Here is a 62,006-nt window from a genome sequence, read left to right on the forward strand (position 1 = left end):
CCTCCTGTCTCTGACTAGAAGCTAGAACAGTCTAACCCAAGTTGGCAATGGGAGGCCCTAGGAGTATCAGATAAGTCCTGTGTTGGACCATGGAACCAGTCAGGTGAGAAGGAAGGAAAGGAGAAAGCCCCTTGGACTGACTTCTGGCAGATAGACCAGTGCCCAGCAAGGGCACGCCAAACCCTACTGGACTTTCACACAACCAGACATTTGATCAGCTTGGTCTCCAACCATTTCTAAGCTTTCCTGAGCCATGACAAGGAGGGGAAATTCTCACCTAAAACTGAAGCTATGAGAAAAGCCAACATGATTGTGTGCGTTTTTTCATAAATGTAACAGAGCCTGTCTTAGTACGGACAGAGTTTGGCTTTAGACACTGTGACTTGGACAGGCATAGGGGACCCTGCCCTTTGGAGGGGCTGAGAATGGTTTAATCCTCCACTGTGGCTGTCTTGAAAGTCTACAAGGAGCCCCACTTTAAAAAGTTTGCTCCAAGTTCTGTAAATTACATAGTGCATGTGGCCCAGAAACTTATATTGGTCAATAGGAAAGACTATGAACATATCTGCTATGGTTTTACTTTTTCCTTATTTCCAGTGCCTGAGGAAAGCAGAGAGCGAGCTTATTAGCAAAGTGCTTGGTGAGGATGGCCTCGTTCAGGTGACCTGACAAATCCCACATCCACACCAGTCACCATCCTGGGAAACCAAGCACCATCAAAGCTCTGTGGGTGCATTCAGACATATCCCTCAGGGGCAGACTCTGTCATCTATCTGATATCCATATTTCCACAGTGCTAGGGCTAGCAGCTGTGGCATGACCAGTTTACTTCTGGAAACGGAAACATTTCCCAGACTCCCTTGCAGCTAGATGTGCCCATGCAATAAAGTACTGGCTAACAGAATGTATGTGGTAATAACTACCACTGTCTGTCTAGGCTTTAAGCAGCTGATGTGTTCCTTTTCTTTGGGGTAGTAGTTTATTCTTGTCATTTATTTTACTTTTTAAATTTTATGTGTATGGGCTATAGCCTGCACGTACATCTGTGTACCGGTGTGTGGAGTGCCCATGAAAGCCAGAGATAGGCACTGGATCTCCTGGAACTGGAGCTACAGAAAGTTGTGAGCTGCCATGTTTGTTCACTGTAGTGACATTCTTTTGTTTGTTTGGTTGGTTGGGGTTTTTTTTGTTTTTGTTTTTCGAGACAGGGTTTCTCTGTGTAGCCCTGGCTGTCTTGGAACTCACTTTGTAGACCAGGCTGGCCTCGAACTCAGAAATCCGCCTGCCTCTGCCTCACAAGTGCTGGGATTAAAGGCATGCGCAACCACACCCGACCTGTAGTGACATCCTTAAGACTTCTGGCATTTGGGCTGGAGAGATGGCTCAGTGGTTAAGAGCACTGACTGTTCTACCAGAGATCAATTCCCAGCAACCACATGGTGCCTCACAACCATCTGTATTCGGATCTGATGCCCTCTTCTGGTGTGTCTGAGGACAGCAACAAAATCTTTTTTTTTTTTTTTTTTGAAAAAAGAAAAGAATTCTGGAATTTTGGATTCTTAAAAAAAAAAAAAACCCACAGAAATATAAGAAACTGTTCTCATAGCCAGGCATGGTGGCACACACCTTTAATCCCAGCACTTGAGAGGCAGAGGCAGGCAGATTTCTGAGTTCAAGGCCAGCCTGATCTACAAAGTGAGTTCCAGAACAGCCAGGGCTACACAGGGAAACCCTGTCTCGAAAAACAAAACAAAACAAAAAAAAAGTGTTTTCATTTTAATCCCAGATGTGGGATATACAGCCAGGGCTACACAGAGAAACCCTATTTCGAAAAACCAAAAAAAAAAAAAAGTTTTCATTTTAATCCCAGGTGTGGGATATGGGGCTGTTTCAGATTGTCCACAGCAGCTGACTGTAATTTGTGGGATATGGGGCTGCTTCAGACTGTCCACAGCAGCTGACTGTAATTTGCCTTGTGCTCTAGCAGAGGCATGTTTTTGCCAGCTGCAGATAGTTTCTGCGATTGTGTGACATTTGGAATTCTGGGGACGTTTTAGAGGGTATATAAGTGTGAGGGCCCCAAGAGGCAGGGTTGGTGGTCAGGGGTTGGCTGCAGTTTGTTAGTAGTTGTGATCTAAGAAGAAACAAAAGGAAAGACATTAGATTCAGGGACCTCTCTCTCTCTCTTCCTCTCTCTCTCTCTCTCTCTCTCTCTCTCTCTCTCTCTCTCCCTTCACAGGTGTGTGTGTGTGTGGGTGTTAAAGGGTGGGGAAAGAAGAACCCACAAAGTATCAAAGACCGGCTACAGTTCACCTCACTGTATGTTCCACAGCATACATTTACAAAAGGGATTCCTGGAACATAGCTGCTGGTTAAGGTCCTGTTCCCCCATCAGACAGGCAAGGCCAGTGTACTATATATACCGGGGAAGAACAAGAGGAAACAGATGAGTTCACTCACCTGTTTACAGTAAACACCTGAGCAGAGGATAACACTGGCTGGCTGCTATTGCTGGGTACCAAGAAATGGCATTAGGTACATTTTGTTGCTGTGACTCTAAAGACTGGACAAGAGAAGAGAGGTTGGGCTGGAGAGATGGCTCGGCAGTTAAGAGCACTGACTGCTCTTCCAGAGGTCCTGAGTTCAAATCCCAGCAACCACATGGTGACTCATGAGATCTGACACCCTCTTCTCGGGTGTCTGAAGACATCTACAGTGTTCTTACATATAATAAATCAATCAATCAATCAATCAATCAATCAATCAATCTTTTAACAAAAGAGAGAAGACAGGTTTATTCTGGCTCACAGTGTGATATGATATGATATGATATGATATGATCTATTACTGGAAAGATATAGCTTACACCTCAGCAGACCAGGAAGCATGATAAAGCTGTAAACCTCAGGGCCTATGCGGGGTCCTATCGCCTCAAGTTTTCTGTAGGCTTCCAAAATGGTGCCATCATCTGGAGACCAACTGGTTAGACACATGGAGTGCTGCAGTTTACATCCAAATCCTAACAGGTATGAAGAAGTGACATTTGGACAGGTATTTATTATTATTATTATTAAATATTTTCTTTATTTACATTTCAAATGTTATTCCCTTTCCTGGTTTCCCCTCAGAAAACCCCCTATTGTCTCCCCTTGCTCACCAACCCATCCACTCCCACTTTCTGGCCCTGGCATTCCCCTAAATTGAGGCATAGAACCTTCACAGGACCAAGGGCCTCTCCTCCCATTGATGACCGACTAGGCAATCCTCTGCTACATATGCATCTAGAGCCATGAGTCCCACCATGTGTTTTCTTTGGTTGGTGGTTTAGTCCCAGGGAGGTCTGGGGGTACTGGTTAGTTCATATTTTTGTTCCTCCTATGGGGCTGCAAACCCCTTCAGCTCCTTGGGTCCTTTCTCTAGCTCCTTCATTGGGAACCTTGTGCTCCGTCCACTGGATGGCTGTGAGCATCCACTCCTGTATTTGTCAGGCACTGGCAGAGCCTCTCAGGAGACAGCTGTATCAGGCTCCTGTCAGCAAGCTCTTGTTGGCATCCACAGTAGTGTCTGGGTTTGGTGGTTGCTGTATATGGGATGGATCCCCAGGTGGGGCAGTCCCTGGATGGTCATTCCTTCAGTCTCTGCTCCACACTTTGTCTCCGTAACTCCTTCCATGAGTAATTTGTTCCCACTTCTAAGAAGGGTCAAAGTATCTACAGTTTGGTCTTCCTTCTTGAGTTTCATGTGTTTTGCAAATTGTATCTTGGGTATTCCGAGCTTCTGGGCTAATATCCGCTTATCAGTGAGTGCATATCATGTGTGTTCTTTTGTGACTGGGTTACCTCACTCAGGATGATATCCTCTAGATCCGTCCATTTGCCTAAAAAATTCATAAATTCATTGTTTTGTTTTTTTTTTTAAAGATTTATTTATTTATTGTAAGTACATTGTAGCTGTCTTCAGACACTCCAGAAGAGGGAGTCAGATCTCGTTAAGGATGGTTGTGAGCCACCATGTGGTTGCTGGGATTTGAACTCTGGACCTTCGGAAGAGCAGTCGGGTGCTCTTACCCACTGAGCCATCTCACCAGCCCAAATTCATTGTTTTTAATAGCTGTTTTTACTCCATTGTGTAAATGTACCACATTTTCTGTGTTCATTCCTCTGTTGAGGTGCATCTGGGTTCTTTCCAGCTTCTGGCTATTATAAATAAGGCTGCTATGAACATAGTGGAGCATGTCATTTGGACAGATCTTACTGAAGACAGGAAAGTGTACAACTGCCTGTCACTCCAGGTTCAGTGAATCTGATGCCCCCTTTTGGCTTCCATGGGCACCTGCACTCACATGGGTACATACTCACACACAGACATGTACATGTGTATATTGTTTAATTTTTGTCTCTATATTCCATAAAATATTACAGAAAATTTTGTTTCAATAAAAAGGCGATCATTTTAGCAATTCTGCCACTAATGAGTTTTTGTGAATAAAATGTAAGAATGACTAGTACCTGTCTTTAGATCCTCTTTTCTTTTTATAAAAACACAACCATGAAAAATGATAGACAAATTTTAGTTAAAAACTATTACAACATTCTTTACTTCTAATTTTAACTTTATAATAGACTACAAGAAGATGCTTATGAAACAAATATAACATTTGTTTTAGTACATGTTTTTAAACAATATACTTAAAAGTATGTAAACAACTATATAATAAAGAGTTCCCAAATATATTCTGTAAGAAATTCAAAAGCCAGGTGGTGGTGGCAGACGTCTTTGATCCCAGCACTCAAGCAGAGGCAGGTGGATCTCTGTAAGTTTGAGGCCAGCCTGGTTTACAGAAGAGAGTTCCAGGATAGTCAAGGATATACAAAGAAAGCCTGTCACAGAAGAACAAAAACACAAAAGCCATTTTAAATAAAATAAATTCTTTAAAAAAGTCGCATACTAGGCCGGGCGTGATGGCACACGCCTTTAATCCCAGCACTTGGAAGGCAGAGGCAGGTGGATTTTTGAGTTCGAGGCCAGCCTGGTCTACAGAGTGAGTTCCAGGACAGCCAGGGCTACACAGAGAAACCCTGTCTCGAAAAACCAAAAAAAAAAAAAGTCGCATACTGGGCTGGAGAGATGGCTCAGAGGTTAAGAGCACTGACTGCTCTTCCAGAGGTCCTGAGTTCAATTCCCAGCAATGAATGAAATGGTGGCTTATAACCATCTATTATAAGATCTGATGCCCTCTTCTGGCATGCAGGCATCATAAATAAATAAATAAATAAATAAATAAATAAATAAATAAATAAATAAATGTATGTAATATACCGGGTCTGAAGAGATGGCTCCGTGGTTAAGAGCACTAACTGCTCTTCCACAAGTCCTGAGTTCAATTCCCAGCAACCACATGGTAGCTCCCAACCATCTGTAATGGGAACTGATACCCTTCTTCTGGTGTGTCTGAAGACAGAGACAGAATACTCATACAAATAAATATATTTTTTAAAAAAGTAATATACCTTTGAAAAGCATTTAAAAATCAAACACCAAAAATCCTCCATATTCCAACTTGGACAAGTGAGTTTAAACTTGTGCATTTTCTTCTATCACATGCATAGTTTTACATAGTTACAGTTAGTTCTATCCCACACTTCATCAGCCTACAGACTTTTCAAGGTCATAGGTGGACTAACAAGATACCATTCAATCTGTATTAGCATCTCAACAAGGCATCTCTGGGGGAATCTGAGCTGACTGTAACTTATGGACCCAACATTGGACACAAGGATAGGGTTTTGTTAAGTTACACTATATGAGGGAAAGAAAGTATCCTCGGTCTTCTTTACACTCTTAGTGCCGACCATAAATGACTTCAACACTGGGAGATGTATAACGAATAAATGTATACCACGGTTGTTACTGGAGGCACAGGTTTACAACCCCAGCTACTTGAGCGGGTGAGGTAGGAAAATTGAGTTCAGGGCCAGGTTTTGTTACAAGCTTAAATTTTAAAAGGGTGTGAGGGTGCACAGGTGCTGTAGCTTAGTGGTTGGCTCTTGTCTAGCATGTGCAAGCCCAAGGTGGATTCCCGGACCTGCAAAAATCATTCAAAAGTAAATAACAAAATAAACCCACACAATGAATATTTTCAGATGTAACTATTTTTTCTGTTGATTATATTCTTAGAATAAATTTCCTTGCTATCAATGAATCACTTTTGGCATTGCGTATTATAGCAGATTGTGTTTTCCAAAGATGGTCATGCAGACGTTCATGTGCCTGTGTTTGGTGAGTGAAATCAATCCTCTGGGTTATGCACGTGTAATGTGCGACATTCCTCAACCGAGTGGTGGAGGGCCGAGCTCCTCCCTTAAAGCTCTTTGTTGCCCCCTTGGCAGAAAGGGCAGAAGAAATGCTGGCGCTTCCAAGCCCTTTAAAGCTCCTGTCTCCCTCGACTTCTCCTTTTCTCAGGACAGCAGTCTTTGGATTTGAGCCACCATGCTATGAGGAAGACCAGATTGCTTATGGAGGTTGTGTGTGGGCACCACACTAATGTCCTTCCTGTTACTGCCCTCCTTAACATCTGGCACCACCTGCCAGACCCTGAGTGCACAGCATTAATGATGCTGATCCTCAAAGCCCAGGTACTGGAGAGCAGAAAGGAGCTGGCCCCACTTAGCCTGCATCCCTGATGCTGGGAGAAGTGCCAAATGGTGTTTGTGGTGATTTCTTACAAACCTAGGACGACTGGAATCCATGTACAGTCTACTTGTATATTGGCTGCACTGCCACCAGCTGTAGAGGAAGGAGTGTGGCAGATTCCCTCAGTCTCTTACCTCTCAGGGACACGTATCGCTCCAGGTCTCACTTTACATCTTAGGTTTGCTCCTTCAGGGGGAATTGTTTTATTGCTGCTCACAGTTCTTAGCAGAGTCTATAACCAAGTTGGTGCTTGGTGTGTGTGTGTGTGTGTGTGTGTGTGTGTGTGTGTGCGCGCGCGCGCGCGTGCACACGCGCACATGTATGAATCTGTGTTTGTACATTCATTGAAATAATGTCACCAGAGTGTGCATTTGTAAGATTATGAGCAGGTCGAGCAGAGGCAGGTGAATCTCGATGAGTTTGAGACTTAGCCTAGCATGGTCTACAGAACAAGTTCCAGGACAGCCAGGGGTCTGCTGCTGTCTCTTTCTAGGCCTTCCTAGGTCAGATTCTCTAGTCTAGTCAGGCAGACTTAGGGAAAACGAATTCAGAGCACATGACCACAGTACCCTGGGAGCAGAGGAGAGCATTCCTCACGCTCACTGAATCTACCCCAATCTGGTGCTGACTGAGATGGCGAGATGGACAGAGAGAGCTCCAGATGGCTTGCTCTTCACAGCCATCTGCAGACCTTTTACTACTGAATCCATTTTCAGAGCATCCACTGGAGGGGGTGGGGAGTGGGGACAGGAATGCAGAGTGGAGCCCTCCAGACTTTCCTTCTACATATCTGGACTCAGCCAACTGCCAGCTCCTTGCTTTTCTCTGCTACCCCACCGTCTGTGGAGCCCTCTGTGGTCTCCAGCACAGAAGATGTATTCACTCTGCTGCAAATTCCAGCACAAGAAATTCAGTGAACTGTTTATATAGTCCGGTTATTAGCTCAGCAAATATTTACCAAGCGCCTTACACACATTCGCTCTCAGACTTCTAGGGACACAGAGTCCACGGGAGACTTGTTCTCCATTTGTTCGGGCAGTACCCACCAGGAGGGTCATGAAATAGACACCTGCAGACCCCTACACTGATAGTTTTTAAAAATTACACCGGCTCATGTGTATGTGTGTGGGTACACATACCGCAGTGCACATGTGGAAGCCAGAAGACAACTTGCATGAGTCAGGTCTTCCCTTTCACCATGGTGAACTCCGTTTTTCAGACTTGATGGCAAGCACCTTTGCCCACTGTGCCATCTCACCACCCCCTCACCAACTTTACAAAGTGCTGGCAGTGAGCGGGAAGGGGAAGCAGATGCGCTGAGGTCAAAGTCGAGTATCCAGCAAGCATTTCCAGTGAGGGAGAGTTGTCCTGGCTACACAGAAACACGTGGTGTCAGTGTCCATTAAAGGCCATGTTAGGATGTGGCTTTTCCTTCAAACTTGATCCAAGCCACTTAGTGTAGAAGGATCTAACCACTACTTTAAGGATCTCCACTCCAGGGATTTCTAACATGACATCCATTATAGACCTCCTGCAGAACACACTGACCTGAACACAGACCATTGTGTTGATCTGATTTAAAAGATGGTCAGAGCTCACGAGAGAAGCCATGCAAACTCTCAAGCCACCAGGTGTGGTGCCCTGGCTTCAGTGCAGGACCTCCGGAGGCCTCTCTCCCTAGTGAGTAAGGCATGTCTTGCCACAGGGTGGTCTGGATGATACTCCTAAGGCACACAAGGGGCCTTTCTTTGCAGCTGGAGTGGGGTAAATTGGTGCCTATCCTTTGGGCCAAAACCATCAGAGCTGTTCTTGAGCCATTTGTTTGAGCAATGGTGCCTGGTTGCTATCCCCACTAGAGTCGACTGCCCATTTCTAACTGTACTCTGTGAGATGCAGCTTATGAAAGCAGTCTGGCTGTCATTTAGAAGTAGAACGGGGGGAAGGGAAGGGGGCAGCCAAGGCTATGTGTGGAAGGAGCACAGTGGGCAGATATGGCTGGGCTGTGCCATTGAGGTGGGATGTGAACTGTCAAGGCCATTGAAGATGTGCATCCCAGGGATTCCAAAACAAGAAAGCTATCTCCCAATGCCTCTACAGCCCCTTTCTTCACTACAAAAAGCATTGTCGGCATCTTCCTGTCACCGTACAACCAAAATTCTCTGTGAAGCCAGGTAAATGATGTATTACCTGTTTGTGGTCCTAGCACTACAGAGGCCAAGGTAGGAAGATTTTAGGAGTTCACAGTTAGCATGGACTATATAGTAAGACCCTGGTTCAGGGAACACCCCCCCCCCCCAGAATAAACCACACACACACAAACCCCGCTGCTTTGCCCTCCAGATTAGTCCATTCTGTCAAGTGGCTCTTTGAAGTCAGACTGATTTTAGAATACTCACTTTGTTTTGGAGGCAGGACTTATTTATTGAGACTGTGTCTTTCAGTGTGGCCCTGGTTGTCTTGGAATTCACTGTGTAGGACAGGTTGGCCTCAAACCACAGCCCTAGCAATAGCACTGGGATTAAAGGCATGTGGCACGAGAGAGGCTTAACTTTCATCTTTAAACTTCCTCCACATAATGCATGGAATTATTCCATGTGGGCCGCTAGGAAATCTCTTTGGGGCCAATGCTGTCCTTGGTGGTGTACTTGGGCAACACCCACCCATCTTGCTTGGTCCTCTCTCTTCTTCCTCACTCCAAGGAATCCATCACGAGCCCTCATTCAGGGTGGAAAGAAATAGAATCACTGTTATCTCCTGAGATGCAGCTCCGGCCTGATATGTAACCATCCTAGACTTGGTAGGAAGCTACTCAGTGACCCATGGCAGTGTTACTGGGCCCTGGTTGTGCCTTCCTGTCCTAGGTGGTCAGACAAGATGTCCTTCCCTGAAGCCTTCCTTCGAAAGAGCCTGCTAATGCTCAGACTTTGACATATTCCAGAGAAGGGCAGCCAGCCTCTGTTGGGTTGTCGCTGCTCTGGCTACACTCCAGGTTGCTGAGGAAGGCCTGCAGAGTACATGGGATTGGTCCTGGGGTATTGGTAAACAACTTAACTTTCTCAGCAGTACTGTGGCAGGTGGAGTTCTGAAACACTCCAGCACTAAGAAGGCCAGTGTGCCTCACTGGCTCACCTTCCCCAGAGGGTGTCCTATCCATAAATGGGTATCCCTGAATAGCAGTATCCTCAGCTCAGGCTGCTCACCTGCAGGCCTGTGTTAAGATGAGCTACTCATCCATTTCCAAATCTGTTGGTAGGGAGGCTGATTGCCAAAGGACACAGGTTTCATTTTCTGGAGAAAACGCTGGCTATCTGGCATGGTTAGGACCCAGGCAGCAAGTTTAATCAGAGTGAGTCTCACGGAGGGAGGACCATGTAACTGGAGCATTCCCAGAGACTGCAGAGGATGAGCAGAGAAAGTCACAGCAGGAAGCGGCTACAACCAAAGATTTGGGTGCAGAAGGCCCAGCTGGGGCCAGATTGTGGAGGGCTTTAAATGTCAGGCTTAGGAATTTATCAAGGGAATGAAACAATCAAACAGGTGTTTCAGGAAGATAAATTTGAAGAGAATGTACAGGATGAATTGGGAAATCTGGAAGCATGGCAACAATTAGAAGGCTATGAGATTAATTAGGCCGTTACAGCAGTCCTGTGTGAGTTGATAAGCGTACAAATGGGACTAGTGGTGGCAGAAATGGAAAGGGACAGCTGTGAGGGACATTGTTAACAAAGAATGGATGAGGTCTGCTGCCTGATTGGACTGGGGACACAGGGAACTCAAGGAATCAAGGTTGACACCACAGTTGCGAGCATGAGCAACTGGCAGTATAACGGGCACAGAAGGGGATGTTAAACGACCTCGAAGGTTTCAGGAGATGTGAATGGGGTCCCAGATGCAGAGTCTACAGATAGATACCCAACTGCACTTGTCTGACAGGTTCCTGGGTGAGTTCAGGAGAGATGCAGTGCATATTGATTAGTTTGGGGACCAGGCTGAAATGTGGTGAGTGAATCTGTGGGACGAATGTCTCACCAAGGAGACTGCAGGGGAGGAAAGCAGCAAGGCAGCCTTCTGGAGAAGTCCATGGGTGAGGTTTTCTACTGCAAAGCCAAGCTGAGGAAGAACGAGTCTGCACACATTTCTTTGCCATTCAAATATCAGCTTGAAGAATATATTAGTTTGAGAAAACCAAGTAACATAGCATTTCTGTCTCAGTGGAAACTAGATTATAAACACTTTCAGTATGCTTTAAAACAAATTTGGTTTAAGTAAAGGCTGGTATTGATAAAGAAAAAGATAAATGTCACAGTGAACGTAATCTAGATTCATGGATCTGAGCCAAGCAAAGAAAAGGAACACGTGACACACATCCTAGGAGGATTTGTGGTGTTAGTAGATATTGACTCACTTTAATACAAGAAACTGCTATATTGGAGGCTGGGGAGGCAGCTCAGTGGTACTCGGTAAGCTGTACCCTGGATTCAATTCCTAGTAATGAAAACAAACAAACAGAACAAAACATGATGCTATATTTGCACCACACTTTCTGTAGAATAAATTCAAATGATTTCACCAAGGCAGAATTACTATAATTATTTTATTAATGTCTTATATTTATGAAAGGTTATCACAAGGTACCCTAGTTTGGCCTTGAACTAATGATCCTCCCACTTCAACCTCATGAGCAGCTGAGGTTCCTGGCAATTTCCCACCATGTCTGTGCCAATTCTGTTTAAATACAAGATAATAGTAAGTACAGCTAGCTCAAACACTTGTAGACATTGTTATAGGAACTCTACAGCAACCTATACTAAGTATGCAGGCAAAACAACTTTTCTTTTTACATAGTCAAGTGTTTTTACATCTATTTACTACTATACTATATTCTTTCAGAGTTATAATAAAAGACAGGGTTGGTGGTGTCTTATGTGCTGTTAAAGATTCTCCGGTGTTTTTAGTGCAGTCTGTGCAGCTGGATACTTAAATAGCACAGCAACTGATTCCATGGCACCCCGAATCTCTCTCAAAAATTACAGGTTTAAATTATAACGTGTCCTTAAGTTTAGCATGGTTAAATGATATTTTCTTTTAGGGTAACCAAGAGCAGTTAGTTAAGTGACAGTTCCTTCCTTGTGGACATTAGCTTTTAAACTTAAGGTTAACCTTCTGACCTTTTGAAGAAAAAAACCCTCAAACCATACAAAAATGGACGGCACATCCCATCTGTTCACATTCAGGTGATGGAAGCAATCTTTATAAAGACATGTTCATTACAAATGTGACTACTAGCCGGGCGTTGGTGGTGCACACCTTTGGTGCCAGCACTCAGGAAGCCGAGGCAGGCAGATCTCTGTGAGTTTGAGGCCAGTCTGGTCTACAGAGTGAGTTCTAGGACAGCCAGGACTACACAGAGAAACTCTGTCTCGAAAATAACCCCCACCAAAAAAATGTGACTACTAATTACTTCATATACATATAGATATGTATAGGTCCCTATCTATGTACACATATAGAAGAATAGATGGAGAGCTGATACTCTGTTCTACCTGTAAACTAGAAGCAGGAAGGCTATCATTGGGATCTTAAAGGAGTGATAAAGTGCCTGCTGATGATACACAGGCGCCAGCACACAGGCCCTCGCGCACACGCAGTGCTAATAAAAGCAGTGAACCGTTTTTTTCGTGTCCTTAGACATTTAACTAAAACCCAAAAGTTTAATTTTATCAGCTAATTTTAATGCAAGCATTGACCTTTCAAGATGCCAATATTATCAAATCTCTTTTAATATTAAAAAAAACAATAGGGGGTTGGGGAGATGGCTCAGCAGGATTAATTACTACATCACTTAGAAATTAATTTCATTTCAGCTTTAGGCTGACTTGTAGAACACTGGGGAAATATAAAGATACAACAAAGAGAACTAGCAAGGTTCATCTGAGAACTTACACTACTATCCAACAATGAAAGCAGTCTCTGATGGTACAGGATGAGGTGCAGGTTCTCACTGGGGTTAAAATGGAGAGGCGTCCTTGCCCTCACCAAATGAAGGGAGCGGCACTAGCTCGCTCAGAGCCATCCAGTGTAATGCTTTTCTGTGGACTAGAAGGTGCAGGCTTTGCTATGCTCACAAGAAGCTCCCACAGCTTGTCTCCTGTTAAATTTAACAAGTCTGCAAAACATGCATCTTATGTCAGAAGAGGTGCGCACTCGGAGGGGCTCAGCTCCAACTTCTTCCAGACCAGTTAAAAGCAAAGTCCAAATGTTTGGAATTAAATGAGGAACTACTCTCCAAAGATCCACAAAATGTTCACGCCAGAGAGCCCAAGGTTAACTCTCCTGCAAAGGAAGGAAAACAGTTTTAGTAGAATTGCTTGCCGAAGTATCTAAGGGCTGATTCTAATAAAATTAACAATAGGAGGGACATCTGTTTAACTGGTGGCAGCTGAGGTGACTCAGCAATGCAGCCTGTCACACAGCTCAGCAGGTGAGTTCAAGTAATGATGACTACTTCAGTAACTGTGCTTAAAATCTATGTTTAGAATAAATTGGTTTATGGGGTGAAAAATTAATTTTTCAGTAGATTTAGAGAGCTACATCAAAGAGAGCTAAAAATTTTTTTAGTAGTATTACACAGTGCCAATTAATTTTGTCTTTTGAGACAAGTTTTCTTTGTGTGGCTTGGGCTATCCTAGAACTTTCTCTGTAGACCAGGCTGGCCTCCAACTCACAAAGATCCACCTACCTCTGCCTCCTAAGTTCTGGAATTAAAAAGCATGTGTCAAAAACAAAACAAAACAAGACCAAAAACAAACCATGTGTCACCACTGCCCAGCATCAATTAATTTTTTTAAATAGAGGGTAGAGATGTTAGGCTTTGGCTTGAATAGAAATCTACTGATTATTAGGGGTTTCTTGGTAAGTGTCTTAATTACTTTTCTATCGATGTTGTAAGATACCATTACTAATTTTAGGCATGGTGGCACATGCCTTTAATCCCAGCACTTAGGAAGCATTAGGCAGGTGAATCTCTATTTGAGGACTACAGAGTGAGTTCCAGGACAGTCAGAGCTACACTGAGAAATCCTGTCTTAAAATAATGATGATGATAAAAGATACCATGACTAGGGTAGCTTATAAAAGAAAGCATTCCAAAGGGTTAAGAGTCCATGAATGTGACAGCAGCAGTCAGTCTCAACACCAGCTCTCAGCAACACAGTGCCTCCAACAAGGTCATATCTCCTTATCCTTCCCAAACACTTCCACCAATTATTCAAACACATGAGTCTATGGGGGCCATTCTGTAAGTTTGTTCATCAGTCATTCTATTTTTTTTTTCCCCGAGACAGTGTTTCTCTATGTAGCTCTGGCCGTCCTGGAACTCACTCTGTAGACCAGGCTGGCCTCAAACTCAGAAATCCGCCTGCCTCTGCCTCCCAAGTGTGCTGGGATTAAAAGTGTGCGCTACCACGCCCCGGCTATTAGTCATACATCTTAAATTATGCCATACTATATGTGACAGAAAGACAAATCTATTCCAGAATAATATAACTGTACTGAATATAAGGGAAGGAAAAGGGGCAACAGAACCTACACCACCCAAGTCAGACACTGCAAGCCTAAGCTGAAGTGTCTGAGGGCCGTTAGCTGCAACTCTGAGGTGTAGTTGTCTTTGGGAAATATTAACTATTTATGAACTTTGAGCTCCAGGCTTTATCTAAGGCACTCATACTCTATGCTATAAGATGGTAGGTTTTGTTTGTTTGTTTAAGACAGGGTCTTAACCGTGGCCTGTGTTGGACTGGAACTCACTATATATATGGATAGCTTCTTAAACTCATATTCTGAATATTGGGATTACAGGTATATACCACTACACCTGGCCTTAATTATCTGCTTAAAAAGCATTTTTAAAGATTTATTTTAATGTGTGTGTATGCATGCCACATTTGCTGGTCCTTGTGGAGGCCAGGAGAGGGTGATGGATCCCCTGAAGTAGGAGTTACAGGTGGTTGTGAAGTTGCTTGGTGTAGATGCTGAGAAATGAATTTGGTGGGTCTTCTGGAAAAACAGCAAGTGCTTTTCAAGCCAGCTGAAAAATTAATATGTTAAAGTATTTTTTTCCTTCCTTGGTTAAAAGAAATACAAGGGGGGATGAGGAGGTGGCACACAGACACACATACTTCAACATAAATTACATGTAAATCATATACTTCAACATAAATTACATGTAATTTATTTATTTACAATGTAAATCACAGATTTGGAAGTTGGACAAGGTATCGATCACCTAGCAATTCCTGAGGGAGAAGCAGGAAGACTGGGAATTCAAGGCCAGTGTGTGATATATGATACATGGACTAAAACACCAAACAAAAAAATTCTCCTAAAACATGGAAAAGCCCACCCTGGGGATATAGCTCAGTAGACCACTCAGCATGAGAGAAGCTGAGCTCACGGCTCAACACTGTCAAAGACTGACCAAGCACAGTTCTCACGAGCTAAAGTCTCACCATGTATTCCAAGAAGTTTCAAACCCTGTGGTGGTGGCACACACCTTTAATCCCAGCAGGGAGAGGCAGGCTGGTTTCTTGAGTTCAAGGACAGCCAGGGTTACAAGAGGAAAAACCCTGTTTTGGAAAACCAAATTAAACCAAAACATCAACAACAAAAAACCCCACAAACAAATAAAACCTCAGCCTTTCAGAAGCACCCAATTTAAATTTCTCTGTATATAAGCATTGTGCCTGATGTCCATGTGTGTACTGTGTACATGCCTAGTGCCTGTGGAAGCCAGAGCAGGTGTCAGTCCCCTGGAACTGGAGTTAGATAATTGTGAACCACCATGGGGGTGCTGGGAACTGAACAAGAGACCTCTGCAAAGGCATCCTGGGCTCTCACAGCTGAGCCATCTCCAGTTCCAAGAGTGATTTTGTATATTGACAATACATTTGTTGTAAATTTCATATTCCATTCTATGTATGTATACATGCAATTATAAACAAACCTTACTAGAAATTTTAGAAAAAAAAAAATTCTTTCTAATACTGACAAATGCCTAAGACACACCATAAAATTAAAAAGTCAGCTCAAAGAGCAGTAAGTTTGGGTGTAATTCATTTTTAAAGCAACGTGTAAGATACAAACTCATTCTTCAAAGCAGTCTGGATGTTGAAAACCTGACATTGGCTGACACTTGCTGGAGGTGAATGGAGAGGCTGAGTAGAAAGATGCCTTCATTTTCTAGTGTGCACTGTTTTGCCATTTAAATATTTTTATATTGAGCATGTGTTATTTTTGCAATTGAAAAATAATGAAAAACCTTAGCTTAGATACTTTACAAAATGATTTTTCCCATTTAATCTTTCTTATATTACAAAATATGAGGCTGGGTATGGCGGCAAACATTTTTCATCTCAGCACCTGGGAGGCAAGGGCAGGTGGTCTCATAACCATGAGTTCAAGGCCAGCCTGGTCTACATAGTGAGTTCAGGATAGCAAGGGTTACACAGAGAAACCCTGTCTCGGAAAACAAACAAACAAACAAACAAACAAATGACTAGGATTGGAGAGATGGCTCAGTGGTTAAGAGCACTGACTGCTCTTCTAGAGGTCTTGAGTTCAATTCCCAGAAACCACATGGTAAATCTGATGGTCTCTTCTTACAGAGTCTTTACATACATATGTATTCATATATATATATTCATATACATAAAATAAATAATTTAAACAACAACAACAACAACAAAGCAACCAAGAGCAGACAACATAAAAAAAGGGCAGAGGGGATACATGTTTCTGTGTGTTTACAACTGTCTGCTTTCATCTTTTCTATGTAATAAAGACATTTAGGTATAGAGTTTGCTTTGACTCAGACAGCACCGTGCACACACACCACCTTCATATTTCCAGCAGACACCCACAACAGTATTCAGTATGTAAGCAGTGTATGTCACCTGGAAGCAGGTAACTTTACTTCATTTTGCCCTTTAGAGTCTCAGTTCAGGCAAGTCCCGTGGCACACGGACCTGGGCTGTAGTGGCAGCTCATTCTGGGACACAGCTAATCTCCAAGCTATGACCAGCACGTGTAAACACAATCTTTTTCCCAGAGGCCCGCCTGCCCAACAGAGTGGAGCAGCCACACGTGTCCTCTGCACCAGGCACTTCCCTTGACCTTTCACTTGCTTTAGGTCCTTGTTAGGACTGCTGGACCACAGAAGCTAAGTCTTCAGACTCCCATTTATATATTAGCAGATTTTCTCAGCTTCAGGAGTGGTCCAATTATTTCAAACAGTATTTGAAATATTAAAACACTGAATCATCAATATGACAATAGTCAATCTGAATTTGTAAATAATGTGTTTCATTACTCAACTCATATACAACTTCAACAGACTATTTTTCTTTCCAATTAGTATTATTTTGGCAAGGGTACAGATTAGATCCTTTGGAAATATAATGACTTTGTAGAATGCTTTGCGTCTAAAACAGAACTCCAGGGGACACAGTGTAAAGCCACCCTGCTGTCATCTCACTGACTTTACCAACAGGACAGTGGTGGCTCTGAGGCACTGATGAACTAGAACCCATCTAGACTGCTTACAAACCGTGTGCTGTATGTGCTGCCTGCGCAGAATCCTAACCCAGGAGGACTAACTAAACTAAGCTAAAGTTAATAGCAAGTAAGTACATTGAGTAGTTCACTTTAAAATCGTTAAGTACCTACCCAAGCATTCCTGACTCTTTGGTCTTTATGATATAAAGGAACATCAGCAACGTATGAAACATATTATTCCTGCCCTAGAATCAAGAAAAAAACAAAACTTAGTAAGTTTTGAATTAAAAAGATTCAGTCATACACAAATGTAGATCTTATCAGTCTGCATCCCACCAGTTCAAAATTTGACATAATTCAAAGTTGTGTTCATTTGATACACATCATCTATCCTTTTCTAACAAGTGGGGATCCTATGGCCAGAGAGGATCCACGGAGCATGGAGCACGCACGGAGCTGATCTCGGAGCAGGAAAGGGCTGACACTAAAGAATGACTACTAATTGTGGCGTGTGATGGGAGTGGATGCCAGACAAACACAGGAAGTCCCTAACTTAGACTGCAGAGGCAGGACCTGGCTTCCTCAACGCAAGAATGGAACAGACCTGAAATATGAACAGAGGTTGAGAGACTGGGTGGGGTAGGGTGTGGGTCTTACACACTCGGAACCAAAACATGATGAAGCTTTTCTTTTCTTTTGTTTTTTTAAGACAAGGGTTTCTCTGTGTAGCCTTGGCTGTCCTTGAACTCAGAAATCCGCCTGCCTCTGCCTTCCAAGTGCTGGGATTAAAGGCGTGCGCCACCACTGCCCGATATCATGAAGCTTTCCTGGGGTTGATGGATCCATATACTACACATAAAACATACTCTATCTCCCAAGCACACCACTGTAACAAAAGTGTTAGGATTCAAACAGCTTTTAGCTAGTCTTCAAAACACAGTCCAGTATGCCTTTAGTATTTAAAGAACTTGGTAAATGATTTTATCTGTAAGAACAGCCAGGCAATGTTTGCCGGCTCTGAAATTCAACAATGATTTTTAAGTGTTAGTCTATAAAATCCCTCTATTGATAGATCAACTTTATGAGACTTCAGGTGTATAAATTTTACAAGGTGGTGCTTTTCTTTCATTAAAAAAAAAAAAAAAAAAGCAACATGGGCAGCCTCAGGAGCCTCCATGGCTCAAAATACATATGCAAGGACACAGTACTATTAATTAAACTGGAAAGCAGCTACTACCTCTGCTGGGGATCTGATACAGAACTCAGTGCATGATTCTATGTGTACGGAGGAGCCGGACTGTAATCCTAGCACTCAGGAAACTGAGGCAGAACTGAACATCTGAAGCCAGCTCGGCTACATGATAAGACCCCGTTGGTTCCCTACCTCTGCAAACTAAAAACCAACAAAAACAAATTGCAGTCAATGCAAAATTTCTCAGTAAAGATGCTGATAAAAAAAAAATTGCAAAGCTCACCAATAAAGCTTCTTTGCAACCAAGAACCACCTGCACGGACATGTGACCTGTCAGGTGACTTCTCACATGAAGTCATTTGGTCATATTTTCTAACAGCCTTGGAAATGTTCTATGCCTCAGAATTCAATTATTAGAAATTTGGGCTAAAGAAATGATCCAAAATACAGATGGCTGTGTGGATCAAGATGGACATTTGGCAGTGCTTGCCATGAAAAAGCTCAGCCGTCCAAGTGTTCAAAAGGAGAATATGGTTGGAGAAATTATGCTGTTAAGAATTTTTATGGCCTTTAATATTTTTATAAAAGATTTTTAAAGATGAGGAAAATTATGTCTTAAAGTTCGTTATTATAATGTTATATAAATAACATGATTTCAACCCTTAGAAAGATATAGAAAGAGCTGGAGATAGGGGTATACATCTTTAATCCCAGCATTCAAGAGGCAGAAGCAAAAACAAATCAATAGATTCAATTTTAAAAATCCCATCAAAGTGCCATTCTGATGTTCCCTAGTAACACGTGCTTTAGGGACAGAGAGGCAGCTCAGTGGTAGAGCACTTGCCCACCATGCATGAGGTTCCGAGTTCAACCCCAAAACTGAAAAGGAAGAAATACCTTTGGAAGATTGTAGACATGCCGCTGATAGATTAGCTCATAATGTGGAGGGTTGACAGCACTCTGATAAATACAAAACACATTTTCATTCGTAACATCTGTGAAGAAAATGTGACATGTTAAAAACTAATCTTTTAGGGAATTTCAGGCAAAAGTTTCAACATGTTCTTTTAGAGTTAGAACCTGGTTTATTTGGCGTCTGAACGAAGTGCTGAGAAGTGAATGTTTTTCCATCAGGGTACTTAGGGTGTGGAGGTAATCTGGAATCAAGGTAGGTGCAAAACACATGCATGATGATCTGAAAACAATACAACAACCATTCAAAGTTAGCATGACAATCTAGCACAGGCACAGATCTTTGAAAAGATCTGTACTTACAATTACCTTTATAAAGGTAAGACATTTACTTAAATTACAAAACATTTAGTGTGCTGATGAAGTAAGGCTCGACTTATATTTCACACAATCTACTCCAGGGCTGGTGTGTAGCCAAGTGCACTGTGATTGCCACCACCTTCCTAAAAAATAACTCACTCAAGCTGGGCAGTAGTGGCACACACCTTAAGTCTCAGCACTGGGAAGGCAGAGGCAGGGAGAATCTCTGAGTTCAGGGCCAGCTTGGTCTACAGAGTGAGTTCCAGGACAGCCAAAATTAAACACAGAAACCCTGTCTTGAAAGAAAACAAACAAACAAGGCTGGAGAGATGGCTCTGCAGTTAAGAGCACTGACTGACTGTTCTTCGGAAGGTCCCGAGTTCAAATCCCAGCAACCACATGGTGGCTCACAACCATCTGTAATAGGGATCTGATGCCCTCTTCTGGAGTGTCTTAAGACAGCTATAGTATACTTACATATAACAAATAAATAAATAAACCTTAAAAAAGAAAACAAACTCACTCAAAATTGAAAAAAAAATCTGCCATCTTATCAACTTGATCTTGTAATGGGAAGTTTTAAAGAGAAGCATTTAAAGTGTGTGTGTGTTTCAGGGTTATACCCAGAGTCTCACACATTCTAGGCAAATGCTCTATTACTTAGCCTTTTTTTTTTTTTTTTCATTTTGATATAAGGTGTCAACAAGTTCTTTAGGCTGGCCTTGAAGGAAACTTGAAATCCTCTGCTCAGCTTTCTGAGTAGTTGGGATTACAGGCCTACACTTGACCTGACTCCTTACTTTCTGTTAAGATGGAAAGTTTGCATCCATACAGGTGTCAGCATCACTAAGAAAAACTGCATATACTCAATTCTCAATTTAAATATCAACTTCAAAAGTTAATTTTCATGCAAATAGTTAATACAAAAATAATACAATTTTCAAAAACATAAACTTTAATACTGTTTGATTTGCTAAATTATGATGGTAGCAGTCTTTCCTAAAGTAATAATCCCACATAAGAAAGAATGTGTCATAATATTCTTTGCTACATCACTTATCACATAAAAACAAACTCTTTCCCATTACCACTTCATCAGTCTTTTAGGTCCAATAAAGAACAATTAAACAATGATGCGTAATAATCAAAAACTGCTTAAATATCATACAAGCAAAAAGGGGAGCAGGACACGGCACCATGCACACAGGGTTCCTGCAGCCATGCTGAGGAACTTCAAAGAGTAGGACCACTTAAGGAAGCAGACAGACAGTCTTTCCAGTGCTGGGCAAGACACTGGTGATACTTTAATCACTTCCTTCTTACTTCTTCCTACGTTTTTCTAACACTTTATAATGGGAAAATAAAACCATGTAAGTATAATAACAAATCTACCAGGCTAAAAGCTAACTAAGACCTTACAGCAGAATCAGTGGGCAGGTCTGTATCCCATTTGCGTCCTTTGAAGTCTCCACCTCTGTTCCATCTGAATGAACTCATACAGCCCCCCTGAGAAAGTTCTGTGTAAGAAAAGTAAAAATTAAAATGCTACAGACCAAAAGAAAACAAACAAAAACAAAACAAGAAAAGAAAGCCGGAAGATTACAGTAAGAAAAATATTCTGTTGGAAAACCTTATCAGAATATTAAAAAAAGAAAGATAAAAAGAAAGGAAGGCAGGAAAGAAAAGGATGAACAAGGAAACTGTAACTTAAAGGAAACATTAATTTATCATAATACATGGCAGTATTTGAATCCTGATTCAAACAAACAATATTTAAAACAGGATTATGTATTTCCTGAGATGGTAGGGCATTTAAAACAACAAATGTGAGGTGTGGTAGCTGACTGTGGTCAGTATGTGCTAATAGCATGGTTAGTTAACATTGTAGAAAGCTATGTTTTACAAATACGTTAAGAAAACATTACAGATGAACTAACTCAACAACTGAAAGACCATCCCACAATGGAGCTTTAATGAAGGAGCTTCACAAACTGCCCGGCTCTGACTCTCAGCAACATGTAGGACTTGCTTGCAATCAAACAGACCGAAAGCAGCCTGGGAATGACAAGTAGGGGAGGTCCTGGAGAGAACTCTGATGTGAAGGCTGTGGGTTTTTTTTTGTTTTGTTTTTTGAGGTGGGGGCACTGAACAGGCAAACTAGGCACATGCTCTACCCCTGAGTTCCTGAGCTCATCTAGTGTTGTGTGCTTGCTTGGAATTCTCTTATGTGACAAGTTTATACAAAGTTGTGAAAGACCACTTATTCTTAAAACTGAATCAATAACACAGACTGTAATACTTTCCATGTAAAAATGTATGAAAAATTTGAATACTGAAATACTATTTTAAGAATCTGCTTTAACAAAGAAGCATTTTACAGTCTGTCCAAATGAACAATAAGTCTAATTTTATGAACTGTCCTGATAGAACGGTACACTGAAGAGAGTACATGGGCCAGCTCAAGAGGCTCATCTTCCTGATTCCAGGCCAATCTCCTCAGATCACATCTCTCCCCAAATTCTAAGCACATAATAGAAACCACAAATTAAATAGAAATTACGAAAATTACAAGAATCAGATTAGCATACTGATATTACAGAGAATACCACAGTGGCACTCAGCTCTTGGTAGTGTTAGGAGCAGAAAATGAGTCCAGCCTATTTAACTCATTTAAATTTCTTACACAGAATAAAAGAATTAAAAATTTCAAGGATACTCTTTTGACAGTTCTTAGTGTGTCAACTAGAGGACTGACAAGTTGTTCAAGTATAAGCCTTAATTAACCCATACTTAAATATATACTTGCAAAATATAAGACCATAATTACATTTTTACTTTTTTCAAAATATGTTTTTCCTTGTTATCTTTCATTTACAAAAATCCTAATGTTGCAAAAGAGCTTTCATTTTTCCTCTTCAAATCAAGTTACCTTTGATTCTTTCAAACAAGTACTCCTGATTTGGTGTGAGGTCTAAATACTGCACAATTGCATTCAGAGTTGGAATGAGAGGAGCTCTGACCAGGGCAGCTTGCTTCAAGCTGGTAACACTCGCCTCTGTTAGAACACAAAGAGCACAGATTACTCATCAGCCTCCACTGAACTGCCCCCTTGCCTCGCCTGCTTTCAGATAGCTGCTCCTCAGAGCCTTCAGCATCTTACACAAGTCTGCAGTGCCTTCCCTAACACTCTAGCTCAGGTTTCACCTGCCAAGCACAAAAAAGGAGTAACTCTTCCTACACTTCTATTTTTTTCCACCATTCCTGTTTATCTCATTTATTAGAAAGAAAGCTCAGTGGAAGCAGGGGCTTTAGTCATCGTTGTGCAGTGTTATACCACACCAATGCCTAGAATAGCACCTAGCTTATTGCAGGTACTCAATATTTGTTCAAAGAATAAAGGAAAGCAATAATTAATCTTTTTAAAAAAGATTTATAGTTTAAAGATGTATTTTTATTTTATGTGTATGAATACCTTGCCTGCATGCATATCTGTGTACCACATATATACCTGGTGCCTGTGAAGGCCAGAAGATGCTATCAGATCCTCTGGAACTAGCTACCTTTACATTTACATTTACATTTACATTTAGTTATATTTGGTTGTAAGCTGTGTGTAGGTAACAGGCATTCAGCCTGAGTCCTCTGAAAGAGCAGCCAGTGCTTTTAATTAACCACTAGGCCAACTTTCCAGCCCCTGGGTATTTGTTTGTTTGTTTTTTGCTTGTTTTATTACTTTTTTTGGGGTGGTGATGGTGGTTTCGAGATAGGGTTTCTCTGTGTAGCTCTGGCTGTCCTGGAACTCACTCTGTAGACCAGTCTGGCCTCCAACTCAGAAATCCGCCTGCCTCTGTCTCCCGAGTGCTGGCATTAAAGGCGTGCGCCACCACGCCCGGCTTGTTTTATTACTTTTACCCCAGTATTTCTGTGTCTGTGTGTAATGTTCACATGAGTGCAGGTGACCATGGAGACCCAAAGTGTCCGAGCTCCTGGAGATGGATTTGCAGGTGGTTTGTGAGTGTTGGGAACTGAACTCAAGTACCCTGCCGGAGCACTATGTGACAGTAACTAGTGAACCATCTTCCAAGCCAGAAATAACCTTGCAGTATATACTTCACATCATTTCATGTAAGGTGGCTACATTTTCTCACTTTCTCCTAGACACACACACAAACAAACTCTCTCTCTCTTTCTCTCTCTCTCTCATACGCACACCCACACACACCTCTCTTTTAAAAAAAGGCATCCAAATTCATGTTGGCAAAACTAATATATAGAAATATGTAGAAAACATTAAAGGTATAAAAGACATACCACAGCTTTCAAAATAAGCTGTATTAAAAGCTACCCACTGTACCAGGGTAACTAGATTTATGATAGTGATTTCCTTTAGAGTATGAAAAATAAACATGCAAAAAAATTAAGAGGAAAAAAGGCAGCCTAAGCATATAAGCAGCATCTGGTGTGAGAAGGGATTATTCCAATACAGAAGCAACAGCATGAACTGGCACAAGCCTTTTGAAGGGAATACATACTGAAAACCTTATTCACAGCAACATTAGTTATAGGAAGTAATCCAAATGCCAACCAACTGGTGATAGGTAAATACAATGTGTAAGATTCATTCTGAGCATTAGCTGGGCATAAAAAAATAAAGTACTTGGATGAAACTTAAAAGCATATGCCAAGTTTAGGAAACCAGTCACACGGACCACAAATGGAGTCATCACTAGCATCACTAACATGGAACAGCACCAGCAGGCCTGCTGCAGAGAGAGACTCAGAAAGGAACTGGCACAAGGCTGGGGAACAATATGGAAAGGAGAGCGATAGCTAAAGGGTGTGGGGTGATGACATGCTCTAAAATTAGCCATGCGGATGGTTCAAGCACACCTTTGGACTATCCACTTTCAAATACAGCTGCTACATCTGAAACAACTGAGAACCATCACCATCATTTTCTTCTTTACCGGAAGAGAGCAAAGGATGTTCCACAGCCCCTTGCAGGATGCTTCCCACTTAACTGACCTACTGAAAGTAACTCCCGCGCACGCACGGCTCTGCCTCACATACCTCCTATTTGTAGCTCTGGACAGCCCATCCTTCTCATCTGGGTGCTGACAGACTCAATCTCTTGCACAAGCGGCACCAATATTGTCTCACTGATCCACTAGGGAAGAATGAAGAATAACTTTTGTAGTTATCATCCTAAAGTATTTCTCAAGTCATCATTTCCTGCTTCCAGGCACCTTTGTCTTATCCTTGACTGACTGTGTCAGAAACCACAGTGAGAAAGAACACAGGTAGCAGCAGTGTGAAGCTGAGCCCAGGCGTGCTGCAGAGCACACATCAGCTTACGTCCTTACACCAGATCTGCTGCTTATTTGAAGAAAATGTTGAATTTTAAGTTAGACGTTACACTTTTCATTTTTTCTTTGAAAATTTCATTTTTCAAGATGGGCATAGTGGCTCGTGCGTATAATCTGGGTACTTGGGAGATGGAGGCAGGAAGACTATCACAAGTCTGCGGTCAACTGGTCTATACATCAAGTATCATGCCAGCTGGAGCTACATTGTAAGACCCTGCCTCCAAACAAAACACTTTCTATAATTGTACTCTTGGCCGAAAGGAAACATAATCTTCAGCCTACATGTACTCAGTAGTACCATACCACCTGTGCTGGTTTATAATCAGTAGAGCAGTTTTCAAACTAAGGTAACTCATTAACTCACTGTAGGCTTGTCCATGCCCTAACTGTAGACAGTCAGATCTGCTTAAAACCAGTTTGTAAATATTATAGTATTACCTTTAACGATTAGGAATTTCAAATTCCTTTTTCCATGGCAAGTATCAAACTAATCTGCGGGAGTGAAGAGAATCTCTGCTATGTGTGTTTTTACTGTTCTGTGTTTGCAGTGACTCTGACTACTACCTTTGTTCCTAAGCTTCTGGTTAACTTGAGAGGATGAAAAGATGTTTCAGATGAAATACTAACCCACAATTATCTATAAAATTTTGAATGAAAAAAACCTTTGAAAACTAAAAGCTCTTCTATGTATATATATTTTTGTTTTTTTGTTTGTTTGTTTTTTTGTTTTTCAAGACAGGGTTTCTCTGTGTAGCCCTGGCTGTCCTGGAACTCATTTTGTAGACCAGGCTGGCCTCGAACTCAGAAATCTGCCTGCCTCTGCCTCCCGAGTGCTGGGATTAAAGGTGTGTGCCACCACACCTGATTATTTTCATTTTAATTCTGTGTTCATGCACACGTGCACACGTGAGTACAGGTGATCACGCAGGCCAGAGGCACTAGAATGCCCGGGGCTGCAGTTGTAGTGACTGTACTGCCTACCATGGGTTCGGGAGCACCGTGTTCACAGCCGCCCCCTGAAGCCTGAGAAGAGCTAACAACTCTTAACTGCTACCACGTCAGTCTTGCTCGTAACCACAGTGTGACAATGTGCAGCTCCAAAGACACCCTGTCACTTTTCTTCTGTCACATGCAAATAATCTGCCAGCTACTCTTTGGCTATAACGAAACTGCCTAGTTAAAAAGAGATACGGGCCTCATCCCCAGAAATTCTGCCTGAGAATCATGGACTCAAAATACTGTATTTCTTTTACTTTTTAAATCTTGAAATAATGGCCCAGGTTATAGCCCAAGCTAGTCTTGAACTTTCACATTTTGCTTCAGGCTTCTTACCATGTATTTTAGGCATGTGCCCCATGCCTGGCTAGTTACCCTTCCTTCTTGATACCTTACGTAAAGTATACTAATGGAATACATTTGTCTAAGCCATGGAGGAGAACCTGGGACTCACGGACCCTATGAGAGTGAGAGAAGCAGCAGACTGAGAGGCTGAGGCCCTACCATCTGTGTGGAAGAACTGACACAGACAGGAAGAGGACGCTTTTCTAGGAGATAGAGAGACTGCTGCACAAATACTCTCTATCTTTATAAGTCGCGTCAAACACACAAGTGTTTTCTGAAGACCATCTTCTTGTCTCCCTTACAATTCTAGGTACACAATACACTGACAGAAAATATTTTTGGGAAATAAAATGGAAACATCTTAGAATGTTCCTTTACTTTCTCTAACTACACTGATGAAATGTGGAAAGCTATACATAATCCCAAGAAAACTGTCATCTCTACCCTATATATGCACCATTATTTTTAATAATAACTAATTTAAACATTCTTATGAATTACCTCAGTTGATAGTTTGATATAGTTCAATGACTGGCACGAAACACAACTTAACATTTTGTTTTTTAAGATTTATATATTTTTATTTTGTGTGTGGGTGTGTGTATGACTGCCAGTATGTATTATATGTGTGTCTAGAGCCCATGGAGGTCAGAAGAGGACATTAGATTTCCTGGAACTATAGTTAAAAGTGGTTGTGAGTTACCCTGTGGGTGCTGGGAATTGAACCCAGATCCTCTGGAAGAGCAACCAATGCTCTTAACCGCTGAGTCACCTCTCCACCCTACAACTTACATTTCTAAACTTGGCTGTCCATGAATCCATGTGATCGAGAAGCTGTCTATTCATAGTCACTCTTGCCCAGACCTGTTTAAAAAACAAAAACAAAACAAAAAACCCTTCAGAAACACTAATATTCATTTAACTACCATTTAGTAAATGTTTTTATTACTAACTCATGGATGTTGTTATTGTACAAATATATCTTTAAAAGTTCTTTATGTAGGTAGGGTTTGTATGTGTGTATGTGTTTTGCTCTTAAGTACAAAGTAAAAATATAAAACTGCATATGATATTAAATAAATGAAGTACAGATTCCCAAATGTATAAATTTTGAATGTAACGGTCTAGTACATGGTAAGTACAATAGATACTTGAACATTTATTATTTTTTATTTTGGTGTAGTGCAAGCGTCAACCACAGTGCCTGTGTATGCTACACAGGTAAGTACTCTGCCACTGAGTTACACGCCCAGCCTTTGAGAGCCTTTTTTCTAATGATCATGGCATGGTATTTTAGGCAGGGCAGATTATTTAACTCTGCATCATACAGTGTAAACATTTCAAGCAAAAGCGAGTTCACTATGAATGCCAAATGTTACTAACCATTAAAAGACTAGCGAGATGAAGTCAAAATATATTAAATCACTTTTATTTCCCCTTTACCTCTTCTGCAGCTTGCTTAGAAATGAGATCGGCTTCATCTTTGTTAGCACATGGGGCCTGTGATCTACAGGCAAGCTGATACTGAAACTTCTTTAAGGTTTGTGCATAATCACCCACAGAACGACTGTAATTCCAGAAGGTAGGGCTGGTAGAAGGAGAGGTGGAATCTGGGCTCCCTGAAATTGAATTGAAACTGTTTTAGTCCTTACAGTATTTATATATATATATATATATCAGTAATAATTCAGAGATGCTGGGCATCTAGGAACTAGGCAACCCCTGACAAAACTCAGGGAATCAGAAGACAAGCACCCTCCAACTGTATTCTAGGAATTAGAAGACAAGCACCCCCCAACTATACTCAAGCAGTCAGAAGACAAGAATCCCTGCCTCCTTCCCACACTGGACTCAAGGAGTCAGAAGATACAACCTAGAAGCATCTCCCCTGGCCTCAACATTGTCTTCTCTTTGGAGATTATTAGTTCCTTGTGTTAAAAATTAACAAGAACATATTCTGAGCAGTATCAACTTAAGAGGCTCAAGCAGTACGAATGGTTGGGAGTGTCTATTTTTGTTGTAAAATTAAACTTGTTTTATTAAGACTTTTACTAATTCAGGGAAAAACAAATGTTTGGACGTTCCTCTGAATGGAGCACCAGCAACACTCTGTTAAAAAGCCTTTTTCAACTTAAGGCTATACAAATTGAATTTTACATGGTAGCTGGTAGTAATTCCTGGGTTGATTAAAACCTTCTGTGGAAACATAAGACAATGGTGTCTAGGAGCCCATGTCCATCAGTGCCCCCTTCAAGACTTACGGCCCTTAGGACTAGTTAGTTTGTATTCCCAAAGAGAAGATGAACTCTTGTAGGGTGAGGATGCTTTCTCTTCTACCAGCATGTAGCATGGCTAAACAAACACGCTCTCGATAATGAGTACACATATGAAGAACTGCATCTTAGAGTATGAGAAACAAGGTCTCCATCCAGCCTGCTCAGAATAGACAAAACTGCTAAAACTGAGAATCATGCTTACTAGCAATGTAAAAATCAACACTACAAAAGTTTAGGTATTTATTTAGTGTCCAAGAATTACAGATAATTGAACTGTTGGACCAACTTTGAAAAAGTGGGCTCAGCATCACTGACGAAGGAAAAAAAGGATTGAAAAAAAAAATCTTAAAAAAAAAAAAAATCAAGTAGATTTGAGAAAAGCTAAACTTTAGAGTCCAAAGTAACTAAAAACAACTGAGCTGAGAGATAACAAGGTTGTTCTTTTCAGAAGATTGTCAGATCACTAAACACGAAGAGCTCACAAGGAAGTCTCTCTTTGTAACCATCTTTGCATTGATGCATTTGGGCAAGCTCTCTGGTGGATTACTGCAAGCAGGAAGGCTGGAAGCAGGAAATCAAAGGAAACCACTATGGAGGAAGCTGCTTGCAATCACGGTGACCACGTGATACAATTTCCTCTCACCAGACCCATGCAGCATGCATCTCCTAAGCTAATGCACAGAGACATACAACTAAGCTACCAGAAAACACTTGGAGTTCATGATGACAAAACAACTGGACAGATCCAATTTTCCCAATAGGCTGATCTCTTTAATAAACATGCCACACACACACACACACACACACACACATTCTAGGTTAAAGAAGGCAAAAGAAATGCAACTAAATGGAGCAACCCACATCAGATAAGAAAAAGTAAGTTCCACAGGTCATCACTGGGTCAACTGTCTAATAATATGTCTGAGTTCCAGTGGTATTGCAATTAAAAAAATCATCCAGAAGTTGTAAGGGGAAACATCCCGTCCTCAGGGACATGTGAACTATCAAGAGATGAAGTGTCACAAGGGCTACACCTTGTTAAATGACTCCCTGTGAGCCAGTGTGTAGCTTCTCACTCCTGGAAATTGAGTTGTGAATATGGAATTGGAATCATCTATATGAATTATTTGCTAGCTGGATGTTTGAAGAACCTAAAATATGATGCCTAAGTAGCAACAGCATGCACAGTACTTAGAAATTAACTTCTAAATACCATCTCCTCTAAAAAGAAAAGAAAAGGAAACAAAACTTAAAAAACCAACAACCCAGTCTCAGGAAAACCAGAGCAACTTCAGAGCTAGCCAGGGAGAGTACAGGATGGGGCTTTTTATTTTGTATACCTAGAAAGTGAGGGGGTGGGGCAAGAATGACAGGCAAAAATGGGAAAGGTGGGGCAGAGATGGATAAGACAATGTTCAAAGAAAGATACCAAGAATACAGACACCATTTCTTTTTCTCTCTTTTTTTTTTCAGACAGGATCTCACCTTGTAGCCCTAAGCTATCTTGAACTCACTATATAGACCAGACTAGCCTATAACCCAGAGACCTGCCTGCCTCTACCTCTGGAGTACTCAGATTAAAGGCATGTGCTATTAAACCCATTGACGTAGTACTAGGGAAGCTGAGGTAAGTGGATCCCTGGGGCAGCTGCCCTGCCAGCTTAATGTAACTGCCATGTTTCAGGCCAGTGAGAGTCCACATCAAAAATTACAAAAGTGAACAGCACTGGAGGAAGGACATTTAAGGCTTAGCATATGAACACATGTACAATGGGCATAAATACACGCACAAATTCCTACACACAAATGTATGGGGGAAAATATAGATGGGATGATACAATTAAAAAGTCCCCAAACAGACAGGCTTATAATTCTAACACTCAAGAGACTGAGTCAGGAACCATAAGTTTGAAGATTGCTTGAGTGACATAATAAATTCTAAGCCAGCCTGAATTTAATAGAATGACTCTGTCTTAAAAACACAAAGATTAAAAAAAAGTCCCCATTAGAACACAGCAATAATTTTGAAAAGAATTTTAAACTAATGTTAAAAGCAGCATTAAAATTTATAATGGATATTTACATAGCCTGAGAGTAGGTTTGCAAAAAAATTATTAATTTATGCAGAATATTTAAATTACTTAAAGCTTACGAACACAGCAGAGTAGTTAAATGTATAGAAATAGACAAAGACAGAGAGACCAGAATTTGGAGTCCATGTTCTTTTCAATGTGTCAGAACCATTTATACAAAATTGACCATAGAGCCTCCAAGCAAGCCTAAGATTAAAAAGCCTTCCCCACAGAGAAAGAAAAGAAGCCCCAAACATTGATAGAGATGAGAATCTCTAACCGCAGCACAATTAACTTAGGAGGAAATAAAGATAATAACTAGGTTTTGTCAAGCTTGACAATGAAAAGCAACAGCAATAACACTTACAAACATCGATAACAATACTTCTAAATGTGAAAGAAAAGATAAAAAGGAAATGAAAAATATCTGAAAATCATAAAAGATATGTACTAGTTGTTCTTTGTGCTACTCTATAATTTTCAATACACTTCAAATATTTCAAAGTTTCAAAACAGAAGAAAGTAACAAGATAATATTGATTTGTTTCCTTGACATTTGTGGCACTTGCAGGCAGAATTAAATTAAAACCCCTTAGAGATTCCAAGCGACACCGAGAGCCATGCTCCAGTACCTTGGCTTCCTCGCCGTGGCCACGGTTTTGCACCTAATGTGCTTTCTGTGCAAGTTTCCTGGGGGGAAATCATTACTCAGTTCAATAACCTAATTTGGTTTCAAATAATTGACTTTGTAATAATCAAATCCACCTCAAATAGATTAAGACTTGCTAACACTGTTTCCCTAGGTAAACTATATGCTTTAAGGAATTATTAAGAGACAACTTTTATAATGTTATTAAAAACCAAAACAAAGCCACCTCCCCCCAAAACCAGTAGCACTTTTAGGGACAATAATGTTTTTTGCCAACCCTGCCTTGCACATCAATCTTCCAAAAAGACTAGTAAAGAGCTATCGTTTGAAAAGCTTGCCATCTACTGCTTCAAAACATACACAGCCACAATTTGGAGGCATGCTATCTCATATGAAAGGACTTTTAAACTTTGAGCAGAGAAAGACTTAAGGTTGCTCAGGTCTTAACCTCCAAAGTTTAACAGTTAATCAAGTATTAATTTAACGATATGAAAAGTAACAACCAAAATATGTAAATAAAATACGCTACCCAGCTTCACTCTATGCTGTTTCTCTTCCTCACTTCTAAGGAACGTGTCCAAAGTTCTCAGGTCTGTCATGTAGTCCTCTTTGTCAGTGGGTGAGTTGTAGACCGTGGGTGGAGAACGGTAGCGAGCTCTCAATCCACTGCTCTCCACTGGGCCCACAGTGGTAGGGTATGGAGAAGAAGGAGACAGACTAAAGCTGGCCAACTACACAAAAGCAAAGAATGGGATTTTACTTTAAGTTCACATGCAAATATTTTTAATGTTTTTTAAAATATCTGTCTGTCTGTCTATCTATCTATCTATCTATCTATCTATCTATCTATCTATCTATCTCTTTATTTATTTAATGTATAAATGAGTTACATTGTTGCTGTCTTTAGACACACTAGAAGAGGACATCAGATCCTGTTACAGATGGTTGTAAGCCACCATGTGGTTGCTGGGAATTGAACTTAGGACCTCTGGAAGAGCAGTCAGTGCTCTTAACCACAGAACCCTCTTTCCAGCCCTATTTTTAATTTTTAAAAGTAACTATCTCTGAAATCCTGGCACCCAGAAGCTGGAGGCAAGAGAGCTGAGCTCAAGACTAGCCTCTGCTACCCGGACAATGTGAGGCTAGCCTGGCTACACGAGACCTGACCTATCTAAAATACAATAGTTAAAAAAAAAAAAAAAAAGCCGGGCATGGTGGCGCACGCCTTTGATCCCAGCACTCGGGAGGCAGAGGCAGGTGGATTTCTGAGTTTGAGGCCAGCCTGGTCTACAAAGTGAGCTCCAGGACAGCCAGAGCTATACAGAGAAGCCCTGTCTCGAAAAACCAAAAAAAAAAAAAAAAAAAAAAAAAGAGAATTCAACAGAGGACAGCAAGATGGTTTAGCAGGTAAAGGTGCTTGCCATTCAAAGACACAAGCCTGACAACCTGAGCATGACCCACACTAATAGAAGTTATCTTGAGCATTTTTTTCATTCTTAAAATGTATTTAGCGGGGGCTGGTGAGATGGCTCAGTGGGTAAGAGCACCCGACTGCTCTTCCGAAGGTCCAGAGTTCAAATCCCAGCAACCACATGGTGGCTCACAACCATCCGTAACAAGATCTGACTCCCTCTTCTGGTGTGTCTGAAGACAGCTACAGTGTACTTACATAAAATAATAAATAAATCTTTAAAAAAAAAAAAAATGTATTTAGCGCCTTCCGTGCTTGCACACAATTTGAGTACTATGGAGATGTAGGCAAGAGGATAAGGATAAGGTCCATCACCCTCAGCTATACTGTGAGTTTGATGGTAGCCTGAGCATGAGTCTGCCTAAGTCTCAAAACTATAAAAAAGAAAGGAAAGGAAAAGCTGGGGGCTGGAGAGATGGCTCAGAGGTTAAAGAGCACTTGCTGCGCTTTCAGAGAACCTGAGTTCAATTCCCAGCACCCATATGGCAGGCAGCTCACAGTTAGCTGTAACTCCAGTTCCAGGGGATCCAATAACCCTACACAGACAAAAGTGCAGGCAAGACACCAATTCACATCAAATAAAATATATATTGTTTTTAGAAAAAGGAAAGAAGTAGCAGTAGCAGTCTTGATTCCAATTGTGCTGGAACAGATGGCTGAGACGCGAGATGCAAACTGGGACAAACAAGGAGACTGTATACAAGAAAGTTTTAAAAATTATTTCTCATTCTCTTATTCTGTACATTCAGATTTCTTCGAGTTTTGGGCTGCTGAAACTAATGTTATGAATACCACTGTACATAAATCCTTGCTTGAACTTTTTGTAACCTTAAATAATTGTTTTTATTACATTTACGGAGGGTGGGGCTCATGCTTGCCTGCATGTGGCGCTCCTTTGCGCCACAGGGCAGGTGTGTCGGTCAGAGAACAGCCTTTTTTGGCGTTGGTTCTCTCCTTCTACCAAGTGGGCCCTGATGATCAATTAGAACCCCTGGGCTGGTGGCAAACACCTTTATGTGGTCAGCCTGTGCCAGGCTTTCATCACTTTCTTTAGGGAAGACTCTCAAACTGAAACCATTTGGCCAAAGCACATAACCCTTTAAAATATGTACTTCCATCTATTAAGTGAAAACGTCACTGTGTGTCATATTTCTTTCAGAAAAGGATGGGGGGGTCTGTTTTGGTATATGTTCATCTATTACTACTTTAAACTGCTTCTTCATGTTTAAGATTTTCCCTCTCCTTTTGGACTGACTTACTTATCATGTATGCATGTGGGTACAGATGTCAGAGAACAACCTGTGTAAGTTGGTCTCTCTTCTGGTTTTCAGGCAGGGCTTCTGTTGCTGTTCTGCATGGGTCTCTGGCTCACTCTCTAGTCTTGACACAGGAGTGCTGGGGTAACGTGTGCCACTGTCACCAGCTCCTTAGGTGGACTAGTGACTGAACTCAGGTCACCAGATTTACAAAGCAATTTAAAAAATATGAAAATCAGGGCAGGAGGGACGGCTCAGCAGATAGAACTCTTGCTGTTCTTGCAGAGATCTTTGGTCCCCAGCATCCACATGGCATTTCACAACCACCTGTAACTCCAGCTCTAAGGGCTCGGATGCCCTATTCTAGCCTCCATGGGCACCAAGCACATATACCTGATGCACATACATACACGCAGGCACTTATACCTACATACAAAATAAAAATCTTCAAAAAAACGTATATATTCATAAAACTACGGTATTCTAAGTAGAAGTTAAACAAATTATTTTTGAATAGTAGGAATATAAGCAATTTCCTTCTACCTTATTTTCTAATTTTTTTATAATGATCATATATTTTTCTTATGAAAACCATTTTAAAAAGCAATACTCAGGAGGGGAAAGAATATGATCAAAATATATTTTTTTTTCAAATGAAAGGAAAAAACCTATTATTTTCTTTAAAAAAAAGTGACACTAACTTGTGAGTTATGAATTCTAACTACACATTTCTTATGGTATTTAACTTTTACTAAACTAAAAATTGTATAACTTAGTACTGGGTAAGTAGCAGCATTTATTTTTCATTTCAGAGGAATATCTTGTAAAACATTAGGGACAGACTGCTGCTTTCTTCTTGGCAATCTTCTCTCAGCCAGTACCTAGAGGTCTTTGTCTAACATGGCAGTAAGGGCTTCCCACGGACTGCTTCTCTTCTGATACCTTTCTTGCAGCCTTATGCCCTACAGAATTTAAATTTCTTTTCTTTTTTAAAAAAAGTTTTTGAGACAGTGTTTCTGTGTAGCCCTGGCTGTCCTGGAACTCACTCTGTAGACCAGGGTGGCCTTGAGCTCAAGATATCACTTGCCTCTGCCTCCTAATCGCTAGGATGAAAGGCATGCGCCACCACTGCCTGGCCAGAATTAAAGTTTCAGCCTACACATTTTGTTAGGGACATCCTAGAAAAATTTAGACCAGCGCTGATGTCACTAAGGAAAAGGATTTCTACCCATGACACAGCAAGTGTCCACACTGCAGAAGCAAGCCACATGAGGATCCCAGGTGTGAGCTCAGAGCATGTGCATGACAGAAGGGTTAAAATTCTACAAGAGAAAGTGAAGCCTTCACACAGACAGCTTGAAAAGGGAAAACATGCTTCGAAGACTCATATTACCCTTCAAGCCTGCTGAAACCAGCTGGTGACCACTATGCTTTACTACTCCCCAAAATGTTCATGGTTAAAGAACTCCTGACTGAGGGACAGGAAACTTGCTTTCTTTTCTGGCTCTTCATGGATGATTTAGACAATCAACTGTCCTTCAGTTTCCTCACCAACTAAATGCAAAGTCTGGACGATCTTAGTGCAATTCCCAATTCTGGAGTAGCAATACCAGGCAAACAGAAAGAGTCATTACCTTATTGTAGCCACTGACAGGCGAGTAAGTCACACCAGGGCTGTAAGAGCCAAGGCCTCCTGACGACAGGCCTTGCAGTTGAGGGCTATACCCAGTCATACAGCTGGTGGCAAACTTGGGACTGGTACTGGGTGAACGAGATGGGCTATAACTTAACACACTTTGACCTTGAATCGAAGGGGAAGGTGGAGATGGAGAGATTTGGGTTGCTGCCAAATCACGGGGAGGTGTAGTCTGCACAACTAGAAGGGAAAGAAAATAAATTATTACATAGTATTTATTTGCTTTCTTGTTTTTGTAGACTGGGTTTCTCTGTGTAGCCCTTACTGTCCTGGAACTCACTCTGTAGTTCAGGCTGACTTCAAACTCTTCCTGTCTCTGCCTCCCAAGTGCTGGGATCAAAGGCTATCAATATATATTTAAATTGAAACAAAAATTTAAAAATTAGGTTATGTTATGTAACTCAGGCTAGCCTTGACCTTAAACTCTTCCTGCCTCAGTCTCTTGAGTATAAATAAAATTATGAGAGCAGATTTAAGGGCTCAGCACAGTGGCACAAGCTTTTAATCCAAACACTCAGAAGGTAGAGGCAGGTGCATCTGAGGCCAGGCCAGCCTGGTATATATATATATTGAGTTCCAGGACAGCCAAGGCTAAAGAGACACCAAATAAATAAAAAAATTAAAATTTAGAACATAGGCAAGTTTTAAAAATATAAAATTAAAAACAAAATTAAGGAACTCAATCCCCCCCTGCCTCCCAAGGAGAAAAAAAACTGCAGGTTCTGGCTATAAAATCACAGGAAGCATTATTATACAATTAGAACTAACTGGCTGTTTACTACTTCTACAATGTTTAAAAGAGTAAAATATATTTGCACAATGTTATTTGATGTTCCACTCAATTCACAGAAATAACAATGATAATTGTATCAGAATTTCCTATAAACTGGCTTTATGTAATAGATGGCCTTCTAGCTCAGTCTATAAAAAGGGAAAATAGATAAAGGACTACCCCCTGCTCCCCCCAGCTCCCCTCCCCCACAATACTTACCAGCCTGTTTCAACCCTAACAGTGCTTGCTGTCCGGGGCTAACTACCAGACTTGTTGGTGCTACGGTATATTTGAAGTATCTCCAAAAATCAAACAAGGCATTAAGACTGAAGAGCGATGCAAGTGCGAGTTCTAGAAGAAACCGGTAACTTTATTATTAAGATATTCTCCTCACTTATTTGGGGGCATGTGGAGGTCAGAGGACAACTTGTTGGTTCTCTTTTTTCACCATGTCAGTTTTGGGGATCAAACTCAGGTCACAATGTCCGGTACCAAGTGCCATAATGGGTAAGTCACCTCTCCAGCTCCAATTTATTATTATTATTATTATAATAGATTTATTTATTTATTATATGTAAGTACACTGTAGCTGTCCCCAGACACTCCAGAAGAGGGTGTCAGATCTTGTTACAGATGGTTATGAGCCACCATGTGGTTGCTGGGATCTGAACTCAGGACCTTCAGAAGAGCAGTCGGTGCTCTTACTCACTGAGCCATCTCACCAGTCCCCAATTTATTATTTTAAAAGCAAAATGGTCCCAGTTTCATTTTGGTTGGGGAATAAAAATTGCTTCGTAGTTTAGCAAATTAACATCAAAAATTAAAAACTATTTTCTTCTTCCTCAAACCAGATACCACTTAATTAGAGTGGCAGATGCAGAGGATTTACTGGTGAGTTTTCAACTATTACTAATTCTTATAACTGCACAACACAATTCTTACTTTCATTTTAGTCACCAAGTGAGTGTTAGAGAGCCCCTAGCTTACTAGCGAGCCATGATTCTTACACCTAAAGATCCCAACTCCCTTCCTTTTCCATCTGCCACACCCACTCTAATAAGACTAGAAACAAACTCAAAGTTATTTTTATGTGTATGAGTGTTTTGATGACATGTATTGGACCTCCTAGAACTGGAGTTGATTGAGTCACCTTGGGGGTACCAGGAACCAAACCTGGTACTGTGCAAAAGTCATAGTGCTCTTAACCTCTGAGTCATCTCTCTATTCCTGGATGATAGAAACCCCTTCACCCCAAGACAGGCTTTCTCTGTATAGACCAGGCTGACTTTAAACTCAGAGATCTATCTGCCTCTGCCTCCTGAACGCTGTGATTAAAGGTGTGTGCTACCACTTCCAGGCTCTCCAGGGCTCTTTATATCCCAAGGATGACTCTGATGTAATCCTGAAGCAGAGGGTTTTCAGGTGTGGCAAAGGTGAACCTTACCCCCCTCCCATGCTTTATTTTTCGTGGTAGGACTCCTAACTTCCCAACTCGGTATTGTTTATAGCTTTGACCTTAGAGAGGTGGTCTCAGGTGCCAGGCTGGCCTCCATGTCTGATTCCTTCTCCCTCCCAAGTACCGGGACTAGATATTCTGCCATACCTGGCTTCTATTTTGGTGTGTTTTTGTTGTTGTTTGTTTTTGAGACAGGGTTCTGCAATTTATCCCAGGCTGGCCTCAGACTTGAAGTAATCCTTCTGACTCAGCCTCCTACTAGAATGTTCTTTCCATAAAAGGGGTTACCTCGTTCCTTCACTAGACTCATGACTTTGGGAAACTGAGTAAGAACTCATTTGTCTGAATAAAAGAATGAATACTAAGCTGAATTAAATTTACAAGCAAGTTTTCATATGTAGTAAATCTAAATTATAGTGGAAATTACTTACCGATATACCAGAGGGGCCAGTATGTCACATTATAATATGTACTGATTAACTTTCCAGTCCTGAAAAGATTAGAAAGGCTTTCCAGTTATTTAAATAAATAAATAACACGCCCACCACAAACCAACCAAACACTTAAAACCAAAACAAATATAAAAAGCCACAGTGCCAGCCAACAATAGTTAAAATTTTCACTTATGGGCTGATTAACTTACATTTCAGTATATATCATTCCAGCCATGGATACATTTAGGAGTCCCCAAGCTAAAACCACTTTCCTAGTTTCTGTTTCTTTTCTCATCTTGATGGTTCTGTCAATAAGGGAAGGATTGGGGCTTACGTCTCCTTGCATCTATTCAAAGGCAAAACAAAAAACAAAAAAACAAAACAGCCTGAAATGAAAAGAAACTACTCTTAAGAAATCAAAAATGTCTGTTGTAAAGTAACTGCTCCCCCCCCCAACTTTTCTCTTCTTTAAAATTTCTCCCCAACTTTCCCCTTTAATATTAGTATATGAAACTTTAATATTAGTATACACAACCCTGAAATATCTTCTTAGGTACCACAGAAAAATCAGCAGGGAACTTGCTGGTTATTTCAGAGAAGCTAATGGTTCCAATAAATTAAAATGTTTTGCTACATAATGTAATGGTTTGTTATTAAGTTCGCAAAGAGTTCTTTTGTCTCTGCTTCGAGTTACTACATCTAGATGAAGAGACACCAGATATCAACTTTTGTCATTACTGTGTCAGACCCTAACCTTGACCATGGAGTGATACAGGCTTAGCATCTCCTTTTGGTGATGAAATTGTAAAGCTTTTCTCACGGGGTGGACGGGTACTATTCACGTGAAGAGTCAAGAGAGAGACGGGAACGGGAACACGTGCGTTCAGTTTGGGTTACTAAAACTGTCATCTCCTTTGTCTCGCTAGGCTCAGCTCTGCAATCACTGAGAGGGCAGCTCCCGGGAGTCATATTCTAGAGCACATTAGCATCCTTCCCGCCTTCCTGCCCCGCGCCAAAACTCTCCTCGGAGAGCTTCCCTCCCTGGCTACCTCAGTACGAGCTTTATAATTATCCTTCATGTGTCTTTCTTCCCTTGCACTACAAGTGGCAAGATTCCTAGCTACATCATCCCCTGGCTGAACCTCAGGCACAACTTTAGGTTTGGAACTCTGAGGGAACAGCACGGACTCCATGTCCAGGAAGCACAAGACAACCCCCCCAAACGCACCATGTTCTTCAGCAGGAAGCCGTGGACTCGCGCCACTCCCTACTGCACATGCGCAGAGGCAAGACTAAGGCGGCGGCGGCGGGCAAGCCGGGCTACAGTTACCGGAAGAACCGGGCCCTCTCTTCTCGCGAGAGGGAGAGGGGTGGGGCAGAAGGACCCGAGCCGCGATCGTTGCCAGGGGAACGCCCTCGGATTTGTGCCTCCTACTTAGCTGCAGGAAAAGGCTGAGCTGCAAAATTCAGACCAGATTCTGAACACTTAGTAAAAAGTAATGATTGTAGCAAGCTGAAGTTTGGATATTACTAATTGTAGCTTTATCTAGGGCCCCCTACGGCTAATTGGTAGGATACAAGCATGCCTGATGTGTTAGACACACTCAGCAATGACAAAGCATTTTTCCTCTTTTGAAGTGTTTTCTCCCTCAATTGGTTTGACCCAATGTAAATTCTCAAATATCCACCTTATGAGGATGCAGCATTAGGAAGAAAAACTGGAACGTTCTATTGAAGTTAGTGGTGGTTTTGGGGTTAAAAACAAACAAACAAACAAAACCCCACCTTTGCCCTGAATGTTCTTTGAAAGAACTGAGAAAAGAGTCACCAGGGAGGTGAGTGGTTTTCCTTAGTAGCTAGTGCAAGTTCTGACAATACGCCATGTGTGGAGTACGAGGCAGGGATGGGGGCTTGGCTTCCTGGCTATTGTTCTAAAGAGCTTTGCCTGTGTCCTGCAGGTGAGGACAGGGAAGCAAGTCCAACTCTGGAAGAGCTTTCTTGGGAGTGGCAGCACTGGCCCAACTAGTGGCCAGCGTAGCCAGTGCCTGGAGAAGTGTGCCAGCCAGGCCTTGGTACATACATGCCTTTAATCCCAGCAATCGAGAGGCGGGGGCAAGTGCCTCTGGAGTTCCAAAGCTAGCCATAATGACATTGTCTCAAGATAGTAACTAAATATCAAGATTAAACAGAAGAAAATGAAGTTTCATTGTGGTAGTGCATAGTGTATGCTCTTAAAGAGCTAATAGGTTTTTAGGTTTTTTTTAAAATCATGTTTATATTGTCTTAGTACAATGTTTGGATCTGGACATAGATTTGGAGATGAACTAACTTGACAATTGTTCCAAGAGAACAGGTTCAATTCTGTCAGTATACAGTCAAATCCAAAATGACAGCTCATTTCTCCACATGTAAGTCTATCTAAAAAGGCCCAAAGATTTATTTATTATTGTACATAAGTACAATGTAGCTGTCTTCTGACACACCAGGAGAGGACGTCGGATCTCAGTATAGGTGGTTGTGAGCCACCATGCAGTTGCTGGGATTTGAACTTAGGACCCTCAGAAGAGTAGTCAGTGCTCCTACTTGCTGAGCCATCTCACCAGCCCTTGGTGTGGTTTCTCTCTGTCTCTCTGTCTCTCTGTCTTTCTGTCTCTCCCTCCCTCTCCCTCTCCCTCTCTCTCCCGCTCCCTCCCTCTCTATCTCTTGCTCTTTTTTTGTTTTTTTTCGAGGCAGAGTTTCTCTGTATAGCCCAGGCTGTCCTGGAACTCACTTTTAGACCAGGTTGGCCTCGAACACAGAAATCCTCCTGCCTCTGCCTCCCGAGTGCTGGGATCAAAGGCGTGCGCTACCACGCCCGGCTCTATCTCTTTCTCTTAATGTAACCCATAAACTAATGTGTATTTCTTCCGGGGCTTAAAAAACACTTGCCACACTGAAGTTGATAGTTACCATTATGTATTATTAGAGTTATCATAACCAAATATCCCAGAACACCAGTGCCTCCTTCAAAAGAAAAAGTTAGGCAGTACTTTAAAAAAAACCCCAAAACACCAGACTTTGTTCCCACACAGGGTTTGGGAAGATGGAATCTAAGACCAGAATGTGAGGAGGGCTGGTTTCTTCTGAGACAGGTGGTGTTGGCTTGTCTATGTGGCTTCATCTTATTCTCTCTGGTGGCCTTTCCCCTGGGTTGGTGAATTCTTGGTGTCCTTTCATCTTCCTTGAGACTACAGTAAGATTAAGGCTCCATCCTCATGGCCTGATTGAACCATCTTTGAGCTCTTGAGGAATTTTCTAAAGAGACATTTATTTTGTGTGTGGTTGTGCCTACATGTGAGTGCACATGTGCCATACTGAGGGTGTGGAGTCAATATTCTGCTTCCACCTCGTGGGCCCCAAGGATCGAATGCAGGCCGCATGCCTTGGCATCATACGCCTTTACCTACTGCTCTCTCTCTTCAATACTCTTTTCTGGCCTTATCTCCAAATACAAGATGGGACTGAAGGTGTCAACATTAAAGTTTAGGGAACACTCAGTGTGGTCTGGAAGGCACTAGAACTGTGTGTGTTAATTTACAATGGTGTGGTACACATTGAAAAAGAGAGAGAGACTGGTGAAAACCAAGACCTTGAACACTTAAAGAGATGGCAGTAAAGGATAAGGACATTTCAACCTCGGTCGCAGAAGGAAGTATATTGAGAAATACCATCAACTCTCTTAGAGGTCCTCTAGATAGATCTGCCCATCTAAGGCATCTAAGAACATGTATCAGTACCTGCAACAGTAGCTTAAGTCTATGTCATAATTGGTTGCCAGGGAAGTTGTCCTAGGTCACGGAGGGAAATCGTTCCCGGTCACCTTCATCCCTTTGAGCATGTTTATTTTCTAAGCAAGAAGCTATCATGGGACACCTTTTGTCTTTATTTTGGGAGGTGGATCCCCCTCCCATACCTCTCGGTTTCACCATGCCCAGTCAGGATGCCGAGTGCCGGAAGGATGACTCTTGCGGGACAATAGGAAGTTTCCTGCTTTGGTACTTCATCATCATACTGATCCTCATGTTCTTCTCTCGCGCTTCCGTCTGGGTAGGGAATCCTTTTCGGTCTAAATCACATCTCTATGGGGTCTTTCATTAACTGCATTGTCTGTAGTTTGATGTATTTTAAGGTTTTTATTTTGTTTAATAAGTGAGATAGTCCTTAGGCATGTTGGTGGCCCACGCCTTTGATGTGAGCACTGGTGAGGCAGAGGCAGGCTGGTCTCTGGGAGTTTGGTCCAGCCTGGTCTACAGAGTGAGTTCTAGGACAGTCAGGGCTACACTGAGAAACTCTGTCTTGAAAAACAACACAAACAAATATGGCGCAATCCCATGCTAGAGAATCTAAAGCTGTTGAAAGGGATAAAGAACAGGAAAACCACTCTACTCCTGTAGAGATAAACACTGTGAAGTTTGTGACTCTTTCCCTGCTTTTTCTCAGTAGTCTGCCTTTGTCTTTGTTTGGTCTAGCTTCTATTGTATGTATTTTCATATCTTGACGTTTAAACTTAGATATTTTGTGAACGCTTCCGCATGCTATAGTCACTCTACAGCACTTCTTTTTTTTAAAAAAAAGATTTATTTATTTATTTATTTATTTATTTATGTAAGTATACTATAGCTGTCTTCAGACACCTCAGAAGAAAGCATCAGATATCATTACAGATGGTTGTGAGCCACCATGTGGTTGCTGAAAATTGAACTCAGGACCTCTGGAAGAGCAGTCAGTGCTCTTAACCACTGAGCCATCTCTCCATCCCTCTACAGCACTTTCTATTCTATAATTTTTCTGTCTTGTACTATAATATAAAATTTTGCAGTTGAAGTTTTAGATTGTCTGCATTCTGTTCATCTGCTGTATAATGCTGAGATAAATCTCTCTACTGACTACTAATTTTCAAATCCCTCTTCTAACCATGTTATTCTATAATCAAAGGTGTAAATGTTATTGGTAGAGCACAGGTAGGATTTGGGGAGTAGTTAGAATGCAGCAATACAACTTCTGTATAAAATTAAGGTACAGAACTAAACTAAACAGAGCTAAAGTCACAGATCAGCAAAAGAAAATGCTAGAAGCTTAGGGATGTCATAGTCCACTTTATCATCAAGGCTGTGGCCCTCAACATATGATGAGCAACTGACCTCTTACAAATTGCTGACGCAGAATCTTTTCTGGCCATTAATACTGGGCTGGTGATTAATCAAGCTACTCCCACCATTTAGCATTACAGCCAGAGCCCACCGCTGCCAGTGGTCAGCAAGATTGAGTGTTCCATCAGCTCTGGATGGAGGAAAAGAGAAGGTTTGTTATTTCAGTGCCAGGTAGATTCCATTTTAATAATAAAAAAAAGTCTCTTTCCCCTACTACCTCCTGGCCAAGAAGTTTTATCTGAAGTCTAAATGCTTCTTAAGGTAAATACTCTGCCAGAAGGAGAATTAGAATAGTGATAGCTTATATGTGTTTTAGACTCCCTAGCTAAGTATATTGAATTTGGCCTGGCAAGAAAAGCTACTTTAGAAAATTAACAAAAAATTGAAATTGATCACTGGAATTTCATCCTGAAGACTGTTTAAGAGGTCTAGCTCTTCAGCTGGTCTTCAGTTCCCTTGTTCACATCAGCAGTCTGGAGTCAGAGAGCTATGTGAAGGACCGTAGGGGAGCTTGGGGTCCAGCCTTCTGTCTGTAGGCAAGGGTTGCTGCTGCTGTTGTTGTTAAGGCCCAAGGAATTTAAGTGACTTGTCCAATGTCACACAAGTGGCTAGTGACAGAGTGACAGGAGGAAATGGATCCAGATTTCCTGCTGTACTATTTGTTTACTTCAAAGCATAGTTTGAGATGTTGAATTCGATCTATTCAGCCCTGATTAAACCCTTAATTATCTTAGAGGTTTCGCCTTTCACTTTGTGTCCTTGTGGCTGCTACAGTTGTTTGGCAGGCTTCTCCTGAAGGGTCCCAGATTTGAAATCTGAGAACCATAGGAGAGAAGGTCGTGGAGGATGGAATTTTCCCCTCACTTTGAACTTCTTCGTTTTCTCTGTTGAAACTGTAGGCCTTTATTTACAGACCTTAAAGCATCGGTACTCGTGGTGGAAACTTGGTGGTCGTTATCCTCCGACACAAGACATGCCGATTACCCCTGGATTTGTCACTTTTTAAAACAGATGTGTGCTCTCCTTTTGTTTTCAGAAATGAGCTGCTCCGTTCAGGTAGCCTGCTTGTTTAACATCTGCTAAGACTGCTGGTGCTGGCTTTATTTTGCTGGATCAATATTAATCTGAAATCATTATTTTTGCCTAAGTAGAAATTGAGTTTAGAAGGAGTTGACTGGCATGAGGAGATGGCAGAGCTGGGGGCGGGGGGGTGGGGGGCAGAGAGAGACAGAGACAGATCAGCCCCCTCCTCTGCCCTGCCCTCAGAGGAACCACTGTCACTATTTTCCCTCACTAAGTCACACAAGGACAGTTAATGAAATGCTTGTGGTAACCACATCACATACGATTCTACTTAGTTTAATGCAAAATTTTTTCTTTTGATTTTGTGGTTATATTTTGATTTGACAACTAATGTGGTAGCTCTCTGTGGTGATTATAAATCTAATGATACAAACCTAACACTGCTTTTAAACACCTTTTCCCTTCAACTATAAAAGTACACACCAGAGAACACAGGATTACAGGACCACGGATTAAAAGAAACAGGTACTGCCCAAATTGTGTGAACATCACATCACCAAGTACCATTAACCTCTAGGTTTACACATCCAGTCTTTAATAACTCTCTCCATACATGTCAGAGTTAAAATATGTGCAGAGCTCTAACACATTAAAAAAATATATATGTATCTTTAAAGAGACCTTCAGTCTCAAGATATTCAGAGAATTGTTACTGTAATGAAGAAAGAAAAAAAAGGCAAGAAAATGCCCTATTAAAGAGAGAGAAGAAGCAATGAGAGATCTTAGATTTTGCTGCTAGAACTATTAAAATCTGTGCCAGGTAGCATACACGTGTGATGCCAGTACTTGGGAGGTGGAGGCAGGAGGTGCCAGAGGTTCAAGGTCATTTTGGCTACTTGGTTAGTTCCAGATCAGATGGGCTATATGAGACCCTGTCTCAAAAAGCTAAAAATTCAAAACTAACAACACATTCAGGCTTTCAATCTAAATAAGTTTGACCTTCTGTACAAATCATATTCTGTAACTATAGACAATTTGAAAAAAGAAGGATTAAAATCACTATTTTAACCACTTAAAGCCAGCCGTTGCTTCATATGCATTTCTTACATACATATTTCCCATGAAGGTCTTTAGCTAACTTGGGGTTATTACATACAAATTTGCATCTTGATTTTAGCCTAATGAACATTTCCTTACATTATAACATACTTAAGATATTTACAACTGCATCTTGTGTGATCACAGCATAATTCAATTAATCATTATTTACTTTTGAATTTAAGTTCTATGTTATTCTTTTTTCTTTTCTGAGACAGGGTTTCTCTGTGTAGCCCTGGCTGTCCTGGAACTCACTTTGTAGACCAGGCTGGCCTCGAACTCAGAAATCTGCCTGCCTTTGACTCCCAAGTGCTGGGATTAAAGGCGTGTGCCACCATGCCCGGCTCTATGTTATTCTTAATTACACTATAACGAGTATTTCTATGTACAAAGCTTTCTGTGTAGTTTTGTTTGTTTGTTTGTTTGGTTGGTTGGTTTTGTGTGGGACATTACCTCCTGACAATGAGTTCCCTGGGAAAGAGTGTCAAATGTGTTCATGAGTGCCAGGCTTGGAGGCACTTCCATAATCCCAGAACCCAGCAGGTTGAAGCAGGAAGATACCATATTCAAGGTCATGCTTCAGCTACCTAGTGAAACTTTTGTTTCGAAGGGAAAAAAAGTATTTAAGTCAATCCTGATACTGTTGCTTCCTACATGTTAGGGTAACATAGAACTTAACATTCAAAAGTAGATAATGGTTAATTAAATTACGGTGTGACCATGTCAGATGCAATTGTAAATGTCTTTTGGTGCAATAATTTTCAGACTCAGAAAATGGAATGCTAATGTGGAGATGAGGAGAGATTACTAACAGAGCATGGAGGAAGACAGAGCATGGGGAAGGCAGGAGGTGGAGCTATGGTAGAAACCCAGCTCTCCTGGTGACCAAGCTCACTAATAGCACTTTATGGTTGCCTACTGGAGGAATGCTGAAAAACAATCATATATAGACAACAGGACTTCTTATGTATTGTAGCCCAAGTTAGCCTTGAACTCAAGATCCTCCCATCTGAGCCTCCAGAGGACCACTGTGGAGAGCTTTGCTTTGTTTTGTTTGTGGATTTTTTTTTTTTTTTTTTTTTTTTTTTTGGATAGGGTTTCTCTGTGTAGCCCTAGCTGTCCTGGAAGTAGCTCTGTAGATCAGGCTGGCCTTGAACTCAGAGATTGGACTATCTCAGCCTCCCAAGTACTGGGAGTAAAAGTGTGTGCCACCCCCACCCCCAGCTTTTTCTAAATTTTTATTATATTTTTTTACTTCTTGTGTATGTGTCTACACACGTGTCTGAGCATGCGCCTGTGCAATGAGCATAAGGTACACATATGGAGGTCAGAGAACAACTCTTGGGACTCCTGGGTCCCAGGGATCAAACTCTGGTCATCAGGCTTATCGCCATGTGGCTTTACCCATTGGCCCATCTTGCCAGGCCCCCGGTCTGTTTCTAAACGAAACTGGTCTGTAATGTAAGTGATTGAAAACCTTTATTACCCCTGAGTGGTGTTTCCCCTGTGTCTTTGCTTGGGTAAACCATTTTGGTAGGGTCTGCCACCAAAGCCTGGGCTTCGGAATTGATAGTGGAGCTGTGCCCCTAACAAGACCTCCATGTGCACTCATTTAACAGGGCTGACTGTTTAAAGTTAGACCTTAGGGAAGGGCCTTGGGCCATGGCTTAATATGATGGTTTAATAGATGCTACTCAGTGCAGCTGACCCAGTCCATCTTACTGTATCTCTGAAACAGATGTCTGAGAGCAAACAGGACGAAGACAGCGGGACCAGTGCGTCACTCAGTAAAGGTGAGAGTCGGGGGTGCTTGGAGTCGGGCTCTGAGAGAGGGTTGTGTCACTGAGTGTGGAGAACGGATAGCACAAGTGAAAAGCAGAGAGGTTCCAAGGCCTCATCACGCCAGCAAAGACCATTTCATGAGCTCTGTATCCCTCCGGAGTGTAGACAGCTCAGACTCCCCCACAGCCTCCAGAAACTACAAATTCCTGCCCCACAGGGCTCGCTTTGTTGTCATGTCTCAGCACTTGCCTTCACAAAGCTTTGTGAATAGACAAATTTGTGTGCTTACAATGTTTATAAAATATACTGACATGAAAGATCTCTATCCCACAGTTTATAAGGAAGTATACAACACTCTTTGTGTTAAGTTCTCAATGGACTACTGATTTCACACACAATGTTCTTTGTGATTTTTGCTAAACCCTCCCTTCTAGGCTATCCCATAATTATAAATTACTGAGCGAGTGTAGTGTTAGCATAAATGTCGCCGTCAAAGTTAGGAAGCACCACAGAGATGTACGCTGGAATTCAGCTTAGCTGTCCATGCAGTTTCTTTGTTGAAGTGAGCCATAACTTCAGAACACTGGAATAATACTTTTTAGTTTTGAGTTGTTAGTCACAGTTTAGACTGCAGGCATGACAATTAAATTTACATTAGAAACACATTTTCCATCATTTTCTAAGCCCTAAGCAATCAGTGAAAGCATACACTAAGTCCTTACTTTTTGCTGGCTTCCAGGTAAATGCTCACTCCAATAATGGTTTTGAGCTGGCAACATATTGTCAGGGAACAGAGTTGGAGACAGATGTACAATAATAGCCCATCCTCACATAGTACTTCCAGCACCAAGATAAACAGCTTTGAGAGCATACAGCATAATAAACCATAGCAAGATAATTAGGAAATTATGGGCATTAAGTAATTATCACCTTTTTGGTAGATTGATTTAATTGTAAATTTGTGTAATTTGTTTAGTAATGATGTTCAACCATCTCACAAAATTTCCAAAAATGTATCAGTATTTTTGAGCTGGTACAAACCAACATCAGCATAGAAAAGAATAGAAGAGGGAGGCTTACTGCTACCCAAATCACTCTCATACATACACTGGAGTCATTGAGACTTCAAGATAAAGGGGGAAAGGTCCTTCTCTGGAGACTTTCCCATCTGTAAGGGTTTACAAAAGTCCAAAAGTGATAATTAAGAATGTATGTGACCCCTCCAATCCTCTGAGGATGGGGTACAGTACTGGAAATGTAGTTGTTTGCTGGTCTTAGCTAGTGGTTATGAAAGGCAGTGATTTGACACTAGTGATCCCACACAGGGATCTGGGTAATGTGAAGTTGTCAGCCATGGCCCAATCATTTAGAAAAGTTCCTATAGTTTACCAAACCCACAGTTATCAACCTTCAAGACTGTGTATAATAACTTGTTTCCCTACCTTGGTAACAACTGGCCATAAGAAATGGTGATGGTAGCGGGTGTGGTGGCACACACCTTTAATCCCAGCACTCTGGGGGCAGAGGCAGGCAGAGAAACCCTGTCTCGAAAAACCAAAAAAAAAAAAAAAAAAGAAAAGAAAGAAAAAAGAAATGGTGATGGGTGGTCAGGTGACTTGTTTATTTGTTCATTTATTTAAGATAGGATCTTCCTTTGTAACCCTATCTGGCCTAGAACTCAACTTTTAGACTAGGCTAGCCTTGAACTCATAGAGATCTATTTGTCTAGGCCTCTTTGTCCTAGAGTGCTGGGATTAAAGGCATGTACCACCACCTCCAGGCTTCACTGACCTTTCTATAGCAACCTATTCATGACTGTTAGTACTATTATTGCCTTACTTGTTTGTCTGTTTTGTTGATTAGCAAGCAAAGAAACTTCCTGTAAGCGACAAAATAGAGAAGGGTCCTGGGACTCTTCACTGGTGATGAAGAAACCAAAGCAGAACCAAGTTTCCACAGTAACCGATTCCGAGGTGGCTTTGGTCAGCGCCTACCTTGAACAAAGACGAGTCAGGCGCCATTCCCAGTTCCTCCGGGTGAATCAGATCCAGCAAGATAGTGACACCACTGAATGTGACAGCGAGGAATCGAACTCCGGAGCGTCCTCCTGGAAGGAGAGTGAAAGCGACCATCATCTGTCACCTGCCAATATTAAGAGGAGGAAGTCAGTGTCCAGGCAAAGGGATATGGAAAACTATGAAGTCAGACAAAGGCCCTGTCTCCACTGCAAAGCCATGAGAACCAGGGAGTGGCTGACACGTCACTTCCCACCAAGCGCCTCAGTAACAACCCCCATGAAGGGAGAGATTCAAGAGGAGAATTTGACACCTGGGACCAACACAAAATTCAGCAAATTTTGAATTTGGCATCCTTACCTTGAAGTCAAAAAGAGAAGGCGAATAAAACATGGAAACCAGAGTTGTAGGTGAGGGAGATGTTCACAATAAAGCCTCTTTACTAACAACAACAGTATAATTGGAACCCAAGACCAATGTCAAATTTCAGACAAATTCATTGTTTAAAACAAGGTCAGAGAATTTGTTCATGCCACCATGGGAACACAAGACCTGTATCTTCTATGTTTTTTTTTTTTTTAAGTCAAAAGAGCCCAGGGCAGATAGTCCATACCCCAAGTATATGTATTTTGTTTATGTCTATGAAACAAATATGAAAGCTCTTTGAAAATATATTTATGTTGAGAAACCACTTAAATCTACTCATATGTTTTGATTATCTGACTGACTAAACAAATGAGGTGGCTAAATGAACCAGGTGGGTTTTTGTCATTTTTCTTTTGTTTTGTTTTTATAGTTGAGGTGATTCTGTTAGAGCTGAGTCCACTAAGGGCTGCTGAGGAAAAGGAACCGAAGGATCTGGACTGTGATCTTCTTTCTAGAGTTCATCGGGAACGGGGGAGCATGGGACTCAGAAGGCAGCTGGGCCACGGCTTGCCCTGGCTGGTTGTCCCGAGACGACGGCAAGGGTTAAAACCTTTCCCCCTGACACTAAGTTAGAAGAAAAATCTTATTTGATGCTATTACAATAGCGACCAATAGAGGCACTACACGAGATGAGTGATGCAGGGGAGGGCGGGAAGGACCTTTGGATGGAAACTTCTAAAAGAGGATAATGGATCGTCCCTGCTAAACTTACCTAACACTGTCTTTTTGAGACAAGGTCCCACTATGTAGCCTTGGCTGGCTTGGAACTTGTTATGTAGACCAGGCTGGCCTCAAACTTACAAAGGTCTATGTGCCACAGCATTCTAGGTACTGGCTGTGAAGTTACGCTCCACCACTCCAGGCCTCTGATTCTTGAGGAGCTGGGACTCAAGCGTGCTCGTTACCAACTTAACGGGGTTCTTGTGCTAAACCAGCTCAGTAGGTCGCCGACAGAACAGGACCAAAGTGGAAGCCTAAGTAAGAGGAGGACTCAGAAGAGCCTGCCTGAAGCTCGGTGAGGGAGAGGGCCTTTACCACAAGTAGCTGAAACCTGGGCACACTCGATTTTCTATTTAAATTGGGGACCCTAACAAGGAGGAGTTCAAGGCCAAGATGGATGGGTAGCTATTCTATGGGTCATTTTTTCCGATGACAGGATTCTGGTCATGGGGATATTGTTCAAGCAAGGGTGTAGGTCCTTGGAGAAGGACTTGATTGCCATCTATGGTAGATGATGTAGCCTGACACTGAGGACTAAGGCTCTCATAAGGGGATGGAGGAGGACTAGCACAGAGACCACACAGCTGTAACTTTGGGCCCAGGATTCACCTCAGCAAGAGCTGATTCCTTAACTACTTATGACAAAGACTTTGGGACCAATGTAGGAGTCCACACTGGGTTCTAATGAGAGCATTAACAGAAAAATAAGAGGTAGAGCTGCCTGGAAGAACACATGCAGAGCATCCCTGAGGCTCTGAGTTTGACCCCTTGGACTGCATAAGCCAGGCGTGGAGGGGCATGCCTGTAACCCCAGCATTCCAGCGGTAGAGGCAAGAGGATCAGCAGTCCAAGGTCAGCCTGGTGTCTGGAAGACCTGTCTCAAAGCGAACACCACGTAGCAGAGGTGGGAGGTTATCTAAGGAGAGAGTTGTCCAAAACTAAATTGGGGAGCTAGGAGACTGCTCGTGTAACCAACACAGCAAACTCTGGCTGTAGCTGGATGCTACCTTCATGTGAAGGCCAGTGTCACTCCCGGGGTGGGACGCTAGGCCAGCATGACAGTCTCTTCCTCAGTCTCTCCTAGCTGGATAGGATAAATGAGGTCTTCTCTAATATTTATGGTCAATGCCTGTCATCTCTTTGGCTGGCTGGCTTGAGGGAAGGAGCGCCTGCCTCCTTTTGGTGACTCATTCATGCTAAGTTTCAGAAATGACCCCAGGAACAACTGCGTCAAGTATCACAATTCTTTTATTTAGTTTTGGTTTTTCTAGACAGGGTTTCTGTATAGCCCTGGCTGTTCTGGGACTTGCTCTGTAAACCATGCTGGTCTAGAACTCAGAGATCCTCCCGCCTTTGCCTCCTAAGTACTGGGATTAAAGGCATGTGCCACCACTGCCCAGCTAAGTATCACAAGTCTTAACAAGAACTGAGAGGCAAAGGTTCCCGCTGAAATGGATGCAGGTACGCAGGAGGGCGTTTCAGATAGATGGGGGAGCAAGATGGCAGGGAACACAGATTATCAGGTGGACAGTCTCAATCTCTGCTTGCCAGATTGTGGCTTGAGTTGGAGCCATAGGATTGTCAGTGGTATTGTGGATGGAGATGACTCCATCTGCTGTCAGAAGCAGCCTGAAGAGTCCCCTAAGGCTTCTGGGGCCTTGACTCAGGTAGAACCAGACCTTTCAACTTCAGAAAAGAATAGAAAGAAAAGCTGGTTTCTGAAGCTGAGTTAGAGTTAACTAAAAATAGGAAAAAGTGATGCGTGTGTGTGTGTGTGTGTGTGTGTGTGTGTGTGTGTGTGTGTGTATGTGTGTGTATGTGAGTGTATGTGTGTGTCTGTGTGTGTGAGTGTATGTGTGTGTGTCTCTGTGTGTATCTGTGTGTGTGAGTGTATGTGTGTGTGTATGTGTGTGCGTGTCTGTGTGTGTGTGTGAGTGTATGTGTGTGTGTGTCTGTGTGTGTGCGTGTCTGTGTGTGTGCGTGTCTGTGTGTGTGTGTGTCTGTGAGTGTATATTTGTGTGTGTATGTGTGTACGTGTCTGTGTGTGTTCGTGTCTGTGTGTGTGTCTGTGTGTCTCTGTGTGTATCTGTCTGTGTGTCTGACACCCCCAGGGCATGGGAGTGGGCTTCCCAGAGAAGAGCTGCACTTCACTCGTCTTAGCGTTGGCCACAGTTATCACTGTGTTTCTTCGGTTATATTTCAAAGGGCTGCCAAGAAACCCCCTCCACCCTTTCTCTCTTTCTGATAAATGAGATTACAGGCTGACTCCGGTGATGCCTTAGAAAGTATAGTGATCTGAAAAGATAAAACCCAGGGCCACTGGGGTTGCCCAAGGGACTCAGGACATGTATTTTACTATAAATGGGGTTTTTGGTGAGATTCCTAGAAAATTATAGGTTTATAGAATAGAAAGGAGAAAGGCCTTAAGCAAATATTAATTGTATGGGAATTCTCATCTGGCTGAGACTGCAGACTCCTAGGTGAGGGGTTCTATTTCCTCTTTACCTCCACACAATTTTCTCTGTCTTTCGTTCCTGCTTTGGGGTAAATCCAAGTAACAAAAACATAAATGGTGTTAATGGCAACCATTTAGAGAATGTTTGCTGAATTCTAGGCACAAGTAAGCATTTGTAAAAACTATTTTTCACAAACCCGCAAGAAAGTATTATTTTCAACCTGACAGGTGATGAAATTGAAGCATGGGGTAGTTAACATATCCAAGGTCAGACAGTTGGTAAAGGTGACAGATCTGGCGACAGATAGCTAACCCCCATCATGACACTATATTATCCATTTTATTTCATTGTTGTACATTTGTTTGTGTGTATGTGTATGGTCAGAGGTCACGGTGGAGACCAGAGGACACTTTGCTGGAATCTGTTCTCTTCTGCCACCATGTGGGTCCCTAGGATTGAACTCAGGTTGTTAGGCTTGGTGTCAAGATACTTTACCCTCTGAACCACATCACCTGCCTCTATCCATGTTGTTCTTTTTAAAGATGTACTTATTTTATTTTACATGTAAAAGTGCCTGAATGTACGTATGTGGCCCAGAGATCCAGACAGGGCTTCAGATTCCCCTGAAACTGTTATGGTTGGTTGTAAGCCACCATATGAGTGCTGGGAATTGAACCGAGGTCCTTGGCAGGAATAATGAGTGCTCTTGACCACTGGGCAATCTCTTCAGCCCTGTTATATGTATGTTGTTGTTTGAAGTAGGGTCTCACTGTGCAACCCTGGATGGCCTCAAACTCAGAGATCTGCCTACCTCGGGCTCCCAGGTGATGAGATGAAAGGCCTTTGCCACCAAATCTGGCTTGTATTGTGAAATTTGGTACACTGAGTACCAAATACAGATTCGAGGAGTGTCAGTGGGAAACAGAGCCAAGAGTCAGAAGCTGAGTACAAACCGGAGCAGTGGTAAGGGAGCAGGGGGAGGGGGGTGGGGGAGGGGGGAGCCTTGCCTGTTTGGTGGAAAGACTTTACAGCCTCCACTTGGCTCGGCCTCGGTGAGAAAGCCTGGCTTGGACAAGAGGAAGAAAGTCTATGAAGGCAGACGTGAACGTTGTGGGAAGCCAGAAGCGAACGTGGAATAGCTGGGGCTAGAACAGTGAGGACTTGAGGAGAGTAAGAAGGATCTGATTTAGAAAGGGGGCGAGTAGCCACCCTCTCCATCTATGGGCAAGGGAGGCTCCTGATGGTGGCACAGGAAAGTCCGAGGGCAGCTGCAGTAATCCGCAGGGCCATGCTTCCTCCCAGGAAGTAATGCTCTTCTCTCCCAGAGTAGCCTAGAAATGGGATTCCAAAGCAGCTATCCTTTGTAGTCATCCCTCCCATCTATGGCTTCACAGTTCATGGTCAGCCACAGACACTGACCCTGTATTTATAGTACATTGGTATTCTTATTGTTTTGTTTTCAAAACAGGTTTTTTTTTTTTTTGTGTGTGTAGCCCTGGCTGCCCTGGAATACTCTCAGTAGGCCAGACTGGCCTTGAATTTACAGATCTGCCTGCCTCTGCCTCTAGAGTGCTGGGATCAAAGGCGAGTACCACCACTACCCGGATAAGTAGTTTTTTTTTTTTTTTTTTTTTGTTTTGTTTTGTTTTGTTTTTCGAGACAGGGTTTCTCTTTATAGCCCTGGCTGTCCTGGAACTTACTCTGTAGACCAGACTGGCCTCGAACTCAGAAATCCGCCTGCCTCTGCCTCCTGAGTGCTGTGATTAAAGGCATGCGCCACCACACCTGGCTAGTATTATTTTTAATGTGGCTAATTTATAAATGAAACAACTTCGTCCCTCCTCCACCACCTCCTCTTCAAAAAAACTTTGACTACCCAGAAGAGTACCCAGAGTGGGCAAAGAATAGAACTGTCAAACAGTCAGTTTTGTTTTTCTCTTCAGCACTCCTGATAGAACCCAGGGTCTTGTGCAGGCTCTACCTAAATTAAATTTTATCTTAGGTACAGATCTCACACACACACATGAAAAATCATTTATGCGTAAGGTTCCGTGCCCTCTGGTTTCCACATTCTCTGGGAACAATCCCTTATGGGTAAGGGTGGGCTGCAACCATCAGTAGTGAAATCAACTTAGTGGCTGCAACTAACGGTAATCTAAAAATAACAGAGGGTAGCACAATATCAGACTTCAGGAGGAGGATAGTTTCTATTTCAGGGTGCATGTGCTGAGTTGTAGCACAAAATGTGTCTTCCTTTGTTTCTTTACTAAGGTAAAAACCAAAAGGTACTGCCAGGCAGGAGTTTTCTTTGAAGTTTTCCCTTATTATGTAGCCACGATACTAAGCTAGTGAGAAAAAAAAAAAATCATTGCTCAACGCACTCCAGATTTGCCACATGCTAGTAATTAGTAACTCTTCGCCACCCTGGAGGATGGGCCACTGTTTAGGTTAGTGAAAAGCGTGAATGAAATCATATTAGTTCAGAAGAACTGCAGGTTTGTTATTTATAAATACAGTAAGTGGACGCCAGCTAACCAACTGTGGCCAGGGCACAGGGATGGACTTTGCTTTGGAGAAGAGACAAGAGTAGTTTGTAATTGACATTTCAAAGAAGCCTAAGAAACAGGCCAGCCTTTGTTTAAATCATAATTACCCAGTTTGTATGTAAAAGGATACTTCTATAGAAAGCTTTTCAAAACAACTGGTTCTTTTAAATAGATAATTATTCCCCTTCTTATCTTGTTTATACTATGCAGAACTTCAGTGAACTCTTTTTTCCCCCCACAAAGGTTAACTTCTGCTAGCCCTTCCTCAAATTGTCACAGATTCCCAATTAGTGAATTCTAAACAGGGTTTCCCTGCAACAATATCCCAAGGACTTGTCTGATGTGTTCTTTATTGCATTGAATAATGTCTGACAGGTTTCCAAGCACCAGGCCACCTGGATATTCTCTCTGTCAGGAACATGTGGTCTGAGAGCTGATGGCGGCTGAAGGGGAAATAAATGAGCCACAAACCTTCCAAAGTGACCAAGGAAGAGCAAGAAGGAAAATGTGTTACTTGTGAGCTAAATGTTCAGTTCTCAGCACTTTTGGGTGTAAGGATGCGCTTAGCTTAACAGCCCTAGACAGGGACAAAGAGTATGAAACCTTTTATGTAGAGCAGAAGATTGTTAGGGCCCAGAGAAGCTGCTCAGAGGGAGATGTCTTGTAAATTAATCCTCCTTGTGCTTTTTGATCAACACCCCCACCCCCCACCCCCCCCAACTCCGGAAGCTCTCGACACTGAACGTTCCATCTAGGAAATTTCTTAGTACTCAAAAATCAGTGCATGAAATGCTTTTTTTTTTCTTTTTTCTTTTTTTTGTAATAAAAAGGTTTAATCCCAATAGTACTATTTTCCAGTTTTTATCTGTTAACTTCTGAGTTCACTTCCTTCGCAGGCAGACCTTAACATGGCCTGATTACAGGGGCCTGCAGTTTGTAACGGTCTTTATTAGTGTCCTCTGACACCTTAAACTTTCTTATGTTCAAAATCTTGATTTAGCAGTGAAAATGCCAGGCAGGGAGCCAGCTCTGTTACTAATTAAAATAAATCAAAAGCGGGGAGAGGGGAGATAAAAACCAGGTTCCGGTGGGCGGATCTACCGGATTTGGTAAGGCAGAGTGGCGGGTCTGAGAGTGAAACGAGAGACAAAGTGCCTGGAGAAATGGCTGCCAGGGCCCGGGCCCTCGCGTCTTTCCGCTGATTGCGGGCTTTAGAATCAGACAGAGTCCGGGTAGCCCCTGCTGATTGCCTCCCTTTCTTCCGTCCTAGCAGATCCTCCTTCTGCCCATTGTACACTCTCACTGACACAGGGCCTTGATTGCTCTGAGCCAATCATGGCAGCAGCAGTCCCCCTGTGGAGTGATTCGAGCAGGCAGGGGGTGTCATTTCATTCCAGGGAGAAGTTTGCTGGTGAGGGCATTCTTAAAAGTTTCTTGGCTCTGAAAACAGACAGGCAGGGAGAGGAAATGGCCTCTCTCCTTTCTCCAAGTCTTCGGGGGATGGCAACACGTGTCCAGGAAGGCTCGGGTTGGAAATATGGAAAGCAAAGGATCCTGATCTGACAAGAGCTGGAGCAGTAGCTTGCATTTCTTGTGTGTGTGTGTGTGTGTGTGTGTGTGTGTGTGTGTGTTTTAGCTCACACTTGCCTGGAATTCACCATTTCACCATCTGCCTGCCTCTCAGCCCCCTGTACTGTACTGGGATTGCAGGAGTATGCCACTGTTTTTGGCACCTGCATTTGGATGGCTTGCAGGCAAGGTAATTTCTTATTTTTTTTAAGACTTGTTCTTTCTGGGTAGCCCTAACTGGCCTGAAATTCTCCATGTGAACCAGCCTGGCCTCAAACTCACAGAGATCCGCTCATGCAGTGCTGAGATTAAAGGCATACCCCACCAACATATTTATTTTTAAAAAAATTACCCTGACTGGGTGTGGTAGTGCACACTTTTAATCCTACCACCTGGGGAGGCAGAGGCAGGTTGATAGAAATTCCAGGCCAGCATGGTCTTCATTTGGAATTCCAGGCCAATTAAGTCTATAAAGTGAGGCTTAGTCTGAACAAACAAACAAACCCCTAAATTATGCCTATTTGTATAGGTTTTTGTTTTGTTTTGTTGTTACTTTTTTTTTTTTTTTTAAAGACAGGTTCTTATGTAGCCTTAAGGCTTATCTCAAAGTTGCCTGTGGCTGAGACTTTGTATAAAATGACTCTGACCTTTCATTCTCCTTGCTCTCTCCCTCCTGTGGGCCATCGGGATTCACCACCACACCCAGTCTATAGTGCTGGAACTGGAGACCAGAGGGAGACCCTCTGCCAACCAAGAGAAGTCATCAGCTCCAGGGACAGTAACTTTTTTTTTTTTTTTTAGAATTCACAGGGAGTTTTCCTGTTTCTTGTGGTTGGATCTTCCTCTGTGATCTCTAGAGCAGGGTCTTTTGCCTAGGATGTGCTCTGTAATGCTAAAGTTGCTAAAGATAGAAGTGTAACTAAACCGTTGCCTTCCCACATCCATGGATGGGTGCGGTGGGTGCAGAAGCCCGTCATACCCAAAGGACATGGCATTCCACTGTAGCCTGCACACTCCAGAGCGTTCACAAAGCAAGTCTGGAAATGTCAGAGATGAATGCCCCTCCCCCCAGTATCTCCTGACTAACCTGTGTGTGTGGCATCTGATGAAATGAGTGACTGCCTCCTGAGAGCCAGAGAGAGTGGGGAACTGTCATTGTGAGTGCTTTGGTTTTTCAGGGCTATTGGCCTCCTTTCTACCCACTCCCAGTCACTTTGCCTTGACCAGGCAGGTATTGGCTACGGTAGATTTTTTTTCCCAACTCAAGTCCTTGCCTGAGAAACTGGACTCGGGTCCAAGACAGATATCAGTTTCCCAGGGGAACTGGACTCACAGCAGGTCTTCCAGGTCCAAAGTGCCCTCCAGGTAGATTAGGGGCCAGGGGAAACTGGTTGTTAGGGAAACAGAGAAGGTAGGGTGAAGAGTTCTGAGGATCCCCAAACTACCCCCTACCCCCAGTTCCAGCTCCTTTCCAAGGCCTCTCTTTCACCCACTCATCAATAACGTTGTGCCTCCCCGGCAGGATCTCGTGATAACTTTGTCCTTCTACTCATGCTCAAGTGGGTCACTGTCACTAGAAACCAAAAGAATCCACACACCCGAGGTGTGCTGGAATGCTTGACAGCGCTCAGAGTGTTAGCCTGACTGTGTAGCACTTTGGTTTTTCCGGTGTAGATACCCGAACTGTTGCTGATCTCACAGCTGCCAAGATGCTATTGCTGAGTGGGAGTTGAGACAGGATGAGAATATTGGCTCTGGCACATCCCCCGGTAAAATGAATACAGCATACAATATGCTGCTCAACTCCATAAGAGGTTCAAGGACACATGCTGATAGCTTCTCAGGAATTCCAGGATACAAATCTTTTTAATTAGTTTCAAATGTGCAGTATCACAGGGCTCAGGGAGGAGAGGATGTAGGATCGAGCTTTTAAATCTTATTGGGGAAAAAAAACCACCCCACCTTCTAGTATAATGCTTTTATGTGCACTGGGAATTGGAGGCAGGGGAAGGGTTCATACTGAGGGCAGAAAAGAAGCTGGAAGTGCACCTGGGATGTGTGGAAGGCAGACACCAAGCCTGGGGAGGCATGGAAGGCAAGTAGGGTGAAGGCAGACACAGAAAACTAATTTAGGTCCTTCAGCCATTCAGCCATCACAAGTAAAATTCCTGACCCAATTTGCCTTTTTATAAGTGGTGCCTGAAATTGAACCTAGAGCCTTTCAGGGAAAAACTAGCACTCTGCTACTGGCAGGGTCTTGGTCTGGAACCCACTATGTATACCAAGCTGACCTCACATTCATGACCTCCTTGGTTCTGCCTCTCAAGTGCTGGTGAGATACAACATGACACCTAGCTTTCTGCTCTGCTTTTTGTCTTAAGTTTTTCCCCCCAGGAGGTAAAGGCTTGCCATTACACAATTAGAATTAAAAAAACAAAAATATATTCAGGGCAGGAAAAATGGCTTAGCGGGCAGGAAAATGTACCTGTCTGTCTGTCTGTCTGTCTGTCTGTCTCATGCACATACACATGTGCACACACACTTGCACACACACAGATAAAAATTACGTACACCAAGGACAGGACAAGTTAATGATTCTCTTATTGTTGAAGACAGCAAGAACCCAGTGGCTGCAGTAGCTCCTGTCTCCCGTAAGTGAAGGAAGGTTGGGAGGCACGGGGTGAGGTGGTTTACAAGGGCTTCACGGAGACCCTGTTCAGGCCTGTTTACACACCAAGCCTCTGGCAGAAAATCACCAGCCAAACATTCAAGTGATCTCCATAGAGGCTGATATCAGTTTTAAGACCCACCTCCAAGGTTATTCTCTGTAACACTCTGGTTCATTCAAAGAGGCGGGTCCTTGTCCCACACGGGCAACTACTAAATGTCCTTGTCACACATGGACACTACTAAATGCTCTAGAGTTTAGATTTGTTTATTTGAATTTATAAGCAACTATTTCATACAATCACATGGTTTAGTTTCAACTGCAAAAATACCTGTGTGCCTTGGTGTTTATTATATTTGACTTATTAGTCCTTGAGAATTTAATGTGTTGATGTTAATAATAAGAGTAAATAGATTTTATAGCCTTAGTTTAGTTGAGACAAAGCTGGACATACATTGAAAGGGAACATATTATTTTCATCATGTATTTGGGCGAAAGCCTATTGACTATTTGTGAAAACAAAATCCCTGCCCCCCACACACAAAGAACACAACCCTAAAAAGATACACTCCTTTAAAATTATTTTATTTGGCAGCTGGAAAGATGGCTCTATGGCTAAGAGCACTGGCTGCTCCTGTACAGAACCCAGGCTCAATTCCCAGCATCCACATGATGGCTTATAACCTTCTGTAACTCCAGTTCTAGGGGATCCAATGTCCTCTTCTGCCTCTATGTGTACTGCATTAGCATGGTATATAGACATCCATGTAGGCAAAATGTCCATACACAAAAAATAAAATAGAAAAAAAAAGAAAGAAAATTATTTAATTTATTTTAAAAAAATATTTATTTTTATTTTATGTGCATTGGTGTTTTGCCTGTATATATATCTGTGTGAGGGTACCAGATCCCCTGGAACTGGAGTTATAGATAGCTGTGAGCTGCCATGCAGGTACTGGGAATTGAACCCAGGTCACAGGTCTTCTGAAGAGCAGTCACTTCTCCTAACTGCTGAGCCACCTCTCCAGCCCCTAGGAATTATTTTAACTAGCTTACAAAGTAACAGGCTTCCTTATGCATTGTCATACATGCTTGAGTTTGATTTACTGCTCTTCCGCCAACAAAATTATATGTAGATATTTTGTTCCTTTCTTTTTCTTTCTTTTTTTTTTTTTTTTTTTTTTCCCAGACAGGGTTTCACTGCGCAATCCTGGCTGTCCTGGAACTCACTCTGTAGACCAGGCTGGCCTCTTGAATCAGAGATCTGCCTGCCTGTCTCCTGAGCACTGGGATTAAAGGCATGTACCACTATCAACTAACAAAACAAAACAAAAAAACAATGCTCCCCCAAATACTTAACAAGTAAAATAAAAAGATAAAAATTTTGAAACATAATATATAAAGAACTTTAAAAATAAGAAAAAGCCAAATAATTTAGCAGAGAAACTGTCCAAATATTTAATAGGATCCTCACAAGTGATAAATTTCAAGTGACCAATAAATTTATCAAAGAGATGTTCAACTTCCCACTTACAAGAAAATCAATGAAATGTTTTTTTTTTTAAATTTTAGATTGATACCGGCCTCTTTTTTTTTTTCTCTCTCTCTCTCTTAAAAAAATACTGTAGTTTTGGGCAGATATGGGAAGCAAGCTCTCTGGAAAGCATTGTCCATGATAAAGTTGACAATGTTGGAATCGTTAAAATGATTATATCCAGGACCAGCATCTCCATTATAAAGAATCCAGCCATTTGTCTTAGGCATTGGAAGCAAAATGACGAGGGAACGTCATCAGAGATGGCCACCACCATCTGTGGCTTTCAGGCCCAACCCTTCCAGAAGTCAGCCTTTGGTAAGTGTGGCTGCCGTGCAAACCTGAGAGCCTAACGAGACTCAAAAGAGTCAAAGAGACTAACCCTGATGACCTGGCCAGCCAAGCTCCTAGAAAACTCTATGGAAGATTCAGATATGGACTCTGTGAAGGAGCAGCCAGTAAAGCCACAAGGGTGCCTGTTGC

At 42.1% G+C, this 62,006-nt stretch overlaps 2 protein-coding genes across 12 annotated transcripts; one reads left to right on the forward strand and one right to left on the reverse strand.

Moving 5' to 3' along the window:
* Nucleotides 1-11,062: 11,062 nt before the first annotated feature.
* Nucleotides 11,063-39,828, reverse strand: Tmem209 (transmembrane protein 209). 7 transcript variants are annotated; one of them, XM_006505170.4, is made up of 15 exons: nt 39,547-39,571; nt 38,707-38,843; nt 38,495-38,553; nt 36,827-36,958; nt 35,774-36,015; nt 31,942-32,143; nt 27,859-28,034; nt 27,208-27,279; nt 24,779-24,875; nt 22,638-22,763; nt 21,128-21,225; nt 19,517-19,631; nt 19,334-19,431; nt 17,416-17,489; nt 11,063-13,026 (listed from the first exon to the last, which is right to left on the reverse strand). In XM_006505170.4, exons 2-15 carry the CDS (start codon nt 38,841-38,843, stop codon nt 12,972-12,974), a joined length of 1,683 nt encoding a protein of 560 aa, XP_006505233.2. In that variant the 5' UTR covers nt 39,547-39,571; the 3' UTR covers nt 11,063-12,971. The 7 variants fall into 7 exon arrangements, with proteins under 7 accessions (XP_006505233.2, XP_006505235.1, XP_017177255.1 ...); NM_178625.4 differs by lacking the exon at nt 39,547-39,571 and adding an exon at nt 39,726-39,824 and having other exon boundaries at nt 11,274-13,026; NM_001311093.1 differs by lacking the exon at nt 39,547-39,571 and adding an exon at nt 39,726-39,824 and having other exon boundaries at nt 11,274-13,026; nt 38,707-38,883.
* Nucleotides 39,829-39,831: 3 nt separating this feature from the next.
* Ssmem1 (serine-rich single-pass membrane protein 1) lies at nt 39,832-50,295 on the forward strand. 5 transcript variants are annotated; one of them, XM_006505195.4, is made up of 3 exons: nt 39,832-39,993; nt 47,546-47,600; nt 49,453-50,295. In XM_006505195.4, exons 2-3 carry the CDS (start codon nt 47,546-47,548, stop codon nt 49,947-49,949), a joined length of 552 nt encoding a protein of 183 aa, XP_006505258.1. In that variant the 5' UTR covers nt 39,832-39,993; the 3' UTR covers nt 49,950-50,295. The 5 variants fall into 5 exon arrangements, with proteins under 5 accessions (XP_006505258.1, NP_081349.1, NP_083649.1 ...); NM_027073.1 differs by having other exon boundaries at nt 39,890-40,332; nt 49,453-50,294; NM_029373.4 differs by lacking the exon at nt 39,832-39,993 and adding an exon at nt 42,327-42,583 and having other exon boundaries at nt 49,453-50,294.
* Nucleotides 50,296-62,006: the final 11,711 nt, after the last annotated feature.

Source organism: Mus musculus, chromosome 6, assembly GCF_000001635.26.
Source record: "Mus musculus strain C57BL/6J chromosome 6, GRCm38.p6 C57BL/6J".
Taxonomy (NCBI): Eukaryota; Metazoa; Chordata; class Mammalia; order Rodentia; family Muridae; genus Mus; species Mus musculus.

Coding starts and splice junctions, on each gene's coding strand:
- Tmem209 (XM_006505171.3), bottom strand. CDS start 39,281: ATGCTAAGCCTGTATCACTCCATGGTCAAG. Junction 38,554..38,706: donor GGAATGATATATACTGAAAT/GTAAGTTAATCA, acceptor TAATCTTTTCAG/GACTGGAAAGTTAATCAGTA. Junction 19,632..21,127: donor ACCTGCCCACTGATTCTGCT/GTAAGGTCTTAG, acceptor TATTGTTTTCAG/ATCATCATGCATGTGTTTTG.
- Ssmem1 (NM_029373.4), top strand. CDS start 42,401: ATGGGACACCTTTTGTCTTTATTTTGGGAGGTGGATCCCCCTCCCATA. Junction 42,584..47,545: donor TCTCTCGCGCTTCCGTCTGG/GTAGGGAATCCT, acceptor TCTCTGAAACAG/ATGTCTGAGAGCAAACAGGA. Junction 47,601..49,452: donor CAGTGCGTCACTCAGTAAAG/GTGAGAGTCGGG, acceptor TTTGTTGATTAG/CAAGCAAAGAAACTTCCTGT.